A 72,089-nucleotide genomic window follows, 5' to 3' on the forward strand; every position below is an offset into this window, starting at 1 on the left:
GAAGCTCAGCCCAAGATATTATGGACCCTATACAATCATCAAGTGTCTGGGTAGAAGTGCCTATACCAGCCCATATTAAGGTCCACAATGTATTTCAATGTAACCTTGTTAAAGCCTTATGTACCCAGTCTCGAACATATTCTTTATGATAATTAAGTTATAATCCCAACTCAAGGAGTTCTTGAGTTGCAGCCTAGTAGGATCATAGATTCTAGAGAAAGGAAACTCCGTAATAGAACTCTTATAGAACATCTAGTACAATGGAAAGATTGCTCTGAAGAGGATGCAACTTGGGAAGATGAAGCTACACTCTTAAAAGATTACCCTAAAATCATGACGAGATGAGGACATTCCACAGAAAGGCAACTCCATAATAGAACTCTTATGGTCCACAATGTATTTCATGTAAGCTTGTTAAAGCCTTATGTACCCAATCTCAAACATATTGTTGATGATGAGGAAGTTGTAATCCCAACTCAAGGAGTCCTTGATGTAAGATCCCTGTCCCCCACCGCGCAACGGATTCGGGGTGCTAGCAGCGTAAGTAGTACATCTAGCATGGGGCAGGGTTCTACACTCAGGGCCTCGCCCCCACGGATATCCGGATAGGTGACTAATTCCTCGGTTCTTCAAAAACCGAACTCGGAAAAACTTCTCTTGCCTGGAGAGCACAAGCGATTCCTCCAAGATAAAATTTTACTCTAATGTAGTCAAGATCATTACTGACCCAAACTGATCCGACTGCACCTATAAAGATACTCGGCCAGATCAAGGAAGAAACTTGCACTTGGATCATAGAGATCAATGCTTGTTTCCCCATCAAGAGGCACAGCCCGTTGATTTCTATCCATAGAACAATTACTATCTAGGATTTACTTCATCTATCGTAATAATAACAGAAAGGAGTCTCATTTTACGGATCCATCAGTCCAGCCTAACCCCATCCAGTCCCATGGGTTAGCCAACCGCCCAACCATTGTAGTGATGGAATCCAATTTAGAATTTGGTTAGGTTTTGTCCCGAGTACCAGGGAAAAGAGTTCCCAGGCTCCCTAGTCGCAAATTTAACACCAGTCATGCCACTTACACACCCAATATGAAATTGCCTTTTTCACAAATTCAGCCATCTTTAAAACAACTCTGAAATATCCGGTTGAATCTTAATTTCCAACAATCATTCCTTCATCGGAGTATCTATGGCATCATTGGTAACCAGAACGCTCAGCCTTTTCAATAGTTCCTAGCTCATAGTACCCGACAATATAATCACTTATAAAAATCAAGATGGAATCTCCGCCAGCAAGATCAACCAACAGATCCATATAAAAGAGCCATGGACTCATCCGTTTGAGGACCAGCAAGGTCAGTCAACCAAATCCATGCCCGGTTCTAGAAAACAACTCTTACTCCTTGTTCCAATATCTTCCACGATGCACGTGTGGGTATCTTCGGCGACCCAGAGCCCGAGCACCATATGGTCAGCACCCTCTAGGTCACCTAGCGCTTCACTCATAGGCGGCTTCCTTGGTCCCTCATCCACCGTACCGGGAGCTCACCATTAAAATCGAACCGAGGCTGTCGGCCAACCTTGCTACGCGAGACGTCCTCCATTGACTCTCAGTAGTTGCAACTTTATCAGTTAGGTCTCCACGACTTTAATCACAAGACGGTCAAAATGCTTCCCCAGCATTCTTGACATAAAACAGTCATTTACAAACAGGTCACAAATACAGTTTCTATATTGAACTCTCGTCTTTCCACATTATCCCTCATCAGTCCACATTACTTATTCCACATTCCATTCATATGTGTACTCATTCTCATCCAATCACATCATTTTCCATCTCATCACCTTAGATTCATTCACATCACATATCATATATTCACATCCCAATTCACATGTCATCACATCTCATCCATTCACATCATTTCACATACACATACACATGCACATTCGCATTCATTATTCTACATACACATCCACATTCGTACATCCACATTGTACATACACATCCATATCCACATCCTCATTCATATATCCATATCCACATCCACATCCATACATCCATTTCCACATCCACATCCACATCCACATCCACATGCATACATCCACATTCATTTTCACATCCATATCCACATCCACATCCACATCCACATGCATACATCTATACATCCATTTTCACATCCACATTCATACATCCACATCCATATTCCATATCTACATCTATACATCCACATCCACATCCATACCCACATCCATATATCCACATTCACATTCACATCCATACATCCATATCCACATTTCACATTCATACATCCATATCCACATTCCACATTCATACATCCACATCCACATTCACATTCATACATCCATTTTTACATCCTCATTCATACATCCACATCCACATACATACTTCCATACATCCACATCCATACATCCACATCCACATCCATACATCCACATCCACATTCACATCCACACATCCACATCTATATCTATACATCCATTTTCACATCCTCATTCATACATCCACATCCACATACATATATCCATATCCACATCCACATTCACATCCATACATCCACATTCACATTCATACATCCACATCCACATCTCATTCGCACATCCACATCCACATCCACATCCATACATCCATACATCCATTTTCACATCCTCATTCATACATCCACATCCACATACGTACATCCATATCCACATCCACATTCACATCCATACATCCACATCTACATCCATACATCCATTTTCACATCCTCATTCATACATCCACATCCACATACATACATCCATATCCACATCCACATTCACATCCATACATCCACATTACATATCTACATCTATACATCTACATCCATATATCCACATTCACATTCACATCCATACATCCATATCCACATTCCACACATCCATTTCTACATTCACATTCATACATTCACATACACCTTTACATCTATTCTTTTATAACACAACCATTCTCATCCTATCATAGCCCATACACATCTTATCACATCAGATACACTTCTTGCCTCATCCCATACACATCTTATCACATCCTATCACATCTCATACGCATCTTATCACATCCTATCACATCTCATACACATCTTATCACATCATCTCATCCAATCACATCCCATACACATCTTATCACATCAGATACACATCTTATCACATCCGTTACACATCTTATCACATCCGATACACATCTTATCACATCAGATACACATCTCAGATACACATCTTATCACATCACTATTACATGTTATTACTATTTAATAGCTTTTTTCTAGATTGATACCGATAATAGGACTTTTTTTTCTAATCTTCAGTCACTTGCTTGGTTTAAATTAAAGATTCTTTTCTGACGACTATTTCCATATTGCTTCTCAATTCTTCAATTGAATTTTATTTCATATTCTTCTTTTGAATAAATGAATTTATGGGATTTATAGAAATCAATTCTACCCATATTTCTTCATTTGGTAAAAATAACCATAAATCGAATTTATACTAAAATTTCCTCTTCTTCTCATTTAATTTCTAGGTTTCCAATTACCATTGGAATTCCTCTTTTGCGTTTAATTAATTACATTCCAATGTTCTGGGAATTTCTCTTTTTCCATCAAGTATTTCTCATATAATAAATTTATTTAAATTTAAATATCTATTATTTCAATATGTTAGAAATTTCTCTTTGCCCAACTAAATGAGGATATTCCAATTGTCGTAAGAATTCCTCTTTTGACATTTAAATATTTCTCATAGATAAATAAATTTATCTAAAATTTTCGTCTTTGAAATTAAATAAATTATCCCATAATTCCAATATGATAAGAAATTCTCTTTTCTCATCTATTCATGGAATTCCAAATGTAATGGGAATTCCTCTTTTAACATTTAATTATTTCTCATAGATAAATAAATTTATCTAAAAATTTCATCATTGAAATTAAATAAATTATCCCATAATTCCAATATGATAAGAAATTCTCTTTTATCATCTATTCATGGAATTCCAAATGCAATGGGAATTCCTCTTTTAACATTTAATTATTTCTCATAGATAAATAAATTTATCTAAAAAATTTTATCATTGAAATTAAATGAATTATCTCATAATTCCAAAATGATAAGAAATTCTCTTTTCTCATCTAATCATGGAATTCCAATGTAATGGGAATTCCTCTTTTAACATTAAAAATTTATCTATACAAGAAGATAAATTTAACTAAAATCTTTCTTTAATTTTTTTTAAAACATAAATTATAGATAATCTTAACCTTCTAATTCTTTTCTCTAAATCAATGGAATACATGGACTCCGAAGGTCATGGGGATTACTCTTTTAATATAAAATTTAATTTCTAAAAATTTCTTTTTTTCTTAATTCAATAATTATGCATAAACATAAAATTCAATTTCTCCATGATTACTATGAAAATCTTTCAATTAATCTAGGATGATAATTCTTAGAATATGGTAGGAAGTCCTCTTTTCATACTTTGAATGAAAATGTTTTATGTGTAAATTTTACAAAAATTTTACCATAGCTCCACTGCTATTACTGATAAATCTCAGTTTATTTTAAAAGAATGAACTTTAATATTATAGATATGATTAGAATGATCCCTAATTGGATCATTAACCCATTATGGATTGAATCATAAATTCTCAACATTTATATCCACATCCATACATCCACATCCTCATTCTTGGATTTATCTCCCCCCCACACATGGATTGATCTTATTGGCCCATAGGAACCTTAATTAGACCATAATCCAAAAATTTCTGAAAATCTAGACGCTTAGGCTAAGGTCCTTTATACCCATTTCCAATTAAATCCAATTGCACATTGGAAAGTTCTTTTTGAATTTCTGTTTTAGGGGAATTCATTTTAGACACCAGGAGGATTTTTATATCCAAAAATATCTCAATTTTGAACTATCTCTCTCTAGACATTTTCTCTCTCTAGGTCAAAACAGGGCAAAACAGAATCTTTCTTTTATTTCAGAGAGGGGAATAATTATAAGATCATAAGGGGAGGTTCTTACACCTGCACACCTCAAAAAGCTGGAGGGAGGAATCTTACATCCTACCCCACTTAAAAAACGCGAGATGTCCTCATCTCGCAACTAGAGGACAACTCTTCCCCTAAGATCCAATTGATTCTGGGGTTCCTTATATTCTGGTCAACCCAACAGAATCTTGGGATAAAGATCCCTTATATAGAACTTATCATCGGATAACGATTCATTCTCAGATCATAACATTCATACTTTTAACACAATAATGGTCCATTAGACCGAAAAAAATTTCTTTCTGAACATTCCTCCACGTGAATTTCAATCAAACAAGTCCTGAATTTGTCATCCAATTAACTTGATCCACCGGGTGAAGTGTTAATAGTAGCAATCTGACAGCACAATCCACTAATCTCATAGTGATTTGTTGAAGTCACTATCATCATTCCAACTACGAATATTAGCACAGGGACTTGTCCCGTTCATCCCCATTGTGGATTTGCTCGGCTTATTACATTTCAACCAAATTTGAGGAATCATCATTTTTCAATCAGAATCCAAATCAACTCATCAGTTCACAACCAGAATTTAAAAATCATATCAACCACATTCGAATTCATCATCTGGATAGCATTTTAGCTTATAATTTCAAGGTCTTAGATTTACTCGTATATACTGCCAATAAAGAGCTGTAGTTATACCCTCGGTATATACGGGTAGTCATGGTCCTTGGAATTATAAGGTAAATACCATCATGTCTAGGCCTCAAGCAAGTAAGGGATTCCATACAGTCGCGGTACTTTCATCTGAGGACCAAATTACTAACTTATGAATTTCAGTCTGAATATCAATTTGTATGAATTTCATCACACAATTCCAACCTTTTACTGTTACTTCATAAATTTTTGACATTTTAGGCTTCTCAGTTGATCCTCATTAGCCAATTTGCTCTGATACCAACTGTAAGATCCATGTCCCCCACTGCACAACCGGATTTGGGGTGCTAGCAGCGGAAGTAGTACATCTAGCATGGGGCAGGGTCCTACACTCGGGGCCTCGTCCACGGATATCCGGATAGGTGACTAATTCCTCGGTTCTTCCAAAACCGAACTCGAAAAAACTTCTCTTGCCCGGAAAGCACAGGCGATTCCTTCAGGATAAAATTTTACTCTAACGTAGTCAAGATCATTACTGACCCAAACTGATCCGACCGCACCTATAAAGATACTCGGCTAGATCAAGGAAGAAACTTGCACTTGGATCATAGAGATCAATGCCTTTTTCCCCATCAAGAGGCATAGCCGTTGATTCCTATCCATAGAATAATTACTATCCAGGATTTACTTCATCTATCGTAATAACAAAAAGGAGTCTCATTCTACGGATCTTTCAGTCCAGCCTAACCCTATCCAGTAACCCCATCCAGCCCCATGGGTGTAGTGATGGGATCCAATTTAGAATTTGGTTAGGTTTTGTCTCAGGTACCAGGGAAAAGAGTTCCCAGGCCCCCTAGCCGGATACTCATGCAGATTTAACACCAGTCATGCCACTTACACACCCAATATGAAATTGCCTTTTTCACAGATTCAGCCATCTTTAAAACAATCATTTAATGAAACCATAGTATCACTGATCATAATCCTCCAAAATATCCGGTTGAATCTTAATTTCCAATCATTCCTTTATCGAAGTATCTATGGCATCATTGGCAACCAGAACGCTCACCACCTGTCCACTCAGGGGCCTTTTCAATAGTTCCTAGCTCATAGTACCCGGTAATATAATCACTTATAAAAATCAAGATGGAATCTCTGTTGAAGATCAGCAAGGTCAACCAACAGATCCATATAAAAGAGCCATGGACTCATCCGCCGTTGAGGACCAGCAAGGTCAGTCAACCAGATCCATGCCCGGTTCCAGAAAACAACTCTTACTCCTTGTTCCAATATTTTCCACGATGCACCTGTGGGTATCTTCGGCGACCCAGAGCCCGAGCACCGTATGGTCAACACCCTCTAGGATCCTTCGCAGCAGGTCACCTAGCGCTTTACTCATAGGCCGTTTTCTTGGTCCCTCCTTCACCGCACCGAAAGCTCACCATTTAAATCGAACCGAGGCTGGTCAAGACCTCGGCCGACCTTGCTATGCGAGACGTCCTCCATTGGCTCTCCGTCAGCAGTTGCAACTTCATCAGTTAGGTCTCCACGACCTTAATCACAAGACGGTCAAAATGCTGCCCCAACATTCTTGACATAGAACAATCATTTACAAACAGGTCGTCACAAATACAGTTTCTATATTGAACTCTCGTCTTTCCACATTACTTATTCCACATTCCATTCATATGTGTACTCATTCTCATCCAATCACATCATTTTCCATCTCATCACCTCAGATTCATTCACATCACATATCATATATTCACATCCCAATTCGCATGTCATCACATCTCATCCATTCACATCATTTCACATACACATACGCATTCATTATTCTACATACACATCCACATTCGTACATCCACATCATACATCCAATTCCACATCCGCATTCATACATACACATCCATACATCCACATCCTCATTCATACATCCATATCCACATCCACATCCACATGCATACATCCATTTCCACATCCACATTCATACATCCACATCCACATTCCATATCTACATCTATACATCCACATCCATACCCACATCCATATATCCACATTCACATTCACATCCATACATCCATATCCACATTCCACATTCATACATCCACATCCACATTCACATTCATACATCCATTTTCACATCCTCATTCATACATCCACATCCACATATATACTTCCATACATCCACATCCACATCCACATCTACATCCATACATCCATTTTCACATCCTCATTCATACATCCACATCCACATACATACATCCATATCCACATCCACATCCACATCCACATTCACATCCATACATCCACATTCACATTCATACATCCACATCCACATCTCATTCGCACATCCACATCCACATCCACATCCATACATCCACATCTATATCCATACATCCATTTTCACATCCTCATTCATACATCCACATCCACATACATACATCCATATTCACATCCACATTCACATCCATACATCCACATCTACATCCATACATCCATTTTCACATCCTTATTCATACATCCACATCCACATACATACATCCATATCCACATCCACATTCACATCCATACATCCACATTCGATATCTACATCTATACATCCACATCCATACCCACATCCATATATCCACATTCACATTCACATCCATATATCCATATCCACATTCCACACATCCATTTTTACATTCACATTCATATATTCACATACACCTTCACTTCTGTTCTTTTATAACACAACCATTCTCATCCTATCATCACAGCCCATACACATCTTATCACATTAGATACACTTCTTGCCTCATCCCATACACATCTTATCACATCCTATCACATCCCATACGCATCTTATCACATCCTATCACATCTCATACACATCTTATCGCATCATCTCATCCAATCACATCCTGTACACATCTTATCACATCAGATACACATCTTATCACATCCCCGTTACACATCTTATCACATCAGATACACATCTTATCACATCACTATTACATGTTTTTACTATTTAATAGCTTTTTTCTAGATTAATACCGATAATAGGACTTTCTTTTCTAATCTTCAGTCACTTGCTTGGTTTAAATTAAAGATTCTTTTCTGATGACTATTTCCATATTGTTTCTCAATTCTTCAATTGAATTTTATTTCATATTCTTCTTTTGAATAAAGGAATTCATGGGATTTATAGAAATCAATTCTACCCATATTTCTTCATTTGGTAAAAATTACCATAAATTGAATTTATACTAAAATTTTCTCTTCTTCTTATTTAATTTCTAGGTTTCCAATTACCATGGGAATTCCTCTTTTTGCGTTTACATAATTACATTCCAATGTTTTGGGAATTCCTCTTTTTCCATCAAGTATTTCTCATATAATAAATTCATCTAAATTGAAATATCTATTATTTCAATATGTTAGAAATTTCTCTTTGCCCAACTAAATGAGGATATTCCAACTGTCGTAAGAATTTCTCTTTTGACATTTAAATATTTCTCATAGATTAATAAATTTATCAAAAAATTTCATCTTTGAAATTAAATAAATTATCCCATAATTCCAATATGATAATAACAAATTCTCTTTTCTCATCTATTCATGGAATTCCAAATGTAATGGGAATTCCTCTTTTAACATTTAATTATTTCTCATAGATAAATAAATTTATCTAAAAATTTTATCATTGAAATTAAATAAATTATCCCATAATTCCAATATGATAAGAAATTCTCTTTTCTCATCTATTCATGGAATTCCAAATGAAATGGGAATTCCTCTTTTAACATTTAATTATTTCTCATAGATAAATAAATTTATCTAAAAAAATTCATCATTGAAATTAAATGAATTATCTCATAATTTCAAAATGATAAGAAATTCTCTTTTCTCATCTAATCATGGAATTCCAAATGTAATGGGAATTCCTCTTTTAACATTAAAAATTTATCTATACAAAAAGATAAATTTAACTAAAATCTTTCTTTAAATTTTTTTTAAACATAATTATAGATAATCTTAGCCTTCTAACTTTTTTCTCTAAATCAATGGAATACATGGATTCCCAAGGTCATGGGGATTACTCTTTTAATATAAAATTTAATTACTAAAAATTTCTCTTTTTCTTAATTCAATATTATGCATAAACATAAAATTCAATTTCTCCATGATTACTATGAAAATCTTTCAATTAATCTAGGATGATAATTCCTAGAATATGGTAGGAAGTCCTCTTTTAATACTTTGAATGAAAATGTTTTATGTGTAACTTTTACAGAAATTTTACCATAGCTCCGTTGCTATTACTGATAAATCTTAGTTTATTTTAAAAGAATGAACTTTAATATTATAGATATGATTAGAATGATCCCTAATTGGATCATTAACCCATTATGGATTGAATCATAAATTCTCATGAAATAACTAACTTAAAAGCATAAAAAAGCCATTAATTTGGCCTCCAATTAAACAAGCATAGAATTTATTCTTGGATTAGGGAAAAGCTTCATGAGAAGCTTCATTTGGATTGAGAATCGGTCATGGGAATAACCATTCTTTGAGTGAGAGCGAGAAATTACATAAAAACCATTAAAATTAAGCATAAATGGAAATTTATGTATTCCTTTACTACCATTCATCAATTAACTTCAATAGCATTCAAAAGCAATTCCAATTAAGCTTCTCAAGCTTGAGAGGGGTTGCGAAGAGAGAAACATTGAGAAATTATGGAAAAAGATCAAAATTCACACTTTACCTTACAAATTGCTTGATTCTTTGATCACGGTAGAGGCCCCCAACCAATTGATTGGTTGGGTATATTGATGGAGCCACCAATGGAGATTGAAGAAAGAGGGAAGCTCCAATTTCTTCAATGTGGAGAGAATTTTAGAGAATAGTAAAAATTATCATTATTTCAGTATAATTCTGGTATAGTAAAATTCTCCTATTTTTTTACAAAGGCTCAGGTTCTTTTTATAGGAGAGGGAGGCTCTAACCAAGACCAATTGATTTTTAGAATTTTCCAGATTTCAGTTTGGTTGAATTTGGACCAGATTTGGACCTAGTTTGGTTCTTTTTTTATTCGGTTTGAACCAAGAGAGAGGAGAGATAAAAATATCACATTATTCGGTTTGAACCAAGAGAGAGAAGAGAGATAAAAATATCACATTATTTTTTAGTTTAAAACTCATTTAAGCATGTGAAGTAGCCACCTCCTTGAAGGGATCCCCTTTCCTTACACGTGTCAAAATGGAATCATTATATCCAAAATATCTCATTTTTATAGTAATATTCATAGTTTTTTACTAATAAACCTTGTACATAGTCAACTCTTCATCTTATGTGGGCATTTACTCATTTTTGGGTATTTTTCTTTTACAAATTGGATTTATCTCCTCCCCACACATGGATTGATCTTATTGGCCCATAGGAACCTTAATTGGACCATAATCCAAAAATTTCTAAAAATCTAGACCCTTAGGCTAAGGTCCTTTATACCCATTTTCAATTAATTCCAATTGCACATTGGAAAGTTCTTTTTGAATTTCTGTTTCAGGGGAATTCATTTTAGACACTAGGAGGATTTTTATATCCAAAAATATCTCAATTTTGGACTATCTCTCTCTAGATATTTTCTCTCTCTAGGTCAAAACAGGGTAAAACAGAATCTTTCTTTTATTTCAGAGAGGGGAATAATTATAAGATCAGAAGGGGAGGTTCTTACACCTGCACATCTCAAAAAGCTAGAGGGAGGAATCTTACATCCTGCCCCACTTAAAAAACGCGAGATGTCCTCATCTCGCAACTAGAGGACAACTCTTCCCCTTAACATCCAATTGATTCTGGAGTTCCTTATATTCTGGTCATCCCAATAGAATCTTGGGATAAAGATCCCTTATATAGAACTCATCATCCGATAATAACGATTCATTTAGAGATCATAACATTCATACTTTTAACACAATAATTGTCCATTAGACCAAAAAAATTTCTTTCTGAACATTCCTCCATGATGCGAATTTCAGTCAAACAAGTCCTGAATTTGTCATCCAATTAACTTGATCCACCGGGTCAAGTGTTAATAGTAGCAATCTGACAGCACAATCCACTAATCTCATAGTGATTTGTTGAAGTCACTATCATCATTCCAACTACGAATATTAGCACAGGAACTTGTCCCGTTCATCCTCATTGTGGTTTTGCTCGGCTTATTACATTTCAACCAAATTTGAGGAATCATCATTTTTCAATCAGAATCCAAATCAACTCATCAGTTCACAACCAGAATTTAAAAATCATATCAACCTCATTTGAATTCATATGGATAGCATTTTAGCTTATAATTTCAAGGTCTTAGATTTACTCGTATATACTGCCAAAAATAAAGAGCTGCAGTTATACCCTCGGTATATACGGGTAGTCACGGTCCTTGGAATTATAAGGTAAATACCATTATGTCTAGGCCTCAAGCAAGTCAGGGATTCCATACAATTGCGGTACTTCCATTTGAAGACCCAATTACTAACTTATGAATTTCAGTCTGAATATCAATTTGTATAAATTTCATCACACAATTCCAACCTTTTATTGTTACTTCATAAAATTTTGACATTTTTAGCTTCTTAGTTGATCCTCATTAGCCAATTTGCTCTGACACCAACTGTAAGATCCCTGTCCCCCACCGCGCAATGGATTCGGGGTGCTAGCAGTGGAAGTAGTACATCTAGCACGGGGCAGGGCCTACACTCGGGGCCTCGCCCTATCCGAATAGGTGACTAATTCCTCGGTTCTTCCAAAACCAAACTCGAAAAAACTTCTCTTGCGTGCGGAAAGCACAGGCGATTCCTCCAGGAGAAAATCTTACTCTAACGTAGTCAAGATCATTTACTGACCCAAACTGATCCGACCACACCATAAAGATACTCGGTCAGATCAAGGAAGAAACTTGCACTTGGATCAAAGAGATCAACGCTTTTTTCCCCATCAAGAGGCATAGCCGTTGATTCCTATCCATAGAACAATTACTATCCGGGATTTACTTCATCTATCGTAATAACAGAAAGGAGTCTCATTTTACGGATCCATGAGTCCAGCCTAACCCCATCCAGTCCCATGGGTTAGCCAACCGTCCAACCACTGTAGTGATGGGATCCAATTTAGAATTTGGGTAGGTTTTGTCCCGGGTACTAGGGAAAAGAGTTCCCAGGCCCCCTAGCCAGATATTCATGCAAATTTAACACCAGTCATGCCACTTACACACCCAATATGAATTTTCCTTTTCCACAGATTCAGCCATCTTTAAAACAATCATTTAATGTATTTAAACCATAGTATCACTGATCACAATCCTCCAAAATATCCGGTTGAATCTTAATTTCCAATCATTCCTTCATCGGAGTATCTATGGCATCATTGGCAACTAGAACGCTCACTACGTGTCCACTCAAGGGCCTTTTCAATAGTTCCTAGCTCATAGTACCCGGCAATATAATCACTTATAAAAATTAAGATGGAATCTCCATTGAAGATCAGTAAGATCAACCAACAGATCCATATAAAAGAGCCATGGACTCATCCGTTAAGGACCAGCAAGGTCAGTCAACCAGATCCATGCCCGGTTCCAGAAAACAACTCTTACTCCTTGTTCCAATGTTTTCCACGACGCACGTGTAGGTATCTTCAGTGACCCAGAGCTCGAGCACCTTATGGTCAGGACCCTCTAGGATCCTTCACAGGTCACCTAGCGCTTCACTCATAGGCCACTTCCTTGGTCCCTCATCCATCGTACCGGAAGCTCACCATTTAAATCGAACCGAGGCTGGTCAAGACCTCGGCCGACCTTGCTACGCGAGACATCCTCCATTGGTTCTCCGTCAGCAGTTGTAACTTTATCAGTTAGGTCTCCACGACCTTAATCACAAGACGGTCAAAATGCTTCCCCAGCATTCTTCACATAAAACTGTCATTGACAAACAGGTTACAAATACAGTTTCTATATTAAACTCTCGTCTTTCCGCATTATCCCTCATCAGTCCACATTACTTATTCCACATTCCATTTATATGTGTACTCATTCTCATCCAATCACATCATTTTCCATCTCATCACCTCAGATTCATTCACATCACATATCATATATTCACATCCCAATTCACATGTCATCACATCTCATCCATTCACATCATTTCACATACACATACACATTCGCATTCATTATTCTACATACACATCCACATTCGTATATCCACATCATATATCCGCATTCATACATACACATCCATACATCCACATCCTCATTCATACATCCATATCCACATCCACATCCATACATCCATTTCCACATCCACATTCACATGCATACATCCATTTCCACATCCACATTCATACATCCATATCCACATTCCATATCTACATCTATACATCCACATCCATACCCACATCCATATATCCACATTCACATTCACATTGATATCCATATTCCACATTCATACATCCATATCCATATTCCATATTCATACATCCATATCCACATTCCACATTCATACATCCACATCCACATTCACATTCATACATCCATTTTCGCATCCTCATTCTCATACATCCACATCCACATACATACTTCCATACATCCACATCCATATATCCACATCCACATCCACATCCACATCCACATCCACATCTACATCCATTTTCACATCCTCATTCATGCATACACATCCACATACATACATCCATATCCATATCCACATTCACATTCATACATCCACATTCACATCCATACATCCATATTCATATCTATACATACATCCATATCCATATCCACATTCACATTTATACATCCACATCTCATTCGCACATCCACATCCACATCCATACATCCACATCCATACATCCATTTTCACATCCTCATTCATACATCCGCATCCACATACATACATCCATATCCACATCCACATCCACATTCATATCTACATCCATACATCCATTTTCACATCCTCATTCATACATCCACATCCACATACATACATCCATATCCACATCCACATTCACATCCATACATCCACATTCCATATCTACATCTATACATCCACATCCATACCCACATCCATATATCCACATTCACATTCACATCTATACATCCATAATACTTGATGGGAAAAGAGGAATTCCGAGAACATTGGAATGTAAATAATTAAACGCAAAAAGAGGAATTTCCATGGTAATTGGAAACCTAGAAATTAAATGCGAAGAAGAGAAAATTTTAGTATAAATTCGATTTATTTTTAATTATTATCAAATGAAGAAATATGGGTAGAATTAATTTCTATAAATCCCATGGATTCCTTTATTCAAAAGAAGAATATGAAATAAAATTCAATTGAAGAATTGAGAAGCAATATGTAAATAGTCGTCAGAAAAGAATCTTTAATTTAAACCAAGCAATGATTGAAGATTAGAAAAAAAAGTCCTATTATCGGTATCAATCTAGAAAAAAGCTATTAAATAGTAATAACATGCAATAGTGATGTGTATCTGATGTGATAAGATGTGTATTAGATGTGATAAGATGTGTAACGGATGTGATAAGATGTGTATCTGATGTGATAAGATGTGTACGGGATGTGATTGGATGAGATGATGCGATAAGATGTGTATGAGATGTGATAGGATGTGATAAGATGTGTATGAGATGTGATAGGATGTGATAAGATGTGTATGGGATGAGGCAAGAAGTGTATCTGATGTGATAAGATGTGTATGGCTGTGATAGGATGAGAATGGTTGTGTTATAAAAGAATAGATGTGAAGGTGTATGGGATGAGGCAAGAAGTGTATCTGATGTGATAAGATGTGTGTGGCTGTGATAGGATGAGAATGGTTGTGTTATAAAAGAATAGATGTGAAGGTGTATGTGAATGTATGAATGTGAATGTAGAAATGGATGTGTGGAAATTCATCTAAATTAAAATATCTATTATTTCAATATGTTAGAAATTTCTCTTTCCCCAACTAAATGAGGCAATTCCAATTGTCGTAAGAATTCCTCTTTTGACATTTAAATATTTCTCATATATAAATAAATTTATCTAAAATTTTTATCTTTGAAATTAAATAAATTATCCCATAATTCCAATATGATAAGAAATTCTCTTTTCTCATCTATTCATGGAATTCCAAATGTAATGGGAATTCCTCTTTTAACATTTAATTATTTCTCATAGATAAATAAATTTATCTAAAAATTTCATCATTGAAATTAAATAAATTATCCCATAATTTCAATATGATAAGAAATTCTCTTTTCTCATCTATTCATGCAATTCCAAATGTAATGGGAATTCCTCTTTTAACATTTAATTATTTCTCATAGATAAATAAATTTATCTAAAAAAATTCATCATTGAAATTAAATGAATTATCTGATAATTCCAAAATGATAAGAAATTATCTTTTCTCATCTAATCATGGAATTCCAAATGTAATGGGAATTCCTCTTTTAACATTAAAAATTTATCTATACAAAAAGAAAAATTTAACCAAAATCTTTCTTTAACTTTTTTTAATACATAAATTATACATAATCTTAGCCTTCTAATTCTTTTCTCTAAATCAATGGAATACATGGATTCCCAAGGTCATGGGGATTACTCTTTTAATATAAAATTTAATTACTAGAAATTTCTCTTTTTCTTAATTCAATAATTATGCATAAACATAAAAATCAATTTCTCCATGATTACTATGAAAATCTTTCAATTAATCTAGGATGATAATTCCTAGAATATGGTAGGAAGTCCTCTTTTCATACTTTGAATGAAAATGTTTTATGTGTAAATTTTATAGAAATTTCGCCATTGCTCCGCTGCTATTACTGATAAATCTCAGTTTATTTTAAAAGAATGAACTTTAACATTATAGATATGATTAGAATGATCCCTAATTGGATCATTAACCCATTATGGATTGAATCATAAATTCTCATGAAATAACTAACTTAATAGCATAAAAAAGCCATTAATTTGGCCTCCAATTAAACAAGCATAGAATTTATTCTTGGATTAGGGAAAAGCTTCATGAGAAGCTTCATTTGGATTGAGAAACGGTCATGGGAATGACCATTCTTTGAGTGAGAGCGAGAAATTACATAAAAACCATTAAAATTAAGCATAAATAAAAATTTATGTATTCCTTTACTACCATTCATCAATTAACTTCAATAGCATTCAAAAGCCATTCCAATTAAGCTTCTCAAGCTTGAGAGGGGTTGTGAAGAGAGAAACATTGAGAAATTATGGAAAAAGATCAAAATTCACACTTTACCTTACAAATTGCTTGATTCTTTGATCACGGTAGAGGCCCCCAACCAATCAATTGGTTGGGTATGTTGATGGAGCCACCAATGGAGATTGAAGAAAGAGGGAAGCTCCAATTTCTTCAATTTGGAGAGAATTTTAGAGAATAGTAAAAATTATCATTATTTCAGCATAATTCTGGTATAGTAAAATTTTCCTATTTTTTTACAAAGACTGAGGTTCTTTTTATAGGAGAGGGAGGCTCTAACCAAGACCAACTGATTTTTAGAATTTTCCAGATTTCAATTTGGTTGAATTTGGACCAGATTTGGACCTAGTTTGGTTCCTTTTTTATTCGGTTTGAACCAAGAGAGAGGAGAGATAAAAATATCACATTATTTTTTAGTTTAAAACTCATTTAAGCATGTGAAGTAGGTGCCTCCTTGAAGGGTTTCCCTTTCCTTACACATGTGTCAAAATGGAATCATTATACCCAAAATATCTCATTTTTTTTAGTAATACTCATAGTTTTTTACTAATAAACCTTGTACATAGTCAACTCTTCATCTTATGTGAGCATTTACTCATTTTTGGGTATTTTTCTTTTACAAATTGGATTTATCTCCTCCCCACACATGGATTGATCTTATTGGCCCATAAGAACCTTAATTGGACCATAATCCAAATTTTTTTGAAAATCTAGACCCTTAGGCTAAGGTCCTTTATACCCATTTCCAATTAATTTCAATTGCACATTGGAAAGTTCTTTTTGAATTTCTGTTTCAGGGGAATTCATTTTAGACACTAGGAGGATTTTTATATCAACAAATATCTCAATTTTGGACTACCTCTCTCTAGAGATTTTCTCTCTCTAGGTCAAAACAGGGTAAGACAGAATCTTTCTTTTATTTCAGAGAGGGGAATAATTATAAGATTAGAAGGGGAGGTTCTTACACCTGCACACCTCAAAAAGCTGGAGGGAGGAATCTTACATCCTACCCCACTTAAAAAACGCGAGATGTCCTCATCTCGCAACTAGAGGACAGCTCTTTCCCTTAAGATCCAATTGATTCTGGGGTTCCTTATATTGTGGTTAACCCAACAGAATCCTAGGATAAAGATCCCTTATATAGAACTCATCATCGGATAACGATTCATTCAGAGATCATAACATTCATACTTTTAACACAATAATGGTCCAGTAGACCGAAAAAAATTTCTTTCTAAACATTCCTCCACACGACCAGAGTCTTGAAGCAAGGCTTCTTTGTGAATGGGTAGGGGATGTTGGGACTTGCTCCAGGACAGGTGGTTTATCCATGGACTGAGCCTCTGGTCCTCCTATCTCTAGGTCAGGAGTAACTCGTCCTGTGCTAGGATGATCTTCACTCTTACTGGTACTGTCAAAGACTAACATTGTTTGGCTCCAAGCCGTGCTGACCGATGGGTATGATCTTATGAGCAAGGGAACGTTAGGACAATTTATATCGTTGAATAGAGGGTTGTTTCACACCAATTTTCACGAGCGTAAGTGCATGAATGTGTGGAATAGTAGTGCTGGACTCTCGAGTGGACAGTTTCTCTATCCGCATGTGTGTGTGTTTTTTTTTTTTGGAATGGTACGGTCGTACACTTTCAAGAGGGTATGGGCGCTCAGATGAGGACACGGGTGTACGCTTCTCGGCAAGGGAATGGAACAGGTGTGGCAAAGAAGACACGGGCGTACGCTTCCAAGAAGACACATGCGTGGCTACAGGAAGGTACGAACGTGCATTAGAGAGAAATGAAGGAACGGGCGTATGCTTTGAAGAAGAGGACACAAACGTGGCTTGAGGGAAAGAAACGGGTGTGTGCTTCCAGGAAAGGAAGACGCGGCCGTGGTAGGGCAAAAGGAATGGGCATATGCTACGTGAAGAAACATGCGTACACTCCTGATGGTATGGCCGTACGCTTGCCAGTTCATAGAGATCTTTAATTATGTAGGTGCTGACAGTAGCCACCCACTGAAATTCCTTTGACAGTATAGCTGTTCCAGTTTGTACCCCTTGTTTAATGTTCTTTATGATTAGTTAATACTATCTATTTCTTTTTTAAATGCCCTCTGCTTAATTTAATGCAGTAGATATTGGAAGATATGCTCTGGGAAATGGAACGCACGCGGCAAAGAAGACATGGCTGTGGCACTGAGATGGGTACGAACATACGCTTCTCAAAAAACAAACCCGAGTGAAAATCTCGCCTCTTCTCCTCAGATTTTTGATGATTTGAGCTCTTCTCTTATGTTTTTTTGAGTTTTTCTTTTTGTAGGAGGCTAGCTACAAAATGATTCCTAGAATGCCTAAGAAAACTTAATTATCCGAGATTAATTAGAGGATTAAGCTAATTGTACAAAACTTAAATGTTGAACAGAACCAAAAATTGCATGAATCTCAAGAGAAAAGTTCAAGCACCTAAGTGTGTCTCCCACATCCGATGAAGACTTTGACGCTCCTCATGCTCCATTGATCTCTGTTGCTCCATGGTAAGAGTAAACAGAATCAAACAACAAGCCAAAAAACACATCCAACATGCAACCACTGGTGGATTCGCACTCCAACCGAGCAATGTGATGGCTCTAGAAAGTGAAATGTATGGAGGACCCTAAGCTAAATACTCATCCCCAGCAGTGGCGCTAAAGATGTTAACCAAACTATACTACCTCGTACACAAGAGAAAGAGAGAATGATGCCATGCAAGGGTTGACTCAGAGACTTGCATTTAGCCAACTCTAATGAGGGTTAACTCCCCTTTGTGAGGTTGCTAGGGGCTCACTCCACCTCCACTTGTGTCACTCAAATGGGATTGCCAACTCAACGATGAGGCATAATGAAATTATACCCCCAATGAGAGGGAAGGGTTAGCTATGGTTTACACAGTCAAGAAGTTTTGCCATTATCTTCTGGCAACCAAATTTATCTTCTTTGTAGACCATCAAAAGCACTTCTCTCTCTACTGGTAAACAAACCCTGCAACAATCGGAAGGATCACCTAATGGTTGCTAATCTTGCTTGAGTTTGATTTCACTGTCATAGTGCGGAAGGGCTAACAGCATGCCTTGGAGAACCATATGTCACACATTCCCAATGGGTGAGGCGTCGGAGAGAGTTGATGACGATTTACCAGAGGTCGCCTTGTTCCAATTGTGCTTAATTCTGGAATGGAGAGAGGAGGTTGCACACTTCCTCGCCAATGGCCTACCAATTGACCCACTCCTCAACAAAGACCGAGCACGGCGCCTCATTAAACAAGTGGCCTCCTACCAATTGATTGAATGCCAACTCCATAGGCAAGGGAAAGATAAAATTATAAGACGATGTGTCCGAGAAGACAAATATGTCTTCCTTTTAGAACAAGCTCACTCTGCCTATGATGGGGGGCACTTCGGACCAAATATCACTACGCGCAAAGTCCTCAAAATTAGGCTATGGTGGCCCACCTTGATGGTGGCCGACGTAGCTGAATATATCAAGTGGTGTGACGAATGCCACAACGAGCTACAATTCCACACTTTAAGGACAATATGCTCCTGAACCCCGTTGTGTTCTTGCAACCATTCGAAAAATGGGGCATTGATTTCATAGGACCCATTAGTCTCATGGCTTGATACACTCAAGCTTGATACATCATAGCAGCCACGGATTATTTCATGAAATGGGTCAAAGAAAGGACTACCCGCAAGGTTGATGTGTGTTCCACTGCCAAATTCTTGTAGGAGTCAGTGTCACTCGCGCTTCGGAAGCCCTCTTTTGAGATTGTGAGTGACACTTGTACACACTTTATTAATGAGGTAATCCAATTCCTCTTACAAGAATTCCTCATCACTCATAGGAAATCCTCCTCATACTACCCCCAAGCCAATGGAAGCAAAGAGCACCAATAAAGTCCTTTGTGCCATTTTAACCAAAACAATTGAAGCCAGCCCGCAAACAATTGGGAACAAAAGTTACCCCTACAGCACTCTGGGCCTATCAACCATCCTACAGGGCTGCCACCAATGTGACACCCTTCAGTTTGACCTATGGTACTGAAGCGGTCATGCCTACGGAGTTATTGGTCTCGAGTTTGCAAAGTGTAGTAAAGAAAAAATTCATGGGAAATGTCCTCGGGGGTGTCACCTGTTCAAGCTCGAACAGCTTGATGAAGCACACCTCCCTGCTGTCTATAGTATGATTGTTGAAAAGTTGAGGTGTAAATAGTGATTTGATGACCAGATTAAGGACAAACAAGTAAACGAGGGCAACATGGTCCTCCATTTAACACAAAAACCCATAAAAAGAAACTCAAACTCAGAGGCTTAGGACCTTTCCTAGTCACTGACATAACCCCGCAAGGCACAGTGCGCATAGAGACACTCGACGGTGTCGAGATCCGAGATATTTCAATGGTAGCAAATCGAAACGCTACTATGGCCCACTAACTGAAACCACCCTCAGGGCCATTCATGACAAAAAACAACAGAAAATAAAACATGAAGAGATGAAACAAATATAGCCCAATGAGAGGCCAAAGTGAAGCAAGCCAAACTTTGGGGGAAAAACATTGTGGTCAACATGGCCCAAGTAGTAGACCTTAAAGAGGAAGATTGGGAGGTGAAACCTGCTCGGTTGTGGTTATTAGTTATGAACACCCTAACAAGATTTACCCAAAAATTGGCTCTTGTCAATACAGGGGCTAATCACAACTTAATGTCTTCTGACACATGGCTTTCCCTCGTCGGGATGCCCCCATTGGAAGATACCCCAACCACAATCACAATAGTGGCCTCGCAAAGCAGTTCAATGTTTAGGCACACCCGAGAACTTCACGAGGGTACATCCGAGGCCTCCTTCAAAATAACTAGCACCAAATCTAAGAAAAAGCAAGGAGTCCACCTTGGGACAACAAGTCGAATAGCTGGCCCCTGCATTAACGCACCAAATGACCCAACATTGGAGAACCGACTGGGATCGTGTTGGTCAACCCTATCTCCACCCCAAGAGGGATCTAGTGTGGTGCCCGATTTGTCAAGCTAACCATACTAGCACAGAGTGTCCACATTTGTGATCCTCTCCCACCCTCTAATGCACATACTGCCAAAGATGGGGCAGACATGAAATTACAAATTGCTATTAGCAAAGAGTTGCTCAAGCCCGAGCCCTCCCTTCATTTTCATGTATGCTAATATAGCTCGCCCCCTTAACAAACTCTTTGATTCTCTTTGAGTGGATAGAGGAATGCCAACATGCATATAACACCCTAAAGAAATGCTTGGCAAGTGCTCCTATTTTCAAGTCCCCCAACTGGGACATCATATTTCATGTCCACATTGACACCTCCGCCTTTGTAGTTGGGTGTGCTCTAGCTCAACTCGGTGAACATAAGATGAGATCCACAACCTAGGTAATAAGAAAAGAAGAAGGGAGCTATGGAAAGCTCTATCTCCACTCAATGCCAATGTGCATGCAAGAGGTATCTTGAGAGAAAGACAAGAGATAGGAGAAGAGAAGAGAAACTTAGACTAACACTATCCACTCCATGCATACACCACAATCAAGCAAGTAAGCATTCACAAACACAAGCAGGCAACCATAAACACAAGAGAGTTAGACAGAAGGCAAGACTCAATTGTGACAAATGGGATTGTGTCTTTTCATATTCCATAAAATCATTTATATACATGAGCTCACTTTTTACAATGGCCAGCCGCCCATTTACAATTGGGACCCAAAATTGGCTTCCTAGCTCTATGTACATCTAGCTCATTCCTATGACCGGCATTACACAAGCTATAAGCTCGGTCATCCCATATATCTTTTTTCAATAAGCGCTTAGGGCGATTACATAATGATAGATTACAAGAAACGTAACCACGCTTGAAAAATAATGTTAACCAGTGTAGTTAATAGATGCAGTGAAGGAATACTCAGTATGAGGTGAGATTTGGCCTTCCATGGGTCATCATAGTCACTACAATATGTTCTCTAATGTGATAGGGGACGACTTCATTTTGACCGCATCAAAGGTACCGCCTCCTAAGCGTATCTCTACACATTTCTAGGACCAACCCCACCTCTGAGTGAGTATGAGTCATGTGAGTGCGAATATTGAGGGACATAGGAGACCTCACAACTATTTTATCCTCGAACATAGCGTCACTCGCACTTGGTGGACTCCATTCTTAGCACTTCATCTCTCCACTCTCACACCAAGTGGGAGGAATATTTGGTAACTCTATTCCGACTCACTTGTCTGTCATCTCACGCACCGAAGGTGTGTCCACTTCCACACTGTAAGATAAAGCCATTGATGTGAACATTTCTTCAACAACATCTTCAACAACAATACTACCACTCTCTTTGTATAATCGCAAAACCCCTTTTGATATGGGTCGAGCATGCAACCTAATCAAGCATTCTTGTACAATATAGCATATTCATGCACCTTACACACTCCCTAACGAAACCGATGTTCAGTTTAAAGTATTGTTTTTACCATGCATACATTCACACAACTATGCATTCACACATGCATCATCATGGGTAAGGTTGCTTTATATGTTCCAGCACTGTTTACAAAAGATAGGTGCATGTTTACACAGGTAAGATGGCAAAGCACCTTACAGCGGTAGGTCAAGCGGACGAAACCATGTTAAACCAACCCAGTGGTGGGCAACTACTAGTTAAACTAAGGGTAGTGTTGAGCTTTGGTTTCGGTATGGCTGGGGACATGCAAAGTGAGAACCGGGCTTTCTAATTAGGAATCCAAGAATTAGATATATGGCCACGTGGAGTGACATTCACATGCAAAGGTGGATCATATTGAAGGAAAATATTTGGCCAGCCGAACTAAGGGATTTGGTAGTTCGTGAGCGTTGGATGGAGCGACGGGAAGCCTTGCGCACTGGTGGCCCTTACTGGAGAGTGGGTTGCATCCAAATGAGGTGTGGTTGATGGCAGTGTTGGAGCTAGGTGAGCCGGTGGCAGAGGATTGGCCTGGGATTTGTCAGAATAGCTGGTGGGACCGGTGGTAGAGCCACAACCTCCCACGCAGTAGTGTTGGGAGTTGATGGGTGGTGGGTTTGCTTCAAAGGTGAGGAGCTGAAGTTCATGGAAGATGACACTTCTGCTGAAGTGGAAGCTTAGCCTGTTGTGATGAAAGAGGCGGTAAGCCTTCACACCATGTCGGTTGCCATAGCCAATAAAAACCGTTACCGTGGCTCTAAGACCTAGTTTGCTCCGATGTTTCTTATGCGGAATGATGGTATAAGCTGTTGAGCCAAAAACCCTCAGATGTGTGAGGTCTAGAGGTCGCCCATGCCATTCTATTAAGGTGTGGAATTCTCCAAAGTGGTTGTGTATAGCCTGTTCTAAAGGTAAGAGGCTGTGCTACGGCCTACTCCCAATAAAAATGGGCAAGGCTTGCAGTCTGCAACATGAAGCGTGCGGACTCCATGAGAGATCGATTCTTTCGCTCGGGCTACGCCATTTGTAGGAGGCATCGTGTACTGATGTATAGGAAATGAATTCATCAGACAGATGCTCACCTCCATTGTCAATGCGAAGCACTTTGATCTTGAGGTTTAGTTGATTCTCCACATGCTTGTGTACACGTTGAAGTGATCAAGGGTTGATGACTTGCTGTGTATGAAAGACACCATTGTGTGGGAGAAATCATCGATGATGAAGGTGATGAAGTAGTTGTTGCATGTGATGGAGAGGGTACTCATTGGACCACAAAGGTTCGAATGCATTAACTGCAGTGGTTGCGTTGTGGTTGTGGATTGTGGGAATGAGCCTTGCCGAAGATGCATGCTTCACAGAGTTCAATGGGGCCTAGCTTGAATTGTAGGCCGTTGGTGAGGTTAAGGCATTGCATCTCCTTGAGGGCATGATGGCCGGGGTGCCCAAGATAGTAATGCCATCTAAGTGTCTCAAGATGGCTTGTGGTGGGTGCTGCGACACTGAGGGCCTGGGCAGGTACTCTTGTGATACCCAAAGGGTATCACAAGACGCACTTCCTGAGGTTATTTGATGATGTAGACCATGTGGGCAGTAGAAGGGAGCCTAGCTTTGATGATGTAGTGTGCATGAAAGAATTCAATTCTAGCTCCATTTGCACAGTGAGCTCGGACATGGAAAGAAGGTTTTTGGTTAAACCAAGGACGTAATAGACCCGTGATATTTGGGTGGTTTGTCCATCAGTGAGAAGGACATGTATGCCCCAAAACCTTTGGCATGGCGGACACTGTCATCCCCAAGGTAGACTTTAAGAGGCTTGGGAAGTGGTGTATAATGAACAAGCCAGTCGAAGATGAAGGTCATATGGTGGGTGGGTTGCTCCACTGTCAAAGTACCATCGATCAGTCACTTGACTTGTGGAATCCATTACCATCGATCAGTCACTTGACTTGTAGAATCCATGGATGTGGCGAACAATCGAAGCGGGTGATGTCATCTTCGGTGGGGGAGGCTTTTGATGAAGCAAAGTTGACTTGTGGTCGAGGATTCTGTGAAGAACTCTGATCATGCCACTTGGTGCGGCAATCACGCTCCATGTGACCATGTGCTTGCAATAGCGACACCACATTGCCATTATAGGAAGGTGAAAGCTTGTGGATACTTGGACCATTAGGCCGAGCAGAGTTCTACTTGGATGAATTAGTCGCTTGTTTAGGGCGTTGATTGTGTAGTTGCACCTCCCAGAGGAGGGCTTGAAGCCCATCATCATTGCGATGGGCTCGGAGACATTGCCACTTGTTGTACGAAGTACCTTCTCTTGGAGGATCTTGGCAACCAGAGTTTAAAGTTGGAGATTTGCCCACAGATTGATTGGGTAGAGTTATGAATGCCCGCCAAGTTGGGGGTGAGGCCAATAGGAGAAACATTGTTTGCATATGGCCACGATGGTCTCATTCAGGAGCAACTGCTGCCACTCATCCACAAACTGAGTGACCGCTTGTAGCTTGGCAGACAGTCCCAAATGGCTTGGGAAATGCCAAGAGACCACACCATCTGGACTCGACAATCTCCGAAGGATGATTTCCTTCCGAGCAGCCACATCTCATTGTTGCCATAGTGCTTGGGCAGCAGGATCGGCATTGCCTAGATTTTAAAAATTTCTTTTTTCAACTGGCCTTTGGCCCAAGATCCTCCCATAGTTACCAAATTTCACCGTCCATAGACAGCCACCCGTAGGTGCTTATTTATCCACCCGTAGGCGATGCCGTAGAGGAAGCACCAAGGGGGGTTTTGAACCCAGGACCTCTTGGTCCTAGGCAAACACCTTCACCACTTCAGCTATCACCTCATTGGCCGGCATTGCCTAAATTAGCTTCAACGCCTGAGACAATTGGCCACAGAGCATCACGTTGAAGGAGTTCCATTCGAACTCAACAAAGTAAAAAGTTTGGGCCGATGAGCTTGTCGATTTGATAGCTCCGGTTAGTTGAGACTGCTTGAGCAGCCCGTTGTACTGGAGGGGGCAGAACCGCCAGGAGCAGGTCCTCCAGAGTTGGCAGAAGTGGCAGAGCTTGCTTGTGCGATGCTGGCCATTAGGTTGGTGAGAGAATATCATGCAATGAGGACGGCCTCCCTGCCTGGAGTGCAGCCTCTCTTTCTCTCTTTTGCCATTGCAATACAGAGCTAGGCCTGCTTGCTCTCTCTCTCTCTCTTCATCGGCATACAGAACATGCAAAGTGCTAAGCGATGAGAAGTTGACCTTGTAAGGCTCGTAGGTGTGAGCGATGGCAACACCTTTGAGCCGAGCTGGGAGTGGTTTGGAAAGAGGAGAGCAGTGGCCCACCACACAGGCGGAGGGGGTGAGAAACAGGCAGCTTCAAGAAACGAGAGTGCAAGAGTACACCCGCCATGGCACGTCCATGTTTTGACCTAATTACTGCAACGTAGTTTGTGAGGGGGGCGGCTGGATGAAAGTGACGAAGTAAATTGATCTACCCCCTAATCAAACGGCATGATATAAAAACTTCACGTTTACTAGTTTGCTTCAAATGTCTGTGAAAGGTGGTTTCACAATCCAATATAAAACTCTCCTCTTATGAGAATTCTGAAACTTCAATAAATGCACAAACTCAACCAGAATTGGTGCCAAAATTTCTGAAGTATGCTACAAGTTGAATTGGTGCCAAACACAACCACTAAAAACCTTGCAATAGAGTGGCATATGTTACATCTTCATCAACGTACAGAGGCTTGCTGCCCGCTTGCACCATCTCAATGGCAGCTCCCCATCACTATGTACCAAGATATAGCACAATTAAAAGAAGAGGAAGAGTTGAAAGGTGTGCCCAAAAGTGCGCCCTTTCTTTTACCGACAGTTTATTATTTAAGGCTGCTCCTGATGTAGCTGGGGTAGCTGAGGCTTCTGAAAGAAAGATGGTCCACATATGTTAGAATACATCACAGAACTATGACGCCATGCTAGATAATTATTAAGATCAATTATAACATTTACACTTAATTGAGTGTCTTAAGGTGCTTTCATTGTTTTGCAACTTATCTAGACAGGTCTATGTAAGAGCAAGCATCAAGCATCTTAGGAATGTAACAAAGGATGAAGAGGTTCTATATGGTCGCCTCTATTCTGTCCATCGCATTGCATGCCATTGCAGCTCTACCTTCTGCCCACCGCTTATACAATGCTCACCGCACTTTCCTATTCCCTTCCACAGGCAGCCCCCCTTCATCCTGTCTCTTCAGCTGTCTTCTCCATCCAGTCACCTTCCTGCTCTTTCTTCCCACCATTGCTAGCCCTTCTTTTTACTCCCACTCGATTTCATGTTCTGGAATCTGAGCAATGGTGTTAGCTCGTCATTGACACTGACCGTCCCTAGTTCCCCACCCCTAGGACGACTCCATGGTGGCCCCTTCAACAACCCCAATAAAGGATACCCTCAAATGCGATCTATCGAAGACAAACCTTCAGCTCCTCTTTACGTCAGTTGCAACACTAGAGTTCGTCACACTAGTTCCAGCCTGTGTCCACCTCAGGGATAACCTACAAGGTCCAGTTGGTGAGCATCACTAAGTTCCAGCTAAGGTCAAATCTGCACCAGATGGGGCAGTCCAAATATCAAGGCAGTCTACATGTCCAAAAACCTAGCCCCTATTAACCACCAGACATCCCCAAGTAGCGACATGAAATTTGTAGCACTAGTGAGTCTAGACTTGAGGATTTTATATTTAGAACCAGAGGTACAAGCAAAAGACAACACCAAGGAAAGAGCAGCCCTGTTCCGATCGGGAGTAGCCTCCAAGAACAACATAGAGAATAATCAGCTAAAAATCATCATACAAAGACAAACCATCCTCCTAATTAGACGGTAGGTTTCTCCAGAGCCAACATGAGACATGGCCTCAGCTATATCCTACCCAGACTGAATATGACTTAGAGCTCCTAGTCCAGAGCTAGGATGGAGCTAGACGAGTCCTGTACTTACAATGATAAGGATCAGCCCACAACTCCTTGCCTTATCCTCTCCAAAGATCTGCCAATGGAGGGAAACTTCTATCTTTACTACAGCTTGCCATCCGATCCGATACATCTACCTTGCCACCAAGTGGGTTGTTACTATCCATTCAAACCCAGGGAAAGGTAAAGGTTCTCAAAGAGAAAGGAAACAATAGAAGAGTCAAAAAACTCTTCCCCCTAGCCATATGCATAGTAACACAGAATGCTTGTGGGCTAGGAGGTGCACAGAATCAAAGTCAGAAGATGGTGATCGGGATTCGGGAAAGAGTTGCATAGAGCCATGATAGGTGGTGACATCACATCTTGGGAAGAGAGACAGAGAGACGTGATAGGTGGTGAGATTGCATCTTGATGATTCAAATTATGAAGAGCCGTGATAGGTGGTGCAATCACATCCTGATGATTCGAGACCAACACCTCAAAGCTTGCCCATACAAGGTGTGAAAAGATCTTGCACAGGCAATCACACATGTGGCTGCGTACTTCTTTAGGTAGTCGACTCATGGTTGATGATTCCAGGCAGGGCACGATAGATATTACAGAGGATGGGGGGCAACACATTGGTTTCCCCAACCTCTACGCTTTCCCCTTTGTAAAATGTGACCCACCTGCAGGTGCAAGGCAGACTGCAGCAGCAGCCAAGGCTTGTGTGGGCAGGAGCATGGACAGCCAGGCCAGAGTCAGGAGATGGCGCACAGGCTGCCCTGGCACTGGTGGAGCAGCTCCATGCAGGTCAGGCAGGGAAGGTACGACAGATTGAGAAACGGATGTGCTGGGCAGACATTAGGTCTGGGTCAGCCAGACATAGGCGCCCACATATGACAGTCGACATGGGCGCCCACATATAAAAAAGTTTTTTTGTGGATTTATTTTTGCAAGAAAGTTTATTTTGTGGATTTTTAGCAATCCACAACCCACATAAACTAGCTGACCTGCAGACATAGGCCCTTAAATAGGCGCCTCAAGTTGCTAGTTCAATCATCAAGTATGTGTACTCAAGGCTCTTCAGTGCACAGGTCTACAGGTGATTCAAGAAGTGAGGAGAAGGATCTGAAATTTGGGCTGGTATCAGCAGTTTGATCATTCATTGTACTCCAGAACAATCAGCTGCACATTCTTTCATAGTTTATGATTCAAGAAATCGATTTACTGTATGTGATTTTGTTTGCAAGCCTATTGCTGCACCCCTCTCTGTGATTAGCACTTTCACCGGATTCTTCCAGGTGACACACTTGCAAGTCTCTCACTGATTAGCACTTGCAAGTCTCTTGCTGCACACCTCTCCCTGATTATCACTTTCACTGGGTTGTTCCAGGACACATGAGGACTCCACCAAACGACAACCCTGAGGGCCATTGGAGTTTGAGGATCCACCCAAGAGAAACAGACAACACATACAGTTGGGGGCTGCATCATTACACGACCTTCAGGAGTCACCCAGGACAGCGCGGGCCAGACCTCCATGGCACTCTGGCCCGAGGCGGAACACACAACAGCTTCAGATCCAGGAGATTCTACAGCAACAGAGAGATGGCCCCCTATGGGCAGTTGATATGAGGGGCCTCTTCGAGGTCCTACATTCATCCATTTTGGACATTCTTGATGGATGATCATGATGTCTCCCAACCGCTATCCTCATTGTACCCATGAGCCCGTGATGTATCTGTATTTTGTATTCACATGTTATCAGGGCATACAGCAATGTATGTCATCACATCGCATTACCCCTTGGTTTGACACCCCAATCATCTACTCCAAAACAGGATACAATTCTGCAGAAAAACCTGGGAGCTATTTGGGGTGAAAAATGACGACTCGTAGGGAACAAACTCAAGTGAATGTTAATCTCAAACCTAAGAAAAAAATCATCAAAGCAAGTCTAAACCTCAGTATTACTCATATGCCAAAGCTTCGGGAATCTCTGAATTTTTAAACACACATGTATCTTTATGGTGAAAGGAACTAAGCATACTTGAATAAAGATTAGACGGTGCCCTTGGTACAATCAAGTGGTAAGACCTTCCTTCCTATATCGCATGATGGCATCCAACTCTATGCATTTAGATAAATTTGATGACAATGGCTTCTGTGGCCATTTATATGGCAGTGATTGGATGAGCTCCTCACAAGGATTAAAGATTTCAATGAGCAACTTGTAGCATGTATCGATGAGGGATGAGGCCTATCTAGACAGTTCATTGGTGTCTATTGTTCTCACAGCTTTACCAGATTCATACCAAGGTTTTGCATCCATACTTCGGCTCATGATGAAGGACAACCACAACGCCCTTATGTTTGATGAGTTGGTTGTAGTGCTCTTCCAAGAAGAAAAGAAAAGAAAAGATACATTAACGTCTATGGAAGGCCAGATTGGCCTGGTCAAATCTGTATACAACACGTCCATGTCCTGAGTATCATGGAAAGAAAAACTGAAATGAAAAGCTAATCCTAGTCATATGCAGCTCACTATGCAGTCACTGTCTAGGAGGTAGATGATACAAGGGGAGGGGGATGTGGCTTGCTGATAGGCCTGAAGAAGCTGGTGATCTGTGGCTGGGATCTCTAGCTTGCACCTATAGAAGCCTCTCTCTATGTCAGTGTAGCTCAAGGAGGAAAAGGCCTAAGCATCTATGGTTAGGATACTCCATCACCCGGCTAAGTGGGCCAAAATCCTCTCTAAACAAGCAGTGGTATCTCCCTCTGATCTCATAATATACAGGGCATCTCCATATGTAATGCTCCTCTATCTCTACCTCTCTGTGGCATAATCTGCATACTCTGTCCTCTCAAGGCTGCCTCAATCTCTAGAGTGTGAGAGGAAACTCTAATCTGACCAACAGTCACCCTGATGGCGTGAGACGTGTGTACATCCATATAGCCTGGGTGTCTGACAAATCCATCCTCTGTGAATCTAAGGAAATGATCTCTGTAGTACTGCATCTTGGTGAGAAGGGAACCCGACCAAGTCTCCCTGGTGTGCATTTGGATCAAATCCAGTCTCAGAACTCTATTCATCTCCTCTCAGGAGAGTGTAAAGTATGGGGAGTCATCATCATACTGGAAGGGCGGTACTCTATCCATATCGAGCCCATGTGCTAGGAACCACTCATCTACTGCAGCATACCATGATGGGTGATGGCCCTCTGTGGCAATACTCCGTGACTCCATGGCCAGGCAGGGTAGTCTCTCTAGACCCGTGCCTCTGATGCGTCTGATATAGGCTATGCCCTGAAATAGAGCCTCTACCATCATGGGGGGGCACTGCAAGCTGTGCTCTAACGATCTCATGTGGTACTGATGGTTTGATGTGAATCATCCTAGAGATCATGAGGATTTGTGGTCTCTCCATCAGACGCCAATCATATGTGGAGAGGTTAGGTCCTAGGAGCCCATACCAGTGCTCCATACATCATAGTTGGGGTGATTAAGGTGTCAAACAGCCATCCTTTGGTGCGAGGCTCCTGGAAGTGAGCCTGATGACATTGTCACTCCATCAATGCAAGGGCAACATAACCTCGGGTAAGCCTCTCATGTGATGCCTCTCTCATGGAGGAACAACTCCCATTACTAGTGAAGGTAATACCCAAGTATACATATGATTCGGTCACCTCCACCTGGATGCCTCTATATGTGATCATTGTATCTTTCATAACCCGTTTGGAAGTGTGAAAGATCATAACCTTGGTTTTCCCAAGGTTTACTTTCTTAATTTGTACATGAGATACAAGGGGAATGGTATCACCCTCTTCACCATCATCAACACATGCTCTCGGCCTTTATGCATGAAGGTGATCCTGTTGGTCTTGTAAGCCTTGTGCGGATCAATGTGTGAGTGCCAAGGCTTTCCAAGTAATATATCACAACCTTTCAAAGGAACTACAAGAAAGTCCTCATGATCCACATAACCTTGAATGTGTATACGCAACTTGCCAATAATAGGCATAACATACACTTCTCTACCAACAAAGGTAGCCCCTGCTTCAATTTGAGGACCCATGTCCTCCACTTCAATACCCAAAGTAGCTGCCATCTGTGTAGATATGAACTTCTCAGTTGCAACTTGCACAATAATCAAACATGAACAAAGCAGGCTGATCCTTAAACTGTCCCCAAGCTTTACATACAACCCTGTCTTTGCTATCATGTGAAGTGTTGCCATGCACATCCGGAACCATATGCACATTAGGCTTCAATGCATTCGCATTATCACGCTGCTTCTTGTTTGGGCGTACCCTTGCAATATGCTCCGTGCTACCACAAGTAAAGCATTTCTCCTTGCTCATATACTGCTTTTTCTGCTCCGGAGTGAGACCATAGTCTCTCACTTGGAAGGGACGCTTCTTGGTAGACTTATTTTCCGCCTTTGGACCATTTTTATCTTGGTTTTGGTCCTTTGAAGTGGCTGTCCACTATTTTTCAGGTTTTGGACAGCCCTCTCTTTGCCTTGGAATGAGGGTTTAGCTTTATTGAATCGACTCAACTTGAGTTCGAATTGCTCGGTGGGAGTGGTGACTGCAATTAGTTGGTATAAGGTGTAACCAGGATACATTTGTAGTCCCGCTTTGTACACGGGTTGCAATCCCGATTGAAACCTTATCTTCCTTTCCGCCGTTGTGACATGCATAAATGGAGAAACCTCCAAAAAACTTTTGCACATATGCATTCACCGTTTCCCCTTATTCTGGTTTACCCGATTCCACTTCATCGTTATCTCATTCAATGCATTGGGAGGCAAAAACTGGGCATAGAACCTCTCCTTGAACTCTTCCCATGATCTAATAGGATTCAGTGAGAGCTTCTCCGTAAGCCACCAATAAGCAGCAGTATCTTTCATAAACATGCTTACATGCCAGATCATGGATTTTTCGGTGAAATCCTCATCATTAAAAGTAATATCAAACTAGGCAATAAAAGCAATTGCTTGTAATACATCATATTCCCCATGATATGCATCAAATTTCACAGATTTGTCTCCGGCTTTGAAGTCACGAGACTTAGATGCATTAACTTGCATCTCAACATGTTTTTCCGCATGTATGTCCGTTGGGACAGCCCCTATGACTGGTATCATTTTAGGAGCAAAAGGTGATGCATTAGACATAGATACATGTGCCTTGTAAGCATGAGGCATGGCTGGCCTCTAAACACACATTGGTGCATTTTCACCCATTGCTTCGCACTATAACTATTTGGCCTTCCTAGCTCTATTCTCATGGTGGAAGTTTGAGGCAATAACAGGTCTGTGATGCCCTTAAACATGTGCTCCACTCATGAATTCAACGAGTTTACCACCTGGGCCGATACGCTCGGGTAATCTTTTGAAATTTCATCGTGATGGTGAGGATAGATCATTGCAATTTCATCAGCTCGCGTTGACTATGTCCCTGCCCTTTGTACACACTGCTCGTCGCTCCTACCGATTGAATGGTCTGGTGAAGTTTTTGGATCGCGGTGACGCTCGGTGTGACGCTGGTGACTTTGTGAGAAGTTCATTAAGCCTTATCATTTAGAGGAAGGAGAAGTCATAACAAGGTTTTCGTAGGTGAACCTGTGGAAGGATCATTGACACAATCCGAAGAACACCGCGAACTGTGGACATTCCGCAAGGGCCACGCCCCCTTGCCCGGCCACTAGACAGGTGGAAGAACGCATGGGGACACGGACCATAAGGTTTGCTCAAGAAAAAGCACCAATCTTGGTCAAAAAGTAGAGAAAAGCAAAAAGTTAAACTAGGTTGACCCCGCGAGCCAACAGGAGCACCACTGGCAAGAGGAGACTAAGCCGAAGGCCCGAACCAAAAGGCTAAAAGCTGCTTTTTCAAAAAGTAGCTCCAAGGCCAAAAATCAAGGCCTTGAAACCAGAAAAGCAAAGCACAAGAAGTTTATTAAAAGATGAGTAATATTTTATTAATAAAAGTAAAAGAGGAAAGTAAAAGCATGAGTAAGCTTTCTAGCAAAAAGCAGGGCTCCATGGAAGGTTGAAGCTCACCGTACCCCCATAACCACCGCCAGTGGCCATCTGTTTGCCACCACCTGCTCCCACCCATCTATGTAGCCATCGTACAGCTACTGTATGTCACTTAAAGAACAGCTGCTGCACCATCTTTCAGCACCACTTGTGCTGCCTAATTATCCACAGCCACCTATTTGGCTTCTGCCCTGTACTAAGTGCTGCGGCCAGACTGTCCTGTTCAGAGCCACTGGCCTGTGCCAACTTGTGTGCTGCCTGCTACCCAGCTATTGCGCCTATTCGCCACCGCCAAGAGAACCGTCGCTTGCTGTACTGGACGCTGCTGACCACAGCCAACATTGCCTTCCATTCACAACAACTGTAGCTGCCAGCCATCTGTGCGCCATGTGCCTACCACCATCGTCGTGCCAGCGATACTGCCGCCTAAAGCGCCATCTGATAGCGCCTGTGTTACCACATCAGTGCCACTGCCCGCCGTACTTCCATCTCTGGATTCCAGCTCCGTGCAGCTGCATGGGCTAACCCTGGTTCTTACACCTCTATTTGGTCTCGTGTGGGCCGTCTCTTCTTCCATCTGGAAAACAAGATTAGAGTTGATCATCTTGTACTTAATCATCTACACATACCACTGTTGGACCTCGTCTACAAGCCTGGGGATTATTTGGATTTGGACTTGGACTTGGACTTGGACTTGGACTTGGATTTGGATCTAGACTTGGATTTGGACTTGGATTCATTGGATTTGGATTTTGGATCAGGTGAGAGATTCTTGTGAGTCATTCTTGTGTGTGCTTGGCATCATGGTGTGCTCGGCATCAGAGATCTCGTGCCTCGACATCGACTTCGACTTGGGTTTCTACACCGACATTTTGTTTGATTTTGTATTCATTGGTTGTATTGATCCTAGCTTGCAAGCCCGTGGATTGTTCTTGAATAAATTCCTCAAAGGGGGCGGGGCCTGTTCCCCACTCAGTGTGTGTGTACTGTGCAAGTTCCCTAAGCCCTTCTCTCTCTCCCTCTCTATCGTCTCTCTCTATATTTCTCTCTTGGATACGTGGTTGAATCTGACGCGGCACGCCCCGCTGGGCTTACAGTGGTATCAGAGCAAGATTTCTCTTGAAGAAATCTTTCTTAGGGTGACAGAACCATGTTAAGAGTAGAGGGAAACCAAGGGCCTAATGAAGGGAACAACTATGAGGCCGATCTAGGATTTTAGGATGGGAACCAGGGTCACCGATCCATTACTCATGAGACCATGGCCATATCATCAGATGAGTATCATGATTTTCAGCAATTCAGGCATTTTCTCAGAGACGAAGAATTCCTTGCTTGGACAACCAAGAGGGAACAGGACAAGAGAAGGGCTCAAATGTTTGAGGGTTACTATGATCCAAACCTGTTTATATGAGACAATGGATTTGAGGCCAAAAGTGATCGAAGAAATGCTATGCTCCACCCTGCATGGGGCATAGAGGCATCTTGACTACAATTCAAGCTTTACAGAGCTACTTCTATTGGCCTGGCATGAGAACGGACATTGAGTTATATGCTCACGAATGTTTGGTTTTGTCACATGGTCAAGTTTGATCGACAAAAGCCAACAGGATTATTGCAACCCTTGCCGATTCCGAATGTTCCATAGGAGAGTATTGCTCTGGATTTATCTTTGGATAACCAAAGTCAAGAAATGGGAATGATGGCATATGGACCTTTTCAGGATACCAAGAAGATCAACGATGTATGTTATCAGTTGGACCTTCCAGAGCATTGGAGGATATATAATGCCTTCCATGTCAGTTTATTGAAACCATATACAGGACTTCTCCGAAGGAGCCTATATTGGAGGATCCACTAGGAGTGGAAGAGCTAGAAAAGATTGTGTTTCATTCTGTGAGAAAAAGAGAAAAGACAATGGTCAGAAAGTTCCTCTTAGAATTCGAGAATTATTTGCTATTGGATGCGAAATGGATGCCAGTGGACTACTTCAAGGACTATCAAGATCTACTTCGAGCTTATGAGAAACCGGTTGGTCCATATGTATTTAAAGTATAGGCATACTTCTTGCGAACAAGATAGATTCAAGAGGGAGAGATTGTACCACTAGCCCTCTTAATTGCATATATATATTTTGGAATGGAATTTGATCATTATCTTGCTTATATAATGGTTACTTGGACATGCTCTAGTTTGAGTGGCAATGATGCCAGATAGCCCAAGGAGAAAGACTTGTATTTGGGTGGCAACGATGCCAGGTGACCCATTGGATAGGCCTTTGTGCCAAATATCTTGGACTTCGTAGTTGGATGGTCATTGTGACCAGATAGCCCAGATGACTTTAGACTTCACCGTTGAACGGTCATTGCGACCAGATAGCCCAGATGATTGTATTGGACTTCACAGTCGGGCGGTCATTGCGACCAAATAGCCCAGATGACTGTATTGGACTTCACAGTCGAGCGGTCATTGCGACCAAATAGCCCAAATGATTGTATTGGATTTTATAGTCGGGCAATCAATGCAACCAAATGGCCCAGATGACTATTGATGAACTCTTGGGCGGTCCTAGTGACCAGATGGCCTTGAAGATTGACTGAGCGGTTTCCTTCGGGAGCCAAATAGTTCAGCACCGGTTTTCGATAAAACAAGACAAGACAATCCATGGACAGGAGGATCTTTACTTGTGCACTGCATACTCATGTATGTTTGAATTTGTTTGACTTTGCTTGATGTTTTTGATGTGTGGACAAAGCTTGAATTTATCGCATGAGATAGTCCACTGGGCTCCAGACTACTTGACCGGTACTTGGAATACTCAGTAGATGTGAATGATGTATACCTGTTTGTCGACTAGCTTCTCTCTAGTTTTTGCAAGAGGTAAGTATGCATTTCTTGTAACTAACACATGTGATAGGCCATGAAGAAGTATCATCAAGAACAAAGCCATTGGTCAAAGGTAAGGCATAGAGATGTTGCCAGATGAGCAGATGATACCACAATTATGGGAAAAGACCAGTTGCACAAGCTCACTAGACAAGGCTAGTACTGGGAACATATGGATATACTTGAAACATATGTATACACTTGGAACATATGGATGTACTTGGAACATATGGATGTACTCGAAACATATGGAAATGCTTGGAACACTTGCATCCCGCAGTTCAGGACAATTGCGATATAAGAGGGAGGGAAAGTAACTATTTGGCCTTCCTAGCTCTATTCACATGGTGGAACCCTTGCCCGAACACTAGACAGGTGGAAGAAGGCATGGGGATAGGGACCATAAGGTTTGTTCAAGAAAAAGCACCAGTCTTGGTCAAAACACAGAGAAAAGCAAAAAGTCAAACTGGGTTGACCGCGAGCCAAGAGCACCACTGGCAAGAGGAGACCGAGCCGGATCAAAAAGCTAAAAGCCACTTTTTCAAAAAGCAGCTCCAAGGCCAAAAAGCAAGGCCTTGAAGCCAGAAAAGCAAAGCACAAGAACTTTATTAAAAGATGAGTAATATTTTATTAATAAAATAAAAGAGGAAAGAGGAAAGCAAAGTGAAAAAGGCAAAGCAAAAGCATGGGCAAGCTTTCTAGCAGAAAGCAAGGCTCCCCTCTAGGATAAAACTAGCTTGTGCCCTTCTTGAGTATCAACTAGCTTGTGCCCTTCTTGAGTATCAAGTTGAAGAGTATCCTCTCAACCATCATCAAGCTGAGAGATACGCCTTTACCATCATCAACATCTTCAACGAAGCATGGAGATTATCATGGAAGCTTGAAACTTACCGTACCTACATTAACCACCGCCAATGGCCGTGTATGCCACCTACCAACAACTAGCTGCCGTTTGGATCGCCAGCACCTGTTGCCGCCCATCTATGGAGCCATTGTACAGCTGTTGTACGTCACTTAAAGAACAGCTGCCTGCGCCATCTTTCAGCACTACCTGTGTCGCTTGAATATCCACGGCCACCTATTTGGCTGCTGCCTGTACTAAGTGTTGCGGCCAGACTCTCCTGTTCAGAGCCGCTGCATGTGCCAACTTGTGTGCTACCTGCTACCCGATTGTTGCGCTTGTTCGCCACTGCAAATAGAACCCCGCTTGTTGTACTCAGTTTCACACGCACGGTTCACGGGCGGTCATCTCCTTACCCAGAACTACACATTGGTCAGGCAAGCATGAAAATAGCATGCAATTTCAATTGCAGGCAAGCACATATAGATGCTATGCAATGCAACATTGGTATAGATAATCCCTATTCATGAGACTATACCAAAGTAGACGTGCTCCAATCAAGTACACGAGGTACCAGACCCAATGGAACACCAATCCGGGCATGTACACACAAGCACAAGTCCCAGCGAAAAGCCAAGTCGACAATGTGGCCCAGCATATACAACTGCCATCGACGCCAGGTCAATGTACATACATATTTAGAAAGCATGGGTGGACCAATTGGGTGGCCAAATGGTGACACTTGGAAGCTTGGAAAACACACTAGCAAGCTTGGATATGGAGTTGGGAAAGATAAAGTGCAAAAATACAGCCAAAGACCTCATGAAGGGAGGCGCCTACTTCTAGAGAGAGATAATGAGATGTCTAACCTCGGTGTTAAACAGAGAGGACAAGTGACTTGTGGTTCAAGCTGGGATGGTTGATTGCTCTCTTTCAACAAAGGGGATAAGGTCTGGGCGGTGGACATTAAGCTTTGTCCACCTTGGGACATCAGCGTGTGCAAACATAGGGCTGGTCATAATTTATGAGTGAGTTTTGGTCGCCCAAAACTTAATGAAGTATGTACATACTCACTTATAAATTAATGCTAGTTTCTAAGGCTAGATTTTGACCAATACCTGCCACCTATTGCATGCCACATAACCATGTCAGTGGACAGTTTCACACGCACGGTTCACGGGCCGTGTCCCCTTACCCTGAACTACGCTTTGGTCAAGCAAGCATAAAAACAGCATGCAAATTCAATTTGCAAGCAAGCACATAAAGATGCTATGCAATGCAGCATTGGTATGGACAATCCACGTTCATAAGACTAGCAAAATAGACGTGTTCTAGGCAAGTACACAAGGTACCGGACCCAATGGAACACCAATCCTCCAGGAATTTCCGAGCATGTACACACACGCATAAGTCCCAATGGAAAGCAAAGTCCACAGTATCACATGAGTAGCATCAATCCCCGGCATATGCAACTGCCATGGACGCCAATCCAATGTACATACATAATGAGAAAGCACGGGTGGACTAGTTGGGTGGCCAAATGGTGACATTAGAGCTAGAAACTCTCAATCTAGGGTTTATTGAGAGAGAGAGAGAGAGAGAGAGAGAGAGAGAGAGAGGAAAAATTCTAGTTTTTGAGCTTTCCATTGAGGCTGTGGAGCAAAGTGTAGCTATGGAGCATCACCAGTCATCAGATCTGAAAGCTTGACCTACCAGGTTAGCATAGCTAAACACCCTAGAGCGGATTGCAGGTATTTGAGAAAGATTGAAGCAAAAGACAAGCTGCCCCAAGCCTTGCAAGCGTGTTGTTTTTTTTGAGCTCACCATTAAAGCTTGGAAGAAGCACTAGTGAATGTATTGCCTTGAACCGCTACCATGAGGCACATGTTCTTGATGTATGGTTGATTAGACAAGTGTATGGTTGCATTGGCAAAGCATTGAAGCATTTGCAGGAGGAAAATCAGATTCGCAGACTCATTTTGGAAGAATTTGAAGTTCACAATGTGTGGATCTTGCATTTGGCAACTTTTGGCAACATAGATGGCATTATGAAGCATTTGGAGAGGGTATATGAATCCTAGTTCACACTTGCGCTTGGTCAAGACTCAAATGCCACATCAACTTCTATAGCAGTAGGCGGCAGCCCACTTTCCAGCGCAAACTGCTGTTAGAGTCTATGTGCAGAAGTAGACCATGTTTGAGCAGGCTATACTCACTAAACATCATCATTAGGTGCTGAATATCATTGCTAAGTTTAGCATTGAGCTGTATTGAACTTGTGGAAAGTACAGCCATAAAAAACGAGTGGAAAATGAGCTAATTCAGATTAGCGTAGTAGAATTGCACTGTGGACTGTGTGCATGCTGAATTCAGCATTTGAACATTACATTGTGGTGCTATTAAGCGTGGAGAAGCCAGCCATTACATAGGTTTGAGTGTAACACGTGGAAGCTCTGAGAGTCTTCTTTCAGCCCTAAACACTCCTGGAAACATGCTGATGCAAAACGCAGAAATGGGGAGAGAGTAGAGAGAGAGAGAGAGATGTGCCGGAAATTCAGTATATTACTATAGTACAAAAAGGTATTAAGCGTGGAGAAGCCAGCCATTACATAGGTTTGAGTGTAACACGTGGAAGCTCTGAGAGTCTTCTTTCAGCCCTAAACACTCCTGGAAACATGATGATGCAAAACGCAGAAATGGGGAGAGTAGAGAGAGAGAGATGTGCCAGAAATTCAGTATATTACTATAGTACAAAAAGGTACTCTTCTACAGCCCTAGGCTGTCTTCATGAAAAGGGTGATAAACACCAAAATTCTGGTCCCTAATTGGACCCTAAAGGACTCAATCCCTAAAGGACTGAATGGTTAGAACTATGAGCACACTTTGCTATTTATAGTCTCTTAACTTTAATGGAGGGCTGGCCGACTGCTGTTGGCCAGCTGATTGGACATAAAATCATATAAATGATGCGCATGTAGCTGCCCCTTTTCTGATTCAGCCGACAGCCCCTTCAAGTCTCAACCGACAGCTCTTCTTCTGTTTCTGGTACAGCCGACAGGGATCCAAGTCCCTTCTCCAGTCCAACACTGCTCCTTGTGCTCCAAGTCCTAGCTCTATCTGGTTCATACTCTTTATCTGGCTGCCTCTTCTGGACCAGCACCTGAGAATGTCCATGGCATCTTTCATGTACATGACATTGAGCCTGAGGGAACCACAACAACCAAAAACGAATTGCAGCAAGGTCTCCTTGACTATGACAGAGATGCGGTAGGAGCTGCAGTGGAGCTTGTGATGAGTATAAGCTCATGCATGGAGTATAGCTCAAAAAAACATCAAGTAATATATGTGCTACATACCCTGTCAAATGCATGTGTGAAGAGTATATGAGTTGCAGGTCATCTCAGTAGAAAACAGAGTGCTGTTTTGGACAAATTTGAGCAACAGCATGCATGTGAAGCAACTTCAAATGAAGCATATGACATGCACGAGTGAAGTATGCAGGTATCTACATGTGAATGAGCTTATGGTGAGCATGGAGGACTATTTCGGATGTGTTTTTCAAAATTTGTGAGCGGCGCCAAGTGTTTCAGCTTGAACAAAGAGTGTTTTTGAGTCCTAGATTTTGTTGCCATAAAAACTGTGGAATGTGTGGACAACATTGGTGATCAAGCACATGTATGTATGAATGAGTATTTGAGTTGATTGGTTGGTGTACTCAGTGAAATTTGTGCATAGCAAGATGAGTGATGGTCCAAATAAGATTGTTGGGGAAAAGCTTGAAAGGAACAACTTCCGGATTTGCAAGTATCGCATGACAAACTTCTTGAAAGGCAAAGGGCTTTGGAATTTGGTGACAGGTGAGGAGATAGAGCCAAGGGTTCCAACAATTAATGCAACTCCAGCTCAACTAACAACACATAGGAACTGGACGGAAAGAGCATTCATAGTGCTCCATTACTTCTCGACTTGCGTGTCAGATGGAATCTTATGTCATACTTAGGATACAGACAATCCCAAGGTTGCATGGGATACATTGGTGAAGTTGTATGACACCATGTGAACTGGCCGCCGACTGCTAGTCGGCCAGCTCCTGGACATAAATAAAATATATGCTACAGCCGACTGGTCCCTCCTCTTATGTGTACTGGCCGACAGCACCCATGTCCTCCACTGGTCAACTCTCCTTGCCAAAACAGCAAACAATGCTCCAAATCTGTGGTTCTAGTCCTTCTTTAATCCCTCTTTATCTCGCTGCACTCAAGGATTAGTCCTGAGATTAGCATGTACATGTGTGTGCACATGACATCCCCCTCTGCTAAACTTGATGACGGGATTCCAATCTGCTTCTTGGATGACTGTCATCATCCCATTTCATTCCTGGAGTCCCTCTGTTATCCTTCCTACTCTAGCAACCTTTTAACTGAATACCCGACCCGGTCTCCAAATCCACTCTAACTCTGAAGAAGATCTATGCATCTGTTCCATCTAGTCCCCATTCCGTTCCTACCCTGTCTTTGAACACCGTCTTGGTCTTCATTCCTGAGAAATGAGTCTGGCATTCTCACTCCACCCCTTGGAGAATCATCCTCCCTTGGAACCGTTGCCTGAAAGCCTTTCCTGGCTTACAAGACTACCATCCCCTTTGGCCTTTGTGGAACACCACCAACCAACCTCCTGGGAGTTCTTCTCGGTCTTGTATTACTTCCCTTGGGTCTCTTACCTGTGCACTTTCTTGTACCTTGGACCTGTGCAACTTCATATGGGACTGAATCAGTGTTTAGCCTTGGTGAGCTTGATGCTCTGATACCAATGTTACATGCCGAAGCTTTGAGATGCTTCTTTCAGTCCTAAATACCATCTAGAACATAATGATGCAAAAACACAAACAGAAGGGAGAGTAGAGAGTAGAGAGAGAGAGAGAGAGCTGGAAATTCAATATATCATATGGTACAAAAAGGTACATAAATCCTTGGAGCCCTTGGCTGCCTTCCATGAAAAGGTAGACCACCTAAACAAAGCCCTAATTCTATGACCCAACTCAAAAGGAGTTGAATGAATGAAATGATGAGTAACTATGCCTATTTATAGGCCTTGTGGTGACCATGTGAACTAGCCAACTGCTGGTCGGCCACCTCCTGGACATAAATAAAATATATGCTGCAGCCGCCTGGTCCCTCCTCTTATGTGTACTGGCCGACAGCACCCATGTCCTCCACTCGACAGCACCCATGTCCTCCACTGGTCAACTCTCCTTGCCAAAACAGCAAACAATGCTCCAAATCTGTGGTTCTAGTCCTTATTTAATCCCTCTTTATCCGGCTGCACTCTAGGATTAGTCCTAAGATTAGCATGTACATGTGTGTGCACATGACATTCAAAATTCAGCCCTAATTGCTATGGAAGATGATGATTTGGTTGTTATTACATTAAATGGTCTGGGCAAAGATTACGAGGCATTTGAAACCTCTATCAAGGTTACAGGTGGTGATCCCCCACATTTTGATAAGTTGGTCTCTTTCATTATTATGGAGAAAATGAAGCTTGGATTAGGTTGAGGTTTTTATCCTCATGCTAGAGGGAGATCTCGATCTCGTGGTAGAGGTCATTGCCAACCACAACAGTAGAATATGCATGGCATTGAGTGTCATTATTGTGCTAAACTTGGACATATGGCTAGAGATTGTTACAAAAAGCAAAATGATCTTCGTGGTGGTATAGTGCAACATGGTAACTATGCATCATCCAGCAATGAGGGACATACAAATAATTTGTTCGCTATGAAGCATGTGATGGCCACTATGATGTCACGTAAAGAGAGTGATGAAACATGGTATATGGATTCAGGTACATCAAACCACATGACATGCCATGGAGAGTGGTTTGATAACATGATGCCTACACAAACTCAGGGATATGTTGCTACTCGTGATAATACACAACATCCTATTACACATGTTGGTAGTTTACAATTGAGGATACATGATGGCAAAGTGAAAACCATGTCTGAGGTGTTGTATGTGCCATCTATTACAAAGAGTTTGGCATCTATTGGACAAATGGTAGAACAAGGATCACAGGACAAATGGTAGAAGTTAGAACAAGGATCACATGTGAGATTCAATGAGCATGGGAGATTGTTTAAGCTAGATGCAAGCATACCAAAGTTGAAATCAGCAATGTTTTCTCACAATCATGGGATAGTGCCAAACATTGATATTTGGCACAAGAAGATTGGACATGTGAACATACAAATGCTAAAATCTATGTAGACAAAGGGCATTGTTGGTGGTCTGCCAAGATTCAAGTATGATGGGAGCACACATGTATGTGATGCATGTCAGTTTGGGAAACAAGTAAGGTTGTCATTTCCCAGAGATGGTCAAATGAGTAGGAGACTACTTGAGATTGTGCATAGTGATATTTGGAGCCCTGCTCAAACACAATTAATGAATGGGAGCAAGTACTACATTACATTTATTGATGATTTCAGCATGATGACATATATTTACCTCTTGAAAGAGAAGAGTAAAGCATTGGGCAAGTTTACAGAGTTCAAAGCACTTATGGAAAAGCAATATGGCAATCGATCAAATGTTTAAGAACAGATCGTGGTGGTGATTATACCTCACATGCATTTGATGGGTTCTTGAGAAAACATGGTATTTGACGGCACCTCACATATGCAGGTATATCCCTCAGCAAAATGGGGTTACTGAGAGAAAGAATAGAGTGATAGGTAAAGTGGTAAGAGTATTGATGAATGAGAAGAGTATATTGTTGTATTATTAGGCAAAGGCATGTGCTACAGTGGTGTACATCTTGAATAAGACACCTACAGCTGCCATACATGAGAGTACTCTTGAGATGAGGATGACAAGTTTTAGGCCCAACATTGGACATTTAAAAGTTTTTACATGTATTGCTTATGTGCATGTGTAAGATGAGAACAGGAGGAAGTTGGATCCAAAAGCTGAAAAATATGTATTCATTGGATATGCACAAGATAGGAAAGCATACAAATGTTACCAACCAGTGACAAAGCAAGTTCTCATTAGTAGAGATGTGATATTTGATGAGATGACTAGTTGGTATAAGCAAATGAGAGTCTCATAATTAATGACGTTGACAAAGCAGGTTCTCATTAGTAGAGATGTGATATTTGATAAGATGACTAGTTGGTATAAGCAAGTGAGAGTCTCATAATTGATGACGTTGATGCCAATGAGAATGTACACTTACCTTTGGAGGAGTCCACTAGTATGTTTGGACTATATCAGACATCTAGTAGTGACAATGTGAGTCCATGATCAGGGAGATTGAAACATGAGGTGAACACTGAGAGTAGTGCATTGGACAAAGGTAAGAAGAAGGTTGAAGGCATTGGCATTGGGAATGCAGGTTATGACTCATCTTGTTCATGGTGAGTTGGGAATCCCAATGGTAAGAACTCCATGTGTAAGGAATGATAGGTATGTACCGCCACATGCTAGAGCTCAGGGAGCTCATAGTGACTCACAGCCATTGAGAGGGTCACAAAGAGTGAAATATCCACTCTACAAAGATTCACTTACAGTGATCATGCTATGCATTATCCATATATCACATCTATGGTTAAGCATGTGGAACCTTTTGGTAAGCTATTGGCAAAGAAGCATGGGAAAAAGCTATGGATGAAGAGATGGATGCTTTTTACATAATGATACATGAGAATTGATTGAGTTACCATAAGGAAAGAATGTGATTGGATGTAAATGGATTTAGAAAATCAAATGCAAGTAAGATGGATGCGTGGAAAGGTATAAGGCAAGGCTGGTCGCTAAAGGTTATGCACAAACACATGGACTCAATTACGATAGGACATTTAGCCCAGTGGCTAAAATGGCTACAGTAAGATCTGTGATTTCATTGGCTATGTCTAGAGGTTGAGAATTGCATCAAATGGATGTCAAGAACGCATTTTTGAATGGAGAGTTGCAAGAAGAAGTGTTTATGGAACAACTAGAGGGTTATGTACACCCAGACTTTCTTACACATGTATGCAAATTGAAGAAAGCATTATATGGGCTGAAGCAAACACCACGAGCATGGAGTAACAAGATTAGCACGTATCTTGTAAGCATTGGATTTTATGTGGAAAATTCAGATTTTTCACTATATGTGAAGAAGACAATGAATGGTATGGTGGTGACTGTTGTTTATGTGGATGACTTAATAGTCACAGGTGATTGTGGGAAGGACATTGCCAATGTGAAGGTATCATTAAGCAGCCAGTTGGACATGAAAGATTTGGGAGAGTTGAGATTTTTTCTTCGCATTGATTTTATCAAAACATCATATGGTATTTAGTTGGTGCAAAGGCAACATGTCTTGGATATATTAGCAAAGTATGGCATGACTAGATGTAAGCCTATGGCAACACCATAGGAGCAGAACATAAAGCTAAAGAAGAACATAAAGCTAAGGGTTGATCTTGGTATGAGTTGGATGATGTTACAACTTACAATGTACAGGAAGACAATCGCCAACTTGATTTACTTGACCATTACTAGACCGGATTTATGTTCTGCAGTGGGACTAGTTAGTCAGTTTATGCACATTCCCAAGAAGCCACATTTGGATGCTATCAGGAGGATCATGAGATATGTAAGGACCACTACCCATTATGGTTTATACTATGACCATGGAAAGAATGTGATGGTGTATGGCTACAGAGATGCAGATCGGGCAGGTAGTGCTTATACAGGATATCTACTAGTGGGTATGCATTTAGCATGGGAAATGTTGCAGTGAGTTGGAGCAACCAAGAAGTAACCCACATAGAGATCCACTACCATTTCATCAAGGAAAAAGTGTTGGTGAAGACCTGCGAGCTCCCCGAACCTCCGCCTCTGTTGTCTGTGTCGCCCCCCTTCCTTCCTCCGCCCCCCCTCCTTCCTCCCCCGCTGTTCGCCCCTGCCCGCCCCTCTTCCTCCCGCTGTTGTCTCCAATCTGCGCCCCATCCCCTCCTACTCTCCTTGTTCGCCTCCCCTCCTTCCTCCGCCTCCTCCATTCTGCGCAGCCTTTGCTGCGCTGCCCTTCCCCAGCCCTTCTTTGCCTGCCGCCTCCATTCTGCGCAGCCTTTGCTGCGTTGCCCTTCCCCCGCCCCTCTTCACCTGCTTTTTTCTTCTTCTTCTTCCTTTTTTTTTCCTTCCTTTTTTTCTTTTCTTCTTTTTCTTCTTCTTCTTCTTCTTCTTCTTCTTCTTCTTCTTCTTCTTCTTCTTCTTCTTTTGCCCTTTTCCTCCCTCCCTTCCTTTCCTCTGCCTCCTTGCCTGCCTCTTCCCCTTGGTTCGGATCGCTCCTCATTCGGGTTCAAGTCGGCCTTTTTCTTCGATTAGCATCATGGCTAATCAATCTCCCTCAGCCACGCGAGCCATTGTTTTTTCCGAAGCCCAGCTCGCGGTCCTCTATGCCGAAATAGAGAAAGACTCCAAAACGACCCTCATTGCCAGAATCTTTGGATCTCACCCGTCCCATCTCCAAGCTCGGGATTGGGTCCTGGCGGCTCTACCCTCCGACCTCGCTCCACACTTTCGAGATGTCAGGTTGCTTGGAAGAGGTTTCTTCCAAGTGGATTTTGATTCGCAGCCTCAAAGGTTTTTAAGGGCAGCCCTTTGCCATTGGGCCCGAGGGAGATATTCTTTCTTCCCTACTCCAGCTATTTTGACCCTGTTGAGGAAGACCAGAACCGTTTCCCGATTACTCTTAGATTCCCAGGTTTTCCTCGCGCATATTGACCTATGTTAGAGGCCATCGGGTCTGCCTTTGGGCCGGTTCTTCAAGTGCCCTCTTCTGCCCAGGTGGTCGCTGCCTCGGCAGATGCTGTCCCCAGGGTCATGGTTCTTGCCCGTGACATTGAGCTCTTTGAGGACTATGTTTTGCTTCCGCGCCCTTGTGGCCCTTTGAAGCAACGTATGGAGATTGCAGGTAACCCCGATCAGTGCCAGGTTTGTCACCAACAGGGTCACTTTGCTCGAGATTGCCCTCGTGCTCGGGGTCGCAGGAGGCCTCGTAAGCATGCTTCTCAGGCGCCACCTCCCTTGGTTCCTTCCCGTCCTTCAATCCGCCAGGTGTGGCAAGCTGTCTCTCACGCCTGCCCCCCTGGTGCGATTGATGGGAAGGCCTCCTCGGATCATGTACAGATAGATGATGTTTCTGGTCAGAGGGATGTGTCAGCTGATGCGTCTTTGCAGAGAGATGATATCTCACATCAGGATGATTTTGTTGAGGTCCTCTCTACTTGGAGGGGGCGATATGCAGGATGTTCAGGGTAGTGGGGATCATGTATTGCAAGATTTTCAGCATGATGCCATTGTCCTCGATGCCCCGCAGGGAGAACAGGTTTCTCGTACATACGCAGGTACTGTGCAGGGCCTCGGACAAGGGCATGTCAGTGGACTTTGCCCCATGGATTATCCCGTCCTCCAGCATTATGAGAGGCGTCCTCAGGCTGCCCATCGTCTTCTTAGATCAAGGGTCAAACCCTCTTCTCTTCCATGAGAATCGTCTCATGGAATGTTCAGGGCCTTGGAGGGCTTCCCACATGTGGTAGGAAGCGCCTTCTGAAGGACCAGCTTCACCCTGCTGTTACAGGAGGGTCTATGGATGTACTTTTGTTGCAGGAACACAAATTGGATAGATCTCAGTGTGGAAAAACTGGTAAGATGCTTTCTAGCCACACCTTCTGGTCCTCGACAGTTGGGACTAGAGGGGGTATTTGCATTTCAGTGGCAACATCTGTTATGCCTCATGTTATTGGGCACGGTGTTATCATCCCTGCTAGAGCGCAGTGGATCTTGATCATGCATGAGGGTCAGAAATTGGGAATCTTGAATATCTATGCACCTAACGTGAGAGGTGAAAGGGTGGCCTTTTGAGTAACATTACAAATGTCATTCCCCAGGTTGATCATTCGATAGTGGGAGGAGATTTTAATATGGTTGAGCAACCTTCTGACAAGAAGGGTGGACGTGAAGGGGGTTTACACCCTTTGGAGCGAACCTCATGGGAGAGGTTCACGCTTTCCTTTTTTGGCAGGGATTGCTAGACTGAGGATGACTTCCAGAGAAGGCCAAATTCCTTATCTTTCTCTTGGCATAACCGCAGGAGCAAGGATGAGAGCATCTTTGCATGTCTGGATAGGTTTTATGTGGATGATTTTGGTCCTTGGACAGAGGAGGCACCGTTGCTATTATGCCTGGCACCACGAAATCCGATCATTGCCTTGTCGTTTTGTGTCTCAGGGAGTCTGGGGCTCGCTCGGCCTCTCCCCGTGTCCATATCCCTGACTCTCTTTATCTAGATGCTGACATCTCCCTTGAGATCAGAGAGATACGGAGATCTTGTGACGGTCCTGATCCTCGTCATAATATTGTACTGGCTCTTGAGAGGACCAGCCATCATTATCATAGCACTGCCTTGTCCAAGAAGGAGGAGGCTCTGGACAAGGAGAGAGCTATTAGGCGTAGGATTGCTGCTCTTCAGAGGGAACATGAAAAGCATCCACGTGCATCTTGGATTACAGACCTCTTGACCATAGTTAGAGCAGAGCTGCAGTTGGCCATGGACAGGAGGGCTAAGTTCGCGTTTCATGCGAATGAGGCTTTTTGGACTCAGATGGGTGGCATATGCAACAAAGAGTTTTTCTCAGCACACAGACCTTTCCATAGCAGGGATTCTGTGAGGTACTTGCAGGATTCACAAGGTGAGGTTCAAATTGAGTCTGATAAGGTGGAGAGAGGTGGCACGGTAGAAAGTTTGGGAGTGCATGCCCAGGCTCATTACAGATGCTGTGTGTTCTTCCCTGGATGCCCCTTTCTTGAAGGATGAATTCCTTCACGCACTACATGCTCTTTCCAGTGGTTCATGCCCAGGGGATGATGGTCTTTCTCCCGCCTTCTTTATTCTTTTTTGGGATCATATTGGAGATGCTATCACTATTGCCCTTCAGGAAATGTGGTTGTCAGGTATGATGCCGCCGTACCTCACGGAGGGGCTGATTCACCTTATCCCCAAGAGTGGGGACAAGAATAACATCGAGCAATGGAGGCCCATCACCCTCCTTGGATCTGCATATAAAATCTTAGCTAAAGCCTTGAGTATAAGGTTGCAGCCGATTCTCCAAAAAGGACTATCCATGATACACAGAACGGGTTCCTCCAAGGAAGGAGTATATTTGATAACATCTTTTCTTTCTGGGAAGCTGTCGAGTGGGCAAAGGCTAGTCAGCAGCCTCTTGCAATTCTTTTGTTTGACCCCGAAAAAGCTTATGACAGAGTGGATTGGGATTTTTTGGAGGGGAACACATGGGGTTTTCCCAAACTGGATCCTAGGGGTGGTGTCCTGCCTATACAGGGAGGCTCATAGCACTATTTTAGCTTATGGGGGGTGCCGTGAGCATTTTCAGATTTCCCGTTCAGTGAAGCAAGGTTGTCCCCTCGTCCCTTTACTGTACCTCATTGTAGCTGAGGCTATGAGCAGGTTTCTTCGGGCTGCCCCTGGTGTTGTGGGTCTCAAGCTGCCTTTATGCACGGAGGAAGAGTTTTTGGACTCTAAGTTAGCAGATGATACGGCGTTGTTCCTTGAGGCTTCACATGCTTGTTTATGTGCTTTCCGGACAGCCTTGGAGGCCTTTTGTTTGGTAGTAGGAGCTACTATCAATTGGCATAAGTCCGTTTTTTTTTTGGATCAGTGATTCTCCTCTTGCAGATTGGGGTACAGATGTTGGTTTTACTTGGATTGAGAGAGGATGCTCTGCCAGATACCTTGGTTGTCAGGTGGGCATTGACATCTCCCCTGCACAACAGTTTGCTCCAGTGCTCTTAAGCATTAAAAGCAAACTTCATCACTGGAGTAGGAGGAAGCTCGACTTGGCCTCTAGAGCTTTGGTGGTGAACCAAGTTTTGCTAGCCACGGCTTGGTTCATCGCTTCGTGCTGGATTTTTCATAAGGGCTGCATTGGCCAGCTTCGTTGCCTTATTTGGAACTTTCTTTGGTCAGGGATTGATGGAAATGCACACACCAGGGCCAGAGTTGCTTGGGAAACCATTATCAGGCCTGAGCAGGAAGGGGGATTGAACATCATTGACCCTGAGGTGCAATGTAAGACTTTTCTTTGTAAGCTTGTTGTTAGGGGCTTTCTTCCAGGCACTGAGCCGTGGAAGGACTTTCTCATGCAGCAAATCACAAAGTGTGTCCCTATTCACGGAGGTGACTAGACTCTCAGCTTACGCTTTATATTTTTCGGATGCAGTTCACCGCTCCCCTACTACGGGCCTAGGACTGCCTGAGGAGTTTTTTGGTACACATCCCCCCGCGTTCAGCGGAGGAAGTTAACCGGCAGCCCATTCTGTGGAATGATTTGATCTTAGATGTGCATGGTAGGCCTCTTGGGGCAGCTATGCATATTCTTTGGGCTAGCTGGGAGACCTTACGCCCCACAATGCTGGCTTGGAAGAGGCTTCAGAGCCTCACCGAGGTGCAGAGATTGGATTTCATGCACCATTTGAGAGGCTCTAGCCGGAGGATTGCACAGATTGATGCAGCCATTCCCAACCACTGGATTACTAGATCTTTCTTGGAAGGCCGTCATCATTCTTGGTTTGGGGTTTTTTCTGGGACAGGTGTTCCTCTTCAGGTTATGGGTCTCCCCTTGCCTAGGGAGGATGATGTACCGGTCTTTTTTTCTATACAGGATGGATGGCAGCTAGAGATGTGACGTGCAGGACCTTATTGAGGGCCCCCAGATTCGTCCAATCAGAGTTGTTGGTAGGTTAGGGAAGCACGTCTTTCTTGGAAGGCCGTCATCATTCTTGGCTTGGGGTTTTTTCTGGGACAGGTGTTCCTCTTCAGGTTATGGGTCTCCCCTTGCCTAGGGAGGATGATGTACCGGTCTTTTTTTCTGGACAGGATGGATGGCAGCTAGAGAGATGTGACGTGCAGGACCTTATTGAGGGCCCCCAGATTCGTCCAGTCAGAGTTGTTGGTAGGTTAGGGAAGCACGTCTTTGTTGACCACCCCCCCCCCAAGGATGATCACAGAGTGTTAGCCTTTGGTTGTATGGTGGCTGCCCTATCAGACATTTGCATTGGGACCCCGGTGAGTGGGAGTGGAAGGATGCTTGTAACCCTTTGAAAAGCATGCCTTTTTTCAGTTATACGGTGTGGAATGCCAGACATCTTATCTTGGGACACATTCAGAGTGTCCCTACGCTTAGACCCCATTGGGAATCTTACAGCATTTCGACTGACATTCAGAGGGTATTTTGGCGGAGATTGTGGCATTCTTATAGGAAGCCACAGATTTCCTCCTTTATCTGGGTTTCTCTTCATGGTGGTCTGGCCACCAATCAGTGGAGGTCTGATACTGGTGCTTGCCCAACATGCCCTAGAGTGCAGGAGTTTCGGAGTCAGTTTACCATTGTTTATGGGAATGCAGGGAAGCACAGAGGGTTTGGTCTGCAATTGCACACCTCTTTGGTAGGATTAAGAGGGATGCTATCATTTCTTTTGGTTCTATCATTTGGTTGACATAGTCTGGGCCTCAGCTGAGATTCGAGGGGACGGACAGGAGCTTGGCCATTATGGTTAGGCAAGGAGTTGCTCAGCAGTGTTGTCTTCAGGATTTGCCACTTTCACACTTTGTCCCTCCGCACAGAGGTTAGACAGCTCTTGGGAGATTATTGCTAGCATCTCAGCCTGGAATATCTGGAAGGCTAGATGCACTGAGGCCATTGAGGGTACTCCCGTTCTTGTTTCTCAGTGTCTTTGCAGGATTTGGGGTGATATTATTCACACCATTATGGCTACCTGGGCCAGAATCTAGGGATCTTCGAGGGCTGCGAAGAGGAAGCGCGGCCAGTTTATGAGAGAGTGGGACATTGGTATCTTTTTCACATCCTCTCATTCGGGACTCTATTGGCAGCACAGGGCTCCTGATTGGTTGAGATCTCCACCTTGCTTGGTGTGAAATCTCCATTTTGTAAAAAAAATTCATACTTAATAGAAGTCTCCTTTCTGGGGAAAAAAAAAAAGTGCCAACTACGGACTTGTGTGTTGGCGGTGGACAACCAACCAAAACCAAACCTAGACTAGCCGACCAGCAGATCAGATGCATTTAAATATGTGGCTAAGGGTCAAATGCGAGCATCTTGTGCCAAATCTGCACAATCCAAGCTAGGAGTAGAGGCAAGAGTTGGTCTGGAGATTAGCAGCAATAGCACAGCCCTGATAGCTTTAGGGCGGCAGTTAAAATCAGTAGCATGCATTAGTAGTTAATGCACATCATTCCTAAGCCCACATCTAGTTTAGATCTTAGCAACCATTGTAAATATTTATGTTTTGGTGAAAACAATAGATTAGGTCTACCTTGCCTTGTCTCATGATTATTTGGAGCATTAAGTGATTTAAGTCATGTTATTAGCCTTTTAACTAGCACGGTCATGTGCGCTAGTTTGCATGTGTGTTAGTTTACATAGGTCTTTGCATAGGGTTTTGCAATAGATCCATACATCCGTTTCTGCACGTATCTTACATTGGTATCAGAGCGCTATGTTGCCTATGGTAGCCCACAGCCATTAGTGTGTTAGTCGTTACAGGCAGCTTTAGGTCATGTGCATTAGTTTGCAAAGGGATTTTGCAGTAGATCCATGTGTTAGGTTTGCATGTAAGAGCCTTGCACACAATTAGAGTCTATGTCTAGGTAGTAGGAAGCAAGATCTCTGTTTCTCTTCCATAGTTGTCTGCAAAACACATCCTACTCATGAGGTACGTTAAATACGGTACGGTACGAAACTATGCAAGCGAAACTGCTTTTTCTTTAATGGCCGTTTTTCTTGGGTGACTTTTTTTATGCCTGTTTTGTTTCTGTTTTTTATGGCCGTTTGGGCAATGGGGGCTTTCTACCTTGCCACCTTCTCTCGACTTTGCATCTCTAAATCTATACAAATATCTATTTTTCAAGTGTTTTTTAAAGTGGACCGTACCTCTATCAAAATTATTTTTCTGAAATAAAAAGTCACGTACCGGTACCCTTTTTTGTACCTTTGTCTCGTTTCGTACCTAACAACTACGTTTTCTTCATGGCAGACATAAAAGAAGACTTTAAGAATATGTCCAAGGACAAGTAGGAATTTGGCAACAGAGGATCAAGGATATGATCTCTCAGATGCTTCAGACAGATAAAAAGGAATTCAAGTGGGCTGACTGTTTCTATATGTATTGAGAGTACAAGCTGGCAGAATGTCAGAGAGAGATCCAAGTCCAAGAAGCAGTTTTGGCAAATGTAGGCAAAGTTGACCCGAGACATCGCAGTAGAGAGTTCACAAGGATCGAAACTCAGCAGGAGGGGGTTTCCAGAGACGAAAAGCTTATAGAACTTGAAAAGCTGTCCAAGATTTTGGACTATGAGACAACCAAGAAATGGAGTTACTGTAAGTTCTTGCACAGGAGACAACCAAAGAAGAAGTGCAAGTGCTGTAAGTTCTTGCACAGCCAAGAAGTACCAGAATCAATCTCCAAGGACAAGCACAACTTACGAGTTGGTGGCAAGCCGCAACACCAACAGTCCAGAGTCATCCAAGTTCATTCCCTGAGGGCACTTCATCGGAGGAAGAGGTGAGTCCAGCAATACTCCCAATGCCAAACTTTATGGTGAATTCAACATTGAAAGTAGAGCCAGAAGACATACAGCATAGCCTACAGATTGCCTGTAGGGAGGGAGTTCCTCCGGTTTGTCATGTCAGTCAGTTTTTTGGGAGCTGCAGTGTAACACGCGGAAGCTCTGGGAGTCTTCTTTCAGCCCTAAACACTCCTGGCAACATGCTGATGCAAAATGCAGATATGGAGAGAGAGTAGAGAGAGAGAGATGTGCTGGAAATTCAGTATATTTCATATAGTACAAAAAGGGTACTCTAGTTCTACAGCCAGAGGCTGCCTTATAAAAGGTGAACATCACCAAAATCTAGCCTAATACTTGATCCACTCCATAGGAGAGAGAATGATTCTAATAATGAGCACACTCTTCCTTTTATAGTAGTCTTGGACACTTTGGTGTACTGGCCGACTGCTAGTCGGCCAGTCTTATATGCTTTAAATGCCCCTTTTCAGCGCTGCCCGACTGGTGATCTTCTTCGATCCTTAGTCGCCACTGCCGCCTTGTCCTCTGGAGCGCCTGCAGCCACCTTGCCCCCTCTGGTACAGCCGACAACACCAAGTCATGCAGCCGACAGGGTTTTTCCCCTTGCTCATCATGCGCCGGCTCCTGCCTTCCTCTGGTTCAGCTGACCAGTGCTGGTTCAGCTGACCCCATGTCCTGGCTCCTAAAGCATGGTCATGAAGCTCCTCCAGGCCTTGCTCTGAATCCACCTTCGTCCTCTTGTGCTCCTAGCTGGTTCATAGTCTTTATCTGGCTGCCTCCTCTGGATCAGCACTTGAGAAGGTACATGGCATTGATCATGGACATGACATGCAGTCACATGTCCAGGTTACAATGACCAGATTTCTGCAAGTGGAACTAGAGCAAAGGAGGGTATGTTCCCTTGTGCATCAAGTGTAGCAAGAGGGGATGTCACGTCCATCACCTACATAATGCCACGTGGACATAGCCAGCAAGCTTAAGGGCAAGATTAGACGCCAGATAGGAGTTGGTGAATTGGAAGTACCAACTATGGGAAGGCGTGCTAGCCACCACATCCAAACCTAGACCAGTCAACCAGCCCTACAGAGGCATATTAATAGGCAGTTGAGGGTCATATGAGAGCCAATGGCAGAGCTGCACAGTCTAAGCTATAGGTGCAGTAGAGACAAGAGTTGGACCAGCTGTTTGCAGACAGAGCAAAGCAGGTTTCAGCTTTATACAGCTTTGGAGCAGCAGTTAAAGTCAATAGCATGCATTAGTAGTTAACAAACATCATTCCAAAGCCCACATTTAGTTCAGATCTGAGCAACCGTTGTATATATTCTATTTTTGGCAATAAAGGGTACATTAATCTACCTTGCGTTGTCTCTTGACATGAGAAGAGAGACAAATATCAACTCATTGCATTGAATTAACAAAAGAATAGAACTTACAACAATGTAGATGGGGAGAGAGAAGAGCTTGCACCTCTATGGGAAAAGAGGGAGAGCTAGTCTCAAGAGAGCTCAAATATGAGTTTGCCCAATGTATCTAAGCTCTCAAATGAGCCACCTTTTATACAAAAACTCTAAAACTCCCAAAAGTTCCCATGTGGGATTATTGTCAAACCCACTCCCACACTCATCTACAACTTGGAACTCCTTACAAGAGCCCTAAGTATCTTTTTGTTGCATCCTTGCATTGATCTTCACTCGTCACGCAACAGAAGGCGTGCTAGCCACCACATCCAAACCTAGACCAGTCAACCAGCCCTACAGAGGCATATTAATAGGCAGTTGAGGGTCATATGAGAGCCAATGGCAGAGCTGCACAGTCTAAGCTATAGGTGCAGTAGAGACAAGAGTTGGACCAGCTGTTTGCAGACAGAGCAAAGCAGGTTTCAGCTTTATACAGCTTTGGAGCAGCAGTTAAAGTCAATAGCATGCATTAGTAGTTAACAAACATCATTCCAAAGCCCACATTTAGTTCAGATCTGAGCAACCGTTGTATATATTCTATTTTTGGCAATAAATGGTACATTAACACTGTTTCAAACATTTGGTGTCGATCATGAGCTGCATTTATCCCAAGCTGACCGTGACCAACAAGTAACCCAACAACCACAGTTGCGGAAATCGGGACATGTTTCTTTTGCTATACCATTAGGGATGAGTGTTCCTCAGTACACCAAACAGCAAGCACACAGCACAAGCAGGAGTCCTGCTCTCTAGAGGAGCTCATTATAGAAGTGCCTTTACTGCGGAACCAAGTTCCAGTTTTCCTCCATTTGGACAAGGAAAAGGGAGCCCGGGGAAGAGTGAAGAGCCAAGGTCTAGGACAACCGCAACACAAAGGGATCCACGAGAGCATTCTATAACGTGGCCTCACCCGTAGCGAGCCTACAGTCTCAAAGACAATCCGACGGAGGACAAGTGCCACTAGAAATGGCACAATCCAACCCCATAAGAAAAGAGGTAATGTACCTTGAAACAGAGGGTTTCGCACAACCACCTCCTTAAGTTCCACCGCCACGTGAATATGTAGAAAGACATGCTAAGGATGGCGTTTTAAATGGAAAGGGAGTTGCAACCAACACAGCACCTAGAGGCTCAGAGTGGGGCAAAATGAAGCCAATCCACATCTCAAGGATGATGACCAAATTTAATGGAACTGAAGATTCCATTCAATGCCTAGAAAAGTTTGATCAAATTTGCAAAGCCATAGAACGGATTAATGATCCCAACAAGGTCTGCTCATTCCAATTTTGCCTTGCAGGCCAATGGTTTAGGTCTCTAAACCCACTTGAAAAGGCCAACTATGAGGTCTTGAGACACACTTCATTGTGAGACTCTCGCCTAGTGGAGCCCCATTGCGCAAATATATAACCTCATGCAGGAGGAGGGAGAAACAATGCGGGATTTCAAACCAAACACATGTTTTAACACCTCTAAGCTATCTATGATATATAAAAATGTGTTTCATGTGTAGCATACTCAAGAAATGTCTTCAAAAAGCTTAACCGTCAATTGCTATAGCTCATGTAGCTTGGTTATGGTTTAGGCTTGTATACAATGATATAGGAGTTAAGTGTATGCACTACTTCAATAATCACCAAATCAACACTAAAAGCGTGTTCAATTCCTCATAACTATATACGAACATGTTACATTACATAAGTCTAAACCAAGCAAAGTATGGTGGTGCACTTGAGGCAATATAAATTTTACAAAGTATCCTAGGGTAAAGGCTGGTGATTGGTTGTAATTACGCTTCCCACAGGCCACAAATACCAAGGATTGAGTCACTTACCAAAGCTCAGAACGGGTACTCAAGCATCAAGTCATGATGACAAGGTATGCATGAGCCAACGAGGGAGCAACACAGGGAAAGGTCTTCTCACGGATAGGAAGTGGGAAGGACGATGCAATGAGGGCTTTCAAGCCAGACAGCAAACGGACATGCAGCAAGGCAAAAGCGAGAGAGAAAGGATGGGTACCTGGGGTACCTGGCACACAGAAGGCGTAGAGTGAATCTCCGCTGGTGAACGTCTTGTGGCCGGCACCGCTGTTGACGCCATAGCCTGAACCCACGTACGCGCAGCCGTTGGATACCGCAAAGCCACCATATACGGTCGCGTTGGTGCTTCCCTGCCACAGAATCTCGCCCGTGCTGGCGTCCAGAGCGAAGACGGGGCCGGTAGCATTGACGGAGCCCGCGAAGAGGACCCCGTTGGCCACCGTAACTGGGCCGTAATCCGTCCCGTTGGCCGGATCCGCCGTCGACCACAATATGACCCCCGTGCTTGCATTTATGCCCACCCATCCGCCCCCCAGCGTCACGTTGCTGGACGGCGTCAGTGTAAAATTGAGATTCTTTCCGTTCACGATGTTGGTGTACGCCCTCTCCCCGTCCGTCGCCATCCCAAAATTGCCGCCGCCGCCCGAACCGCCTGGCCCTGCCACCTGTTCGCGGCACAGTAGCGACATTAAACCAGCGCCTTCCAAAGATGTCCGGGCATTCGACGCTAAAACTTACCGCTGACCATACGATGCTGCCATCCTCGCAATCCAGCCCCCAAACATCGCCCGTCTTCTGGCCGGCAACCACAATGTCGCGGGACGTTCCGTCTATGTCGATTGTCAGAAACATGGGCTCCTCGCCAAAGTCGGCGTCCGGATTAGGTCCGGGCGGACAATTGGGCGTCGACAAGTTCTTGCAAGCATTGAACCAAGCGTCGTACCCGCCCAGCTGCTTGGACCACTTGATTTTACCGGTGTCCAAGTCCAACGACAGAATAGAGTTGAGGTGATTATCCGGCACGATGCACGGGTCCGGAGAGTCGGGCTTGCTCTTGTTATTCTGTTCTTCTTGGCATTTCTCGATTTCGGGCGGCGCGGTGTAAAGGTTTCCGGTGGCGATGTAGACGGCGTTTCTCTTTACGTCGATCGACGGGCTGCTGCCCCACACTGCCACGCCGGAATAGTTGCCGAGCTTGCCACCGTTGTCCGGCAGCATGGGCGTTCGCCATGAGATATTGCCGGACAAAATGTCCAGCTTCAGGAAAGCACCGATGAAAGTGCAGCATTGGTCGATGGGCAGGCTCTCTTCAGACGAGGAGGTGCCCACGTAGAACCCACTACACAAAGCCCAAATTCAACATTTCTGTCAGACCAAAATCAATGCATTTTCTGCTACAAGATTCAATGTTGATTGCGGAATCCGTGCACTTTCAATCCAACACAGTTGTTTTGTGGACACATTACCCATTGTACGCTGTCCCCGACATCGTGATTAGACCCCGAGGATGGGAATCGAGCTCCTTATACCACACCAGATCGCCGGAAGCTCGTTTCACGGCAAAGAGTACGGCAGGCCCATACAAGCCCACGATGAGAAGATCTCCGGCTACGGACGGCGACGCCCTGGACACCGAAACGTTCACCTTTCTGATGAATCCGGTGGCGTTGAACCCCAGCAGCTGGGTGAGATTCTTCTCCCACACGAGCTGTCCGGTGTCGGCCGTCACCGCATAGAGATTTCCATTCCAGCTCGGGAAGTAGAGCACGTTGTCGGAGATCGCGGGAGTTGCCGTAATGTCTAATCCTGCTGTAAACTTCCATCTCTGCACCAGGCCACGTGCCGACGTGATGTCGATTAACGTCTCGTTGGGAGCGTTCCTCCAATTACGGAGACCTCCTCCATGATTTATCCACTACAAACATGAAGCAGAATAGAAAATTAGGGGGCAAACTTCTTATACGATTCATTGCATCAACGTACGGTAGTAACCAAATTGCAGCCACAAATCCATATAATTCACGGTCGACCACATCCACATACTCCCCCTCTCTCTCTCTCAAAGCAGAGAAATTTGAAATGGATTAGGCATGCATTAAGTGAGATCGACAAACCTCCGAGGGGAGGCCACAAACACAGGAGCAGACGAAGAAGAAGAAGAGGAGGAGACGGGCTTTACCCATCTTCTTCTGCGTGTTGCACTGTTGCTGGTCCAAGCTTATAAATACTACCTACATACACACTAGATTGTGAGCGGAGCTCGTTGACTATTGGACACACGGCAATGTGTGGAATTTCCTCGAAAAGCAAATCAGTATGCAACGCCCACATTCCCAAAATGAAACATCATCTTCTTAACGAACCGCACAAAGGTTTTACTAATAAATAAGCCACCAAAATCATATTTAGTTTTTTCCCTATGTAGTAGAGAGTCGAGAGGACCCATGCATGCTAATAGCTTTGCATACTATAGACAAGTTCAGGGTGGTTATGAGTTAATGAGTCTCCATATACGTATGAAAATGTGGCTATTCTGACTTTGACCAAGTTTAGAAAACTTTATCCTTAAAGGCTCTTTATTCTTCACCAAGAAAATAAGCTCCATGTCCTTTAGGGCGTCTTTAAGCTCACTCATCCAAGTAATGTTCACAAACTCTCAAACCAACAAGTGATATTCACAATTGGTGTCAACTAGAGGTAACCTAGATTGAGAGGTCATGTTTAACTTGGATTGAGAGGTAAATGTGTTTGATTTTTCCTACAAAGAATTCCTTCAATTTGTGCTAGGTTTTAAAGTGACAACAATTTTGATATAGAACACTTAAAAAAAATACACGTAGCAACAAAAAAATAATAAAACACTTGCATAAGGATTTGGGCCCCAAGTAGAGTTAACATTGTAAGGCCCTTAGTGTAATCATAGTGTAACATGATAACAAATCCGCAACACAAGTGTTGTGAATAATTTATTTAGTATAAAAAGTGTAGGAGACTGTGTTAGCCTTAAGGGCATGTATTGTTTTCAAAGACCCTTAGTTTTACTTAAAACCACTTGTAACTTCAATAACTTTCTAGTAGTATGCATGACTTAGTGTGGGTTCCGTGAGTTGTTGGTAGGCTATAGCAAAAAATTATCCACATAAATAATGATGAGAAGCAATGGATTTGTAAATTGTAACTTCTTTAACTTTCTAGTAGGGTGCATGGCTTAGTGTGGGCTCCATCAATTTTTGGTATGCTACAGCCAAAAATTATCCACACAAAAAAATGACGCGAAGCAATGGATTTGTAAAATGTGTGCCTCATACAATTAAATATTTACACTCAATTCATATGTATAGTGTACTATTGTATGGAAGCACAAATGCTACTAGGAATGTGTCTCCGATTTGATTAAAATGGGTAGGGCCTAGTATGAAACCCCTTTCATGACCTAAGTTACATGCAAAAATGCTCCTCTCATGTCCGTACATAGTGAGAATCTCTCATAAAATATTATTGCAATCTATGTTCTCAATGTAAAAACTTTGTATGCAACTCTTGTGAGCTATTTGAATGCAACTCTTATGAGCTATTTCGTAACAACATGATAAATTTTTGGCTCTATAAGCATGATCATGTGATGGTATTGAAGAAATAATGATAAGAGACTTCTTTATGTAAACTATGTGCCATAAAGCAATAGCGATAAGCGTCTTCTTCACATAGATTGCATGTCATAAAGTATAGACTAATAAGGGTAATGCCTTTTGCATACACCTCCCCCCATGATTAGAATAGATACATATCATGCAAAACAAATCACTGACATTAGCTAATGTACTTGGTACTTTTTTTTTAAAGGTAAGCATATTGAGTTTTAAAAAATGTTTTTTTTTTTAGTAAGGGGTCTCTCAAGTAGAAATTTTCATATTTTCCAACAAAAATTTCTATTGTTAGTTTTGGAGTGACATAACTATAATTATTCAGCTCCAATGTTATGTTTTACACATGGTTTTCATATTATTCAACTGTATTTTACACATGGTTTTCAATGAGGGCATTAATATATCTTTCTGTCACAAGTTTTGTAGTTTACATTACTAGAGAAAAAAAAATCATGTTTGAACTTTGAAGTAACATTTCCTATGATTGATCTTAGCTTTTACATTAAAAAACATCATGTTAAAAACTAGTATATTCATGCATCGAGACTAAAAGTGAGCAAGTCAAAGTCTTAACATTTTGGATATGCAATGAACAAACTATTTTGCCCATTTTTAGATTATCTACATCTACATGCTCCATAATTTACTACAAAGCTCCATTTTTTAGATTATCTTATCTATATCTATATCGTCCATATCTTACATTTTAGCTGGCTAATGTAAAATGCATGATTTCTTACATTGAAGATGTTCAAAGTGACACTTTTTTGTAAAGTTATGCAAATGTAAGCACATGTTCATAAACTTGTATTCCAATGACTACTATAGTGTTCCAACACACAATTTGTGATAGAATTAAATTTTAAGATGTAATTAGAGATTGTCTACAAAATCTAAAAATGAACTTTGCGAAGGAGTAAAATCTTATAGATTGTTTCTTTGGCAAACCTATAACAATATATTTTTCAAGCACACGGAATATTAACATGACCAATAAGTTTATGTCAAATGTTAACAATTACACATATACAGTCTTCACTTTCAGCATGTTTACATCCAATGTAAATGTTCTTCCAATTATGTTGCACTTTGCAACCATGCAGCATTGGTTATTGAATCTTTTACATAATAGCCACATTTGGGTTAAACATCACTTACAGACCTTGCTCAACCATTTATCCAATAGATACTAAGTTCTTTATAATATTTGTAATATGAAGGACATCAGCCAAGAACTTCAATTTTCCATCTTACATAGACAATAGCACCTTACTAACATGCATAATAGGATGCATGGTATCATCACCTTTTTCCACATACCCTAGTCTTTTTATCTATTTTTTCATATATCTAAACCACTCTCCATTATTGGTCATGTGACTAGAAGCACCAAAATCAACATACCATACATCTCCAGGTCTTCATGCATCTATAGTCATGGAACTAAACATATGTTGGATCGTAAAAAGCTACTCACTTCTATCTTTGGCTTGCTTGTTGAAGATGCGTAGTTCTCTTACTGTAGCTTTCCACTTTTGATGTCATTTTTCTTTTTATAGAATTCCTTTGCTATATGACTTGGTTTTCCATAATAATTGAACTCCATGCTATTTGCTATTTTCACTTTGATTTTTTTACCATTTACCTCAACCTCTCTAGCTTCCCCTACCTGTAGAGTGGCTTCCTGTTGTTGATGCCCATGATGTCTTTTTCCAAAACGACTTGCAAAGATGAAGATCTACTCTTACCTCTATCTATGTCTGTGTAGAATGCCTACACTTGTATATTTTGTGAAGATGATTGTGAAGATGATTTAATCTCGATGTTCATCTCCTTAGTGAGAAATGCTATAAGATCCTCAAAGTTTGGAAAGTTTTCTCGAGTTTGGATAGATGTCTGAAATTGACCATACTCTTTGCCAAGCCCATTCAATGTGAGTGTTGATGCCAAGTCATCATTATCAATAGGAGCTTTAATAGAGCTAAGGGCATTTATAAGCTCTTTAAATTTAAATGAGTAATCATAGATACTCATCTTATTCCTTGGCACATCATGCAGCTCTCTTGCTTTAACTACATCTTTCTTGCCTTGCTACTTGTGTTATGCAACTTAACCAAGGTATCCCATACATTCTTTGGTGTCATTGCATCATGTGTATGCTAATCATAGTATCCAAAACACTAACATATAGCCAATACATCACTTTGATAGCTCTCTCATGCCACATGCTACAATTTAAAAGAATATGCTAATTGAAGAGTGACATTTTCTTTTGAAAGCTTCGGCTTCTTCTTGTCACTTGCAATAAACTCCTAGTATCATTTTCCCATGAGGAAGTCTCTCATCCTGAACGATGCTTGGACATTTTACTTGTCTAGCTTCTCACTCACAATCTAGGATAGACTGTCACACTGATTACCTATAGCAACTTACCACATAGTGCTTGAAAAAACTTTCACACTTATAGCAAACCTACAATCTCCAACATAACAATACTATAAACCTATTATAACACAAAATGTATATGAACTAGTCATATAAACATACATCCACCAACAACCTACAGATCTTAAATTCTCTACACAAAATATCCTATAACCCAATTTTTATGACAACTTTGCAAATTTTTATCACAATTTTATTACATACACGAGACACACACACACGAGTAGACAAGCACATAAGAGAGATGCATGGTTGAAATCTTGTCTAATTTCTTGTCTTGTCTACAATTATAACATAAAAGATAAGAGTACATACTATATAGGAAAGCCAGATCTGTAATCTAACTCTGCTAAAAGAAAACCCAGCCAAAAAAGTAATCCCAGCCAACTATTGAATTTGGAATTCGAAGCACTGATTGTACTGAAGATAGGAAACCGAAGATAGAAAAGCAGACTTTTGAATGTAGAGCAAAGTGCTGAATGCTGAAAGCCAAGAGCCACACACTGAAAGCATGGAGCGAAGTGCTGAATGTCGAAGACTAAAAAATAGACACTAAATACAGAAAGCAAAGGGTAATCTACAGATAAGGCAATACTAACTAGTGTATTTAAATAAGCTAGTATATAAAATGGTCGATCCATAGTATGGACCTGACTATATGAGCTAACACTATAACTATGCCATAACTCTAGTACACCAAAGTGGCTGTCACATAGCTTGTCAACCACTAATAGCATATCACCCATAATCTCATCAACCATGCTAGTGGCATAAACGCAGCTATCATCCTAGTGTTGTGTGATCCCATATCCGCACTAATTGATCTCGATATCTCAACATAGAAGAGCACCAAACTAGACTTAATTGTGATAATAGGATTATGTGTATTCTCATTAGCCTAAAAAATGACTTATGTGCATGCCTCATAGCTACAATGCTCGGCCAACCAAGTAATGTATGGGGACTAAAAACTAGAGTTAGTTAATTTCTTAGGCTATGAGGATATGTGTAGGGCTACCAACATGGTAAGCTTAGTAATTATGGATCAACTACTAGCATTACACAAGTTGTAAGCTTGGTTATATCCCAACAAACTTGTTTACATGAAGAACAATGCATGATACAAAAAGATGTGGCAAAAAGTCAAAGGCGAGGCCCTAAGGACTTGGTAACTACATATGGATTTGGAAGTTTGTCATTGAATTTATAATCTAGGAGGAGCTTCTGTTCTACATTAAGGACTAGGATGCTTAGAAGTTGGCATTTGCAAGAGTTTAGTTTTCCTTGGTACAACTTAAAATTTTCCAAGTTGGACTGGTAGGACGACTAAGATTTGAATCTACCTCTACTAGTTTGTTTCTATCTTGATGAGTGGGCCTACAATAGAAGGGGTCCCCTTCATAGGTATCCTAGGTGGCCTCGTAGAACAAATATTTTAATCTACCTCTATTGGATCGTTTCTATCTTGATGAGTGGGCCTACAGTAGAAGAAAGGGTCACCAATTTCTTGGAACATGCACATGTCCCTTTACATCTTTATTAACTGATGATGATAGTAGGATCATGAGCACTAAACAAGGATTCTAGACTCTATGATTGTGTATAATTCTATTACCATGCATGCCCTAGCACTTGCTCTGTCTCACGGCGGATAGACAATCTGATCCGATTTGATGAATATACATACCTCTGAAAGTAAAAGCAAAAGCGGAAGTGAGAGTGGAAGTGGAAGTATGGCCCGATTCCACTAATAAAGACCTCTCGGGACTCCTAATACTAGGGATCGGATCGAACAAGCATAGGCCCCCATGACATGAAGGTGAACTGGAAGTGGTATTCAAACCCAATAGCTACTTTCACTCGGGTCGATCTCGCCATGACGCCACCAGAGCAATCCACATATCTATCAATGGGAGGGCCAGAGTACGTAATCGATGTTGATGCAATTTTTGATTGAATTAGTCACACGAGATGCTTTTCGATGGACCTGATACTTCTCCCATGGTAAGGAGGCGGGTAGCTTCGTGGGCTAGAAGTAGCAGTAATTTTGGTTTCTCGGTGAATACCTCTTTCTCAGAATAGGTGAAGTAATCTTTCCTCCCCTTGGCCAACACTGCATTTCACGGACTATTCATCCTGATGCTTAAGAGTCAGATAGAGGAAATCTTCGTTCAAAGGGAAAATGGGGAAGATACGAGGTTTCAATGCTCTCTCATTAGATACGCTGATGGTCTTGTGGTCTTCTATTTGAGTCTAGGAGTTATCAAGCCCGTGAGTCTAGGAGTTATCAAGCCCGTGAGAAAACTAAGCAATGGCTCTAGCCAGCCGATAGGGCTAAAGCGAGAAGGAAGTAGAACTCCAACCATGGCGTAGGTGTTCTTGTTGGCGTTCATTGTTCTTCCCGCCTGTGGACATCACGGGTAGAGGTGGATCGCATCATTCCACGTCGTCCTGGAGGCATGAGCTACTGAAACAACCTACGGAGCAGTCTACATGGGCATCATGATCAGAAGAGGGCGGGGGAGCTCGCATTCCGAAACCCCCACCCGATGGGATGCGGGGAGCCGTATGACGGGAAACTGTCACACGAGCGATTCTGAAATCGACGGCCAGGCAGGGAACTCCCAACGCGATTGGTCGACCATAACGAATGCAATAGAGAACCCAATGAATTTTATAGTAGTAGGCATGAATGTACCACCTAGGAGGAGCTCATTTTCAAGAAGAATTTGCTAGAGTTTAGCTTTACTTGTAGAGCTTACAATTTTTCAAGTTGGACCAATAGGACCAAGATTAAATATACCTCTACTGGATCGTTTCTATCTTAATGAGTGGGCCTATGATAAGAGGGGTCCTCTTCATGGGTGTCCTAGGTGGCCCCACTTTGTTAGAATATGCACGTGTCCTTTTGCATCTTGATGATTGATGAGACAGTAGAATCACCAAGACTTAGTGAAGGATTCTAGATTCCATGAATCATAGCAAGAGAAGATCCTCCACCATAGTCTCCCCTCACTTGAGTATCTCCACAAGCAAACAAAATGGAAAACATGGGAATTGTTGTAAAAAATACAACCCATTCCTAGATCATAGATTCCTAGTGTGTATAATTACGTTAGCCTACACATGCCTCCTTCTAGACAAAATCATGCAATGTAGAGTGGCCAATGATTTTTGTACATCATCCGTCTCCCATCACCACCACTATAATGTCTTCCTTATATGTGGCTTACAAGGGATAATGGAGTCAAACTTCCCTCATCCTTGCTCTTGCCTCCAACTTCTACCCTTGGTTTCTCACAATCGAGTTAACTCTCCTAGGAGGGTTTTAGCATGCCAAAGAGTTTGGTAGTGCAATTCTTACCACTCACTGTAAGTAATTTTTTGGACTCACCTTCATTTTATTTAGTAGTATGCGGGTTTTCTCATTGATGATAACGTTCACCCCAACTCCATCTATTATGATGCCTGCCATCTCTTTTCAACTACATCTCTTACATTTCCTTATCAACTCCTTTGAGGTGGTTCTCAAGCTACGTTTTGTTATTTTTGAGACTTTGCTTGATTCTTGCTATTGCTCTTCCTTGATTTGTTTCTTCCACCTTTTGTTTCTTCATTTTATTTAGTTTTAGTAGTATGCGGGTTTTCTCATTGATGATAACGTTCACCCCAACTCCATCTATTATGATGCCTGCCATCTCTTTTCAACTACATCTCTTACATTTCCTTATCAACTCCTTTGAGGTGGTTCTCAAGCTACGTTTTGTTATTTTTGAGACTTTGCTTGATTCTTGCTATTGCTCTTCCTTGATTTGTTTCTTCCACCTTTTGTTTCCCTAACTTGATCGTCCTCCTCCTTGTTTAAATTTCCTCATTCTTGATCTTTCCCAGCTTACAAAGCAAATCACATTATGAGTCTCTTTGTATCTGTTCAATAAAGATTTCCTTTGTAAGTTGTATGATGGAATTATTTTGGAAGGATACTGGTAGTACCATTTTTAAGCCTTCTCTAGATAGTAACTTTTGAGGAACATTATCCTCCCACTCCTCCTTATCTATACCTCGTAGCTTTGCCCGACTTTCAAAGGCTAGCATGTGGATGTCAGGGTCCTTCTTCTTATTCCCTTTATAAACTTATAGCACCACTTTTACCTTTGTTGATGTCGACTTAGATTGTTCTCTTCCCTCAATAAGAATATCGAGCTTTGTCTGTTGGATGTTTTTCAAACTTCCTCCATTGATTGGCTGCTCTCTTCGTTTACATCTACAAGTCTTCTGCACTCATGTTATAGTCTTGTTCTTCCTCCACATCTTGTTATTGAGCCCTTCTTTGTGCTTGTTCATCTCTTTGTTTGGCTTGCTCCATTTTTTTAACTATGTTGAAACTTTGTTACACCATAATTGATCCTTACTTCTTCTATAGAGGAGTTAGTATTGTTCCTTTATCTATGTCCCCTAATAATTCTATTTCTCATCCCTATGGATGCAATCTTAACCTATAATGTTATTTCAAAATCTCCCTTGATGCATCCTATTCTCCCTTATTATATATACTAAAATATTCTTAACCTTTGCTGATTCTTGCATGAATCTACTATAATAATGGACGATGTATGGATGGGTAATTGCAAACCTTCCCTTTCCTTTTTGGAGAGTTTTATTTATCTTTTTCACATTACTATTGACGATCTAATCTTCCCAAATAGGATCACTAAGATGTAGGCGTTCCCTCATCGGGTAGAGCTTTTGCTTGGGGTTTCGGCTAGTACCCATGCTCGGCATGCAGTGCCTTTGTGTTCACCTGAGGATCAACTCGTCATGCTAGAAGTCTACTCTCTTTAGCTTGAGAGAGGATTGGGTTTGGATCACCAAATAGCTATGGCTATCACCGCAGATTGATAACAAACACACTCTCACTCTTTCTCACACTCTCTTAATGCAATCAAGATATGATCATGGAAGTTAACAACCACACTCTCGCTCTTTCTCACACTCTCTTAAATTATGCGATCAAGATACGATTAATGAAGCTTTTCATTGTATTCATGAGTGGCTCAGTCATTGTACAATCGCATGATTACATTGCAATGATAACGAGAGTACAATTAGCCAAGAAGGGCTCACTGGTCAACTTGCTTTAGCTGGACAGAGCCCATAATAGACACTATAGACTCAAACATTCTAGATAGACTCCATGGGCATGTTCCAGTCAATATTTTAGTATAAACATGGCCCTATTCTTATATGTTTTGAGGAAATTTTGGCCATTTTAAGTTTTGGGCCTAAATAATTTATTTACTATATATAGAGAGCATGGGTGAGGGAGATCTCATTCCCTCTACCCAAGTTGTGGACTCACCTATGCTCACCATGTGGCACTTGGGCATAGGGATGGGCCGATATTTTTCTATATATAAAGAGCATGGGTGAAGGAGATCTCATTCCCTTTAGCCCAAGTTATGGACTCACCTATGCTCGCCATCATGTGGCAGTTGTGCATACGGGATAGACTTATACTTTACTATATATAGAGAGCATGGGTGAGGGAAATCTCATTCCCTTTAGCCCAAGTTGTGGAGTATATCTTGTATTCTTTCCCTTTGAGTAGCCCAAGTTGTGTTGTGTTCTTTCCCTTTGAGTAGGATTAAGTCTTATGCTCCCCTTTCTCATTTTAGAGGTTGAGGTATCTCCTTTTATGGTTTTCTTAGGGTTGAGTGAGGTCTTCTTCTTACTCATAAGAGAACTAGGGTGTGTTGTTTTGGGCATGGCTTGCTCACTCTTGAGGACTCCCCCTGTGTGAGGCTTGGGGTTGCATGCTTGTGTGTGGGTTTGCCATCTTCTTGTTTTGCTGCCATGTGCTTGTGCTTAGGCTTGTCATTTGCTTGTGTGTGGGTTTGTCATATGGGCTTGCCATCTTCTCATTGCCATGTGTTTGTCATTTGCTTGAGCTTAGGCTTGTGAGTGAGAGGTGAGTAAGTATGTAGTGATGGAGTGTGAGTGATGTGTTGAGTTGATTTTCTTTTCTTTTTAATTAAGTTCATTCCCTCTTGTTACCCCTTCCTCTCTCTAAGACTTCTAATTTCCCTTAGATTAGTCTATTCATTATCCATTCAACTAGACTACAAACAAAGATTAGCACATTCTTTCATTCATTTTTTTTTCTTGAAGGCTTCGTGTGAGAGACATGCTCTTGAGCACCTCTCATGGATATTCCATCAACCCACGAACGCTCGGATTTTAGAGAGGGGTGACTTGACAATGGTTTTGTTATTGGGATAAATTGGCAAGGAGGCACCTTCATCAAATGGGTGATTGTTTACGACACATCCTTATCAAATGGGTGATTGTTTACGACACATCCTTCTTGGCTACATAAACAAGGGAAAAGCAGTTGGAAATGAGTCCTCATTGTAAGTTGTAGTTCTTGTTTCACTTCCTTAGTAAAAGTGCAAGAAGGTGAGGTCCACTCGCACTCGGGCGGGCCTTCACTAGGGATTCACGTCCACATACTACCCAAGCGAGGCCATGCGGCTTGCAAGAGCCAGCCAGGGCGGCACACAAACCAAGAGAATAACCTTGCAAGAGCCACCCGCATGACTAATGCTGCCCAATGTCATAAGAAGGGGAACATGCGCAACAGAGAAATGCGGGCTTATGTTGCAAAGCACAAGCAAGAACAAGGGTTGCGGCCTTGGCTTTCATTAGAAGAGGAAAACCCACAGACGCAGAAGGGCCACACACAAAGCAGGGCACCCAGGGACATGGCTGCCAGGCGGACGTGGCGTACTACAAAAGCGCCACCCACAAACCTAGCAAACATAGCGTCCAGTCTGAGGAGCGCGAGCGAGAGTGCAACATAGTGGTCGCACGTTCTGCTGAGGACGTGCTAGCAGAACGTGCAACCACAGCTATAGTGGTTGCACGTTCTGCTAAGGAATGGAGAAACCCGAGTTCAAAAGGGGCGGACGTGCACACACCATTCGTCGAGATCACGGTCCCAAAGCAACCTCCTGCAGCGGGACTAGTGGCGTGATGAGGGTGGTTACAAGTAGTGCTAGACCACGACACGCTACACTTGTCACGGCCCCAAAGCACCTGCAGTGCGGGTAGTGGCATGATAAGGGTGGTTATGAGTAGTGTCACGGCCCCAAAGCATCTGCAGTGCGGGTAGTGGCATGATAAGGGTGGTTATGAGTAGTGCTAGACTACTGCATGCTACACTCTCCTCCAGCATTCAGTGTTTGTACTTCATCAAAAGATTTACAGTCTTTGCATATTATGAGTAACATTCGTAGGTAATATTGCACACCATCACTCGGACTAACATTATACATACGTTCAATCATGTTTCTTCTTTTTCTTTTATTCCATGATCAAAGAGCTGCATTCCACACCCACACCCACTTGCAAGGGAAATCAACATATATCAAGCTATTTGTATCTGCATGCAATTGATTAGCTCTGAACCATTCGGTGAGAGAAGTTCTTTGGTTTTTTTCACAACTAATTAGATTACGCAAATCATCATGGTCATTGAATATCACATTATTTTGCATTAAGAAATGAACATGTATGCTTTGTATATCTAGCCTTTCATCATGCAAATCATATTGGTATAAGTGCCAGCATGCCTCTGATGCAGACACGTACCGTGCATCCATATATTGAATAACCTCATCAATAATCCTATGTGTATCTTGCAATTCTATAGTAGCTCTATCTTGCCTTTTGTATACATACTTATACAAATACTTCACTGTTGTAATGGTAGAGCATACTTTTATGTTAATATGGGCTTTGTATCTCATAGAGAGAAAAGGGTTATATGTGACAATCCATGGACTATCCACCCTATAATCCTTT

General features: G+C 41.9%; 1 protein-coding gene across 2 annotated transcripts; it reads right to left on the reverse strand.

Annotated features, from left to right (window-relative positions):
- Positions 1-26,983: 26,983 nt before the first annotated feature.
- Positions 26,984-60,404, reverse strand: LOC147625443 (uncharacterized). Of its 2 annotated transcripts, none has more exons than XM_086818776.1 (5): positions 60,249-60,404; positions 59,601-60,049; positions 58,873-59,473; positions 58,343-58,799; positions 26,984-27,389 (listed from the first exon to the last, which is right to left on the reverse strand). In XM_086818776.1, exons 1-5 carry the CDS (start codon positions 60,315-60,317, stop codon positions 27,259-27,261), a joined length of 1,707 nt encoding a protein of 568 aa, XP_086674902.1. In that variant the 5' UTR covers positions 60,318-60,404; the 3' UTR covers positions 26,984-27,258. The 2 variants fall into 2 exon arrangements, with proteins under 2 accessions (XP_086674902.1, XP_086674901.1); XM_086818775.1 differs by having other exon boundaries at positions 58,334-58,799.
- Positions 60,405-72,089: the final 11,685 nt, after the last annotated feature.

Source organism: Cibotium barometz, chromosome 24 (assembly GCF_041138505.1).
Source record: "Cibotium barometz isolate CiBa-2024 chromosome 24, ASM4113850v1, whole genome shotgun sequence".
Lineage (NCBI taxonomy): Eukaryota > Viridiplantae > Streptophyta > Polypodiopsida > Cyatheales > Cibotiaceae > Cibotium > Cibotium barometz.

What these genes read in the sequence shown, in the direction of transcription:
- LOC147625443 (XM_086818775.1), bottom strand. Translation starts at nt 60,317, where the DNA reads ATGGGTAAAGCCCGTCTCCTCCTCTTCTTCTTCTTCGTCTGCTCCTGT. An exon ending in TCGGGGACAGCGTACAATGG is followed by an intron (nt 59,474 to 59,600) that starts GTAATGTGTCCA and finishes GGCTTTGTGTAG; the next exon opens with TGGGTTCTACGTGGGCACCT. An exon ending in CTGTGTGCCAGGTACCCCAG is followed by an intron (nt 27,390 to 58,333) that starts GTACCCATCCTT and finishes TCTTTCTTTCAG; the next exon opens with AAGCCTCAGCTACCCCAGCT.